This window comes from Carcharodon carcharias, chromosome 9 (assembly GCF_017639515.1).
Source record: "Carcharodon carcharias isolate sCarCar2 chromosome 9, sCarCar2.pri, whole genome shotgun sequence".
Taxonomy (NCBI): domain Eukaryota; kingdom Metazoa; phylum Chordata; class Chondrichthyes; order Lamniformes; family Lamnidae; genus Carcharodon; species Carcharodon carcharias.
In genome coordinates, this window is record NC_054475.1 from 119,416,866 (window position 1) to 119,470,278 (window position 53,413).

Below are 53,413 nucleotides of genomic sequence, written 5' to 3' on the forward strand. Positions count from 1 at the left end.
AAATAGAAATGATAGTAGAAAAAATTTGAGCAAATGAAAGGCAGAGGAAGAACAAAAGAGATTACATGTGATAGGATAGAGGGCAGGAAAGATTAAATAACAAAAGATTTCATGATACATAAGGCAAGGGGAGTGGTAATGGTTGGTAGCAGCAGCTGTCCCTCAATTTGAGGATGCCATCTACTCAGTGTCGTGAGTTTCTTCCCTGGGTCTTCATGTGACTGAACAGGGTGATTCACGATCCACAGATCTTTGAGTGCATGGGACAAGATGTCCCATGAGGTGGTGGCAAGATTTGCTTCCTTTTCTTTCCATCTCTGTGCCACTCTGCTTCATCTTTAAGATGTTGTGACTCAAAGCTTGATGCAGCTTGGTGGACAAATTGCCGAAATTTTGAATGATTGGTAGCAAGCTCCTCCCGATCATTAATGTCACTGCTGCCCTGCTTCACGGAGAGCTTCAAAGTGTCATTGGAGCATTTTCTTTGTCCTCCCCCGGTCACTTGAGAGTTGAGAAAACAAGACCTGGTGAGGAGGATATATTCTGGCCATCCGGACAAGTGTCTGGACATCGAAATTGATTTTGCAGGAGTTTTGCCTGAATGCTGTGCAGCTGGCTTCAAGAAGGACATGAGTGTTTGTTCAACGGTCCTCCTATTGAATCCAGAGGATTTGGTGAAGGGATTCCTGATGGAATTTCTCTAGCGCTCTTAAGTGTCACTGATACATAATCCAGGTCTCATTGCAGTGCTGCAGTGTGGTGACAACTGCTCTGTACACTAGGATTTTTGTTGATGTGCGGATATCTTTGATGTCAAACACTCACTCCCGTAATTTGTAGAAGACTGAGCTGGCCCAGCCGATTCTAGTTGTATCTCCACATCAACAGTGGCCTTTTGAGAGAGGTGGCTGCCAAGGTTATGGGAAGTGCTCAAGGTATTCCAGAATTTCTCTTTCAACATATATGGGAGGTGGAATCTTTTGCTGACCAGGTTTGGGTTGATATAGGAGTTTAGTTTTGGCAATATTCAAAGACAGGCTGAGTTTCCTGTCTGCAGAATGGAAGAATCACAGAAAATCACAGTGCAGAAGAGGCCATTTGGCCCATCGACTCTGCACCGACCTGTGAGAGACACCTGACCTAATCCCATTTACCAACACTTGGCCCATAGCCTTGAATGTTATGACGTGCCAAGTGCTCATCCAGGTACTTTTTAGAGGACATGAGGCAATCCGCCTCCATCACCCTTTAGGACAGCGCGTTCCAGGCTGTCACCACCCTCTGGGTAAAAAAGTTTTTCCTCACATCTCCCCTAAACCTCCTGCCCCTCACCTTGAACTTGTGTCCCCTCGTGACTGATCCTTCAACTAAGGGGAACACTGCTCCCTATCCACCCTGTCCATGCCCCTCAATCTTGTACACCTCGACCAGGTCGCCCCTCAGTCTTCTCTGCTCCAACGAAAACAACCCCCCCCACATAGTCATCTATGTCGTTTATATAAATGACGAATAATAAGGGACCCAGCACAGATCCCTGTTATACGCCACTGGACAATGGCTTCCAGTCATTAAAGCAGCCTTCTGTCATCACCCTCTGTGTCCTACAACTAAGCCAATTTTGAATCCACCTTATCAAATTACCATGTATTCAATGTGCATTTATGTCCTTTATAAGTCTCCCATGTGGGACCTTGTCAAAGGCTTTGCTGAAATCCATATAAACTACATCAACTGCACTACCTTCATCTACACAACTCCTCAAAAAATTCAATCAAATTTGTTAGGCATGACCTCCCTCTGACAAAGCAATGCTGACTATCCCTGATCAAGCCTTGCCTCTCCAACTGGAGATAGATTCTCTCCTTCAGAATTTTCTCCAATAGTTTCCCTACCACTGATGGGAGACTCGCTGGTCTGTAGTTCCCTGGCTTATCTCTACAACCCTTCTTAAATAGCAGAACCACATCAGCTGTTCTCCAGTCCTCTGGCACCTGCCCCATGGCCAGAGAGGAATTAAAAATTTGGGTCAGAGCCCCTATGATCTCCTCCCTTGCCTCCCTCAGCAGACTGGGACACAAATCATCCGGAACTGGAGATTTGTCCACTTTTAAGCCTGCCAACACCTCCAATTCCTTGTCACTCCCTATATCAACTTGCTCAAGAACCTCGCAGTCTCTTTCCCCGAGTTCCATACCTTCATCCTCATTCTCTTGGGTGAAGATGGATGTGAAGTATTCGTTCAACACTCTACTGATGTCCTCTGGCTCCACCCATAGATTGCCCCCTTGGTCCCTAATAGGACCTACTCTTTCCCTGGTTATCCTCTTCCCATTGATATACTTATAGGATATCTTGGGATTTTCCCTACTTTTACCAGCCAGAGCTTTCTCATATCCCCTCTTTGCTCTCCTAATTGCTTTCTTAAGCTCCACCCTGCAATTACTGTACTCTACTAATGCCTCCGCTGATTTGCTCCCCTTGTACCTGCCAAATGCCTCTTCTCCTTCTCATTGTATCCTGAATATCTCTGGTCATCCATGGTTCTCTGGGCTTGTTACTCCTTCCTATCACCCTAGAGGGAACATGTTGAGCCTGTACCCTCCCAATTTCCTTTTTGAACGCCCCCCACTGCTCTTCTGTAGATAAAAAGATCGAGAGTGGCTTGAAAATCTGATGCAGAGTGGGCAACGACACGGCAGTCATCCACAAACTGTTGATCATGTATGTTTATGATTGTCAGTTCAGTTTTGGCACAGATGCGACGGAGATTAAAGAGATTTCCATCTATTTAATGCTCATCGCAGAGTGCAGATGGCATTATGATCCAGAACTAAAGATCCATAAACAGGAATTCAAATACCACCGTGGATCTTGCCGAATTTAAATTCCATAATTAAATAGAGGATAAATTTCCTTTTGTTGGATGGGAAGAATCTGTATCATGCTATGTAATGGCATATTCTGTACAGTGTTTGGTAATGTAATTGATTACTCCCTAATAATGGATCAAATCTGGCTCATCTCAAGATTTACTATCCACTTGGGGCTGATTAAAACCACTGAGGTAAACTTGGGAAAAAATTGAACTTCCCTCGACACTCATATCATATACCCAAGCAAATGGGGAAACTGTCCATGCACAAATGTGCACATGTGCAAAGACGCCTTCAAGTAAAAAAATAGTATCAGAAATGGTGTCCATAAAACTACAGAATTATCACAAAAACCCACTGGATTCAATAATGTGTACAGAAGGAAATCTGCCATCCTTACCTAGCCTGGGGTGATGTGTAACTCCAGATCTACATAATGTAGTTGACTCTTGACTGCCCTCTGAAATGACCAAGCAAATCACTGAATCGTTTTCAAGAAGGTGGCTTAACACCACCTTCTCAAGGGTATTTAGGGATGGACAGTAAATAAATATTGATCTTGCCAGAGATGTTCACAAGGTCCCAGTGCCTTGACTTACCTTAGGCCACTCCCCATGACACAGCAGAGCGGACGGGAAATGGGGAGTGAGCAAGGGATGGATGGACTGGGAGGGAAGTAGGGAGGGTAAAGGAGGGGGAGGAGCAGCCGGACTCCGCCCCCGGAGAGGCCCCGCCCCGGTTGCACGTTGGGTTCGCGCACCGCCCTCTGACCGTTTGTTGTATTTCTTTGGAGTTCAGTGTTCGTTCGCGAGCCATGTACCGGTCGGTGCTCGAGCGCAGTCTGACATTGCTGCTGCGCGCTGCTTCGCGCCTCCTGCTTGCCCTTCTCTCGCTCGTGCAGTCCTTTAGCCCCCGGAATGTGCGGCCGGTGCCACCGGCTTTTCGGCCCCTCGTGCTGCTATCCGGGGTGGAATTAGCTCGCAGGATCCGGCAAAGACAGGTACGGAAGTGAGGGGAGGGAGACCGAACTTATAGTCGTCGCCCGCGATGACGGGGAGGAGATGCCGCAAAAGAGGAATTGGGCATCGATCGCCAACAATTTGCTGGAAAAAAATAGCCGCATATGAACAATGTCCATCATTATTAATGTACAAATTATCCACAGGTGCTTTGCAAATTGCGAATCGTCACAGGTTGCTTGGAGGGTTTGTGGTATTTGGATCATAGATCGGTTACAATCGAGATGGCGGCCATTCGGCCCATTGTGTCTGTGCTAACTCTGGAGGAGCAATTCATAGGATTTAAGAGGAGTAGGCTATTCAGCATTTCAAAACTGCCCTGCCATTCGATAAAATGGCTGATCTGGTTGTGTCTGAAGTCCACTTTGCCGTCTGCACGCCCCATAACCCTTGACTCCCTTGTCTGTCTAAAATCTGTGTGCGCGCGCAGTGTGCCTGCCTCTGGCCCTTTAATGTGTTGACCGTGTGGCTTTGTCGACCATGGTGTTTTCCAGCAACCTCATGCCATCAATGCCAGTGGACATAGGCCACCTGCTCGCATCCCCAGTACTAGAGAATGAGCAGTGCCCACAGATCAAACATTCCTGGTCCCGGGGATTTGCCCAGCAGGTCTGTTATACCTGTAAATAGACATCTCTACTTAATGAAACGGACTGGTCTCTCACTCCATGGTTTGCTTCGCCCGCACCCCTGGATGCGGCTCCACATTGCCTCAAAAACATTTCCCAACCTCTGTCTGCTGTGGGCGCTGGCCACGCCCATCCACCTCACTGATTGGTCGATCCCTTATGATTTTTGGGGAGGAGGCGGGGCCTCAGTCAAACCAGACTTCTGTTTGGCCCCGAGGCACATCAATCACAACCCAACCCCCATCCGATTGTTTGAAGCTGACATCAACGGGGTGGCGAGATGGATGAGTTTTGTGCAGTCAGGCGGGTCAGTTCAATTTGAAGGGACGGGATTGGAGAGGATCAGCTGGTCCAGGTGTGGAGCGAATGAGCCTGGCGGACAGGGCAGACCGGCCCGGCTCTTATACTGACAAAAGCCAATGACCAGGCAACAACCCATCTAAAAAACAAAGCAAGGTTGGGGAGAAGCCAGCATTCGTTAGATGGTTGAAATCTCGGGTTTAGAAGCACTTTTGCACAGAGGAGCCCGTGGCATAAAATTGGGGGAGACTTGGCAAGCTGGCAATCAGAAATGCAAATAGAGAACACTGGAAATACACATCATCTATAAAGGGAAGATGTTAATATTTGGGCAGATCAGAAAACTGGGAGATAAAGCAGTTTGGAAGGGTTCAATAAATTATACGAATATAACCCCTTCCCCCACAACCTTCAAGATACTTGCTTATTCTGCAGTATTCAGTTTTGATGAAGGTTTATATCTGAAATTAGAATCTATCTCTTTAACTTGCTCACAGACCTGCAGAGTATTTCTAGTATCTTTTAGCTTCTGAATCTCAATAGTAGTAAACATGCCATAAGTGTTGTAAACAATGCCAACTTGTTGGTTCTTCACCAGAAAGATTTTTTTTCTGGCTTCTTGCTACAATCTTCAGAACAGATTGAATGCAGGACTGGAGCCTGTTGGAGCCAATCTATTTCTATCCTGTATATCTATATCAATGACTTAGATAAAAGGACTAGGTGTAGCATCTCATCGTTCCCCCGAGTTAATAAAATTCAGCATTTGTCCATTAATAGTCCATTAAACTTGCCAGGGAAACTTCCATCTAATAGTTAATAGCAGGGGTACAGTTTTAATGATGGGATTGCAAATGATGCCAATCAACCCCTCTGGCCCCCAAAAAACACTAACTATAAATTGGAGTCTCATTCCTTGAATAGTGAATTGATGAAGATTTTAAAAATGTGTTTTTTTTTTATTTTTACCATCTGTTCCTTTTCTCTCTCAATCAAATCTATCTTTCCCAGTTCTGCTAAAAGGTAATTGACCTGAAACATTAACTCTGTTTCTGCCTCCACAAATACTGTCTGACCTGTTTTTTTCTTTCCCCCTCTATTTCTCCTTCTATAGCTGATTTGACATTGAATGCACCCATTATAATTCAGTCTCCTTCTCTGTCCTTCCTCTTTATTTCTCAGCCCTTCAGTCTCATTTGTAAACGAGATCAGTGTTGGCTCCAAGGTTTCAGACCTCTTGTTGCCGTTGCCCTTGCCATGTTATTACCAGCTTGCACATCCAGCAATTTACAGGTTAAACTATTTGAGCTGAAGTTTGAACTGGGTGAGATGGCCTGCTCCAGCAAATTCTGGCTTGAAAGCACAAAATCTAGGCTGACACTTCAATGGAGTACTGAGACAATGCTGACATCTTTTGGATGAGATGTTAAACAAAGGCTAGGTCTTCCCCCTAGCTGGACATTGCGCTATTTGAAGAGGAAAGTTCTGCCTGGTGTCCTGGCCAATATTTATCTTTCAATCAACATCACTAATACAGATTATCTTTTTTTTATTTCATTGCTGTTCGTTGCTGTGTGCGTATTAGCTGCTGCTCTCCTAAGATTTAAGTACATAATCTCACATGATGCAACAATGGCTACACTTCAAAAGTATTTCTGAGCAATCCCCATCCACCACTACTCTCCTCCGTCTGGCTGAACTTGTTCTCACACTGAACAATTTCTCCTTAAACTCCTCTCACTTCCTCCAAATAAAAGGTGTGGCTATGGGTACCCACATGGGCCCCAGTTATGCATGTCTCTTTATGGGGTATGTGGAACGTTCCTTGTCCCAGTCCTACTCCAGCCCTCTCCTACAACTCTTTCTCCGGTACATCGATGATTGCATCGGTGCTGCTTCATGCTCTCGTCTGGACCTGGAAAAATTTAATAATTTTGCTTCCAATTTCCACCCCAATTTTCACATGGTCCATCTCTGACAGTTCCCTTCCTTTCCTTGACCTCTCTTTCTCAATTTCTGGTGATAGACTGTCCACCAATATTCATTACAAGCCTACCGACTCCCACAGCTACCTCGACTACAGCTCCTCACATCCCGCTTCCTGTAAGGACTCCATCCCATTCTCTCAGTTCCTTCGCCTCCATTGCATCTGTTCTGATGATGCTACTTTCAAAAACAGTTCCTCTGACATGTCTTCCTTCTTCCTTAACTAAGGTTTTCCACCCATGGTGGTTGAAAAGGGCCCTCAACTGTGTCCAGCCCATCTCCCACGCATCCGCCCTCACACCTTCCTCTCCCTCCCAGAACCATGATAGGGTCCCCCTTGCCCTCACTTATCACCCCACCAGCCTCCGCATTTAAAGGATCATCCTCGGCCATTTCCACCAACTCCAGCATGATGCCACCATCAAACACATCTCCCCCCGCCCCCCCCCCCCCCCGCCGCCGCCGCCGGGGGTGGCATTCGCAGGGATTGTTCCCTCCGTGACACGCTGGTCCACTCCTCCATCACCCCCTTACACCTCAACCCCCTCCCATGGCACCTTCCCATGCAAGCGCAGAAGGTGCAACACCTGCCCCCTTTACTTTCCCCTCTCTTCACCGTCCTAGGGCCCAAATACTCCTTTCAAGTGAAGCAGCATATTACTTGCACTTCACTCAATTTAGTCTACTGCATTTGTCACTCCCAATGTGGTTTCCTCTACATTGGAGAGACCAAATGCAGACTGGGTGACCACTTTGCAGAACACCTTCGGTCTGTCCACGAGCATGACCCAGACCTCCCTGTCGCTTGCCATTTCAACACACCACCCTGCTCTCATGCCCACCGTGTCCGTCCTTAGCCTGCTGCATTGTTCCAGTGAAGCTCAATGCAAACTGGAGGAACAGCACCTCATCTTCCGAATAGGCACTTTACAGCCTTCTGGACTGAATATTGAGTTCAACAATTTTAGATCATGAACTCTCTCCTCCATCCCCACCCCCTTTCCGATTCTCCCCCCCTTTTTTTTCCCAGTAATTTATATAGATTTTTCTTTTCCCACCTATTTCCATTATTTTAAAATGTATTTCCATCCATTGTTTTATCTCTGCCTTTTAGCCTATTTTGATCCCTTCCCTTCACCCCACTCCACCCCCACTAGGGCTATATGTACCTTGTTCGTCCTGCTTTCTACCCTTAATTAGCACATTGCTTAGATAATATCACCACCGTCAACACCTCTTTGTCCTTTTGTCTATGACATCTCTTGGCAATCTCCACCTATCACTGGCCCTCTATCCGGCTCTACCTTCCCAACCCCGCGCCCCCCCCCCCCCCCCCAAACCAGCTTATATTTCACCTCTTTTCTATTTTTACTTAGTTCTGTTGAAGAGTCATATGGACTCGAAACGTTAACTGTGCTCCTCTCCACAGATGCTGTCAGACCTGCTGAGTTTTTCCAGGTATTTTTATTTTTGTTTTGGATTTCCAGCATCCGCAGTTTTTTGCTTTTATCAAAAGTATTTTGTTGGCTTTAAAGCACTTCGGGCAATCATGAGGACATGAAAGGCATCATATAAATACAAATTTGTTCTTTATGGGAGCCTGACTAAATATATCTTTTGAAATTGACCAAAATTTAGTTTTATTGTTTTGTTTTCTATTTTAAAATCATAGAAACTTTTGGTGAAATTTAGGATCTAAAGGAATGAAGCTGATCAAAGCCAGACTTTTAAAACTGATTTTTTTTTAATATAAGTTGCAAATCTTTAAACTAAAAGTGGAAAATGTAATAATTTATAGTAACTTTTTTGTGAATATAAACATGTTATGAGTTCTCAAACAGAAAAAGTTGCTAGAAGCACAGCAACTTAGTCTGCATCTATGGAGTGAACAAGTGAAGTTAACGTATCAAGTTTGGACCTCTCCCCTGGGCTAACTCATCTCTCACCAGATGCCTTTCAGAGCATTTCCAGAGTTTTCTCTTTTCCCAGATGTCCAGCATCTGCAATTACTGTTTTTTGCTTAGAGCTGTCTCCTTTCATATTCCTTAAACTTAGCATTGTAATATTGGGATGCAGTCTACTGTTTTTTTTGTACCAGCGTGGTTGTGGGGCTGGTCCTATTATGTAGCTCACCTTGGTGTCGGGTGTTTTATTAACAGCTTACTCTGAGGCATTTGAAAGAGTTGGGATCATTTGGATGGAGTCCTTGTTGATGGGAGTTTGATAGCCAGAGGCTTTGGACAATAGCATTACATTGTGTACAGCGTTTCAGTCAGTTTGTCATTTTTAGGTACAAACAAAGGGCTTGGTGATTTTTTTAAAAAATTGTTTCAATGCCAATTTAATGACAATTTAGACTACTTTAAAGTTGAAATAAGCTTCTGTGTTTAAAGTTTTCATTTAGAGAAGCAAATTGCGTTGCTTTATGTTGTGGGCAGTAGAGAAATATAAGCTTCATTGCTAAATTGTTCCTTTTATCTTATTTAAATAAAACCATTAGAAGCATAGACTTTGGACTAACAGTTTAGTCAGTGCATATGCAGTCTGGCTTTTTAGGAGCAGAGATCATGTGGAAAGATCCCAGAGTGTCTCTATCTTTCCTAGATTTTAGAGAGGAAAGAGTGCACTCTATATTGTAGAAGACAAGAGGTCCATTTCAGGAAGCGACCTGTGATCCCAAGAAAGTAGCTAGCTTATCTAGAAATATGTTTAGTTCATCCATTAGGATGCTTGATCCTTGCTGTTTTTAGATTGTTAATACTGCTTTATGTTGGCTTTTAATTCATTTGATTGCTTACTATGAATGCCGACATGGCAGTCTGGAAGGTGTATGGTCAACCTTCGTTCTCATCTATAAAATCACAGGAATTCATTCACGATCATGTACATTGTCTAATTTTTTTACAGTTTTAGTGGCAAATGATTTTTCTATGAATGCAGTGTTTGTTGTGCTGTGCTTGCTATGGTTTTCCCGTTCATCACTTTCAGCATGAAATAAAATGTTGATTATTGCTTTAATATGTTTCCTATACTCATCCAATGATGTGATGAGATAGTGAATTATAGTAATTATTCTCTATGCATCTCCTCCCTTTCAAAGCAGTTGTGATATATAAGTTGACATTGTGTTTTCTTGTTTGCAGGCACAATGTTACAGCATTAAAGCAAAAAGGAGAGAATGCTGGCAGAACTGTTCACATTTCTATTATCTTTTGCATTTTTAGCTGCCTTGTTTTTTCCTGTGGCACATACAATGGAATGGAGAATTAGTATACTTCTATGTAATTATATGCCAAATATTCTTGAAGCAGGATCCACCAATTATTTTTATATTCTAATATTTCACTTTTCATGGCTACCCTTTTCTATTTAGAGTGTGTGTTGGTTTGTGGAGGAAACCACCCCCCCCCCCAAATAGACTTAATGGGGAAAATGGCATATTCTATAACTGTAACATTCTGTCCTTCTCCAAGATGTATAGATCTGTTAGAATTTTTCAGAAATTATGCTGTGATTTAATGTTATGAACTATGTTCTGTTTGACTTTGTTTAACAAGTTGTCTCTTGCGATTAATTTTAGGTTAAGTGTGTGGATGTAATACAAGAGTATATCAGCAGAATCCGAGATGTCAATCCTATAGTCAATGCTCTTGTGGCAGAGAGGTAAGAAGTTCATTTTGTGTACTATTTGCTCTAGATTACACAATATTATTATGCCTGTGATCAGCACAGCATGGTAGAGGTGCTGCATTTAATCTCAGCCTCCCCATGCTAGGCAGAACAGCAAGCACTGCATCTGTACCCTCTGCCAAAATGTATGTGTGTGTCTCTCTGTCTGTGATGTCTCCACTAAGTTGCTTTCTGATTCCATTGTGCCCTTTGGTATTTTCAAATCTGTTCCTTCCTCTGAATGCTCTCAAATGCCTCGGACTATAGCCCCAGTATTCCAACTACCACCCTTTCCACTGTTTCCAGGCTCCCTTACAAATTGGGACCACTATGTAAAATGTTTAATGTGTATCTGGACTTTTGTATAGCTCATCTTTTAAAAAAAAAGGGCCGTTATTGTATTGGATTCAATGGTAAAGTTACATTTTGGTTTGAGCTGTTTTGTACGTTAATTTCTGTCAACTATGTAAGGATTATAATTTGCTTCAGAGATGATTTTTCTCAAAGTTCTGTAAAGATATGATTTTGACTTTTCATGTCACAAAGCTTTAGCATTGTATTTTTGTGTCCTTGTACCCCAAACCACATTGCAATGCTCATTGCTACTCTAGGTTTGCAGCTGCCTTGAAAGAGGCACAGCAGGTGGATAACAGGCTTGCTGAAGGTGGTGAAGATGAAAAGTCACTGGAGGAGAGCGTTCCTTACCTCGGTGTTCCTTTCACAGTCAAAGAGGCAATTGCATTAGAAGGTATTGTAGTGCACTTAAATGGTCACCCTGGTTTCCTGTCAGTCACGATGTATATTTTGTTTTGGGTGAAAAAATTACGATCCCTTTATTTTATCTTGCATCTCATAATCTGATCTGAAATGTTACTGCTGTTCCGTATACTCACAATACTGCCCTTTTATATGGAATGAATCAAGTCACACACTCAGGTTCAAAAGTACAGTCCATCATTCATCAGTAAGCAAGTCTGAATACTGCCAGTGGAACGTGCACCCCATTGTTACCATCTCTATGATAAGCCTACCAGCCGGGTAAAAGGCCAATTCTCCATTCCATGGCTTTTTGCTTAAAACAAGAGTATGTAAACATGCTATTTTGAGAAATCTGCATACTTTGACCAGGTAACATTATTTGAACTGTGCAGTGTTGGGTAATGCTGGCTTTGGTTGAAAAGTCTTGGCTGAAATCCTAAGCACTCTTTCCTCATCTTCCTTCCCTTGCCTTCTGCCATCCCCTTCCTTTTCTAGGATTTTCTCCTTTTCACCCTGAATATTGTTGCAACAATATCTAGTTGTGTAGAGAAGGAATGAGAGAGATAGAACAATTGCCTACCTGAGAAAACTCTCTATGATCTTCAAGAATTGCTGCCAGGGTATTTGGTAGCATTCTACTTTTTTTTTTAGTGTTTTAAAAACAAAGTGATGTGCTCCTATCTGGCGCAAGAGCATGCAACCAGCTGACTTTCTGTCGAGAGTTTCATAAAAAAACATTCCTTTCCCAAAAAAATTGGAAGGGAAGTTATCTCTGTGGTTTCCATTGGATCAGTGAATGGAGGATGTCATTTAATGATACTCTGGAAACGTTAATGTGAAATATGGAAAAACACTCTATTGTCTGAGCATTATTTTACTCATCAAAGTGGTGATTCACCTCGACTTAAGTTTACAGGTATATTGTTTTTATGTAATATTGTCTTTGTGATACTTATTTTATACTTCTCCCAGGTTCACCCAATACATCTGGCCTTGTAAGCCGTAAGAATGTGATTTCCCTAACAGATGCTCCTGTTGTGACTAATCTCCGAAAAGCTGGTGCCATCCCATTAGGTGTTACAAACTGCAGTGAATTGTGTATGTGGTATGAATCAAGCAACAATTTATATGGGACAACTAGAAATCCATACAATGTGGATCGCATTGTAGGTGGAAGCTCAGGTGAGCATTAAGCTACAAAAAAAAAATACGATTTTATTGTCATTCTTCATAACAATACATGGGGCAGAATTTTCCCCCCATTGTGGGGGAGGTTGATGGGCGGGCGTACTTCCAATCGGTGCCCCTGATCGGAAGCGTGGCTCCATTTTACGTGGGTGGGTCAATTAAGGCCTGCCCAGCATGACATCTGCAGGGAAGCGCTATGTGCTCCCTGTGCGGACGAGGGGGAATCCCTAAAATCAAGAGTGCGCTCTTTCACGCATGCACACAAAAGAGCGCACTCATCTCCCTTAGGCTAAGTGCTGCCTCAGGGAGATCGCTTCAACTTTCAACAATATTAAAAATAGAAAAAAAAGTTCGCTTACATGTGCCCTCATGTAACAATGTCACATGAGTTGGGACATGTTCATAATTTCCATAACAACTTTATTAAAAATTTTTAAAACCCTACATGAAACCTCATTCCGCCGGTGGATGAGGTTTCATGTTTTTTCTAGTTGCCGCCGGGGCTCCTGGCCTGCCCGCCAACCTTAAGGTTTGATGGGCAGGTCCTTTAATTGCTTAATTGATCCTGTCAATGGCCTCAATTGGCCATTGACAGGTCGGTGGGCGCGCAGCTGATTTTGCTGCGCTCCCGCCTTCCTGAAAATTTGAATGGGGCGTGATGACATCGTGAGTTCCCCACCCCAGCTCACTGACGGTAAAATCCTGCCCATGGACTTGATGCACTGAATTTTGTGGAAGACGTCCTAACTTCCAAATGCTGTTCAAAGTAAAATAGAGCTGTTGCAAAAAAAAAGTTTCTTTTGGTTCAAAGAAACAGGAGAAGCTTGAGTATTAAGTCAAGACATACAGAAATTTCATGATATAAATCTGATGACTTTAGTATGAAAACCTACAAGATAGACACTGGTACTTCACCTCTGCAACCTGAATTCAAATCCACTTCAGACTGATCATAAAATTCCCTCCTGTCTGCTTGTTTTAAAGATCCAACATGGCCATTCTCTATCCAAGTCCTGTTGACAAGAGTTCACAGTAGAAAAAACATCTAGAAATGACAGTTTCACTCAAGTGATCACAGGATGACCAGTGTCCAAAATAGAAATATCACGCAAATGCAGTGAATGTTAACCTTCACGAATATTATTCACAAGAGCAATTCAACAGAGTAGAGCAGGGGGTTTGAAACACTCTAATGTGTGAACCCAACACGAGAATTCACACGGTCCTGTGGACCATTTGTCCTAAAACTGAGAAGCATATTAAGTGGCCAAAAGATAATTGCTCCAAATGTAGAAAGCTTATTTTTTAAACTAATACTGGCAACATAATTAACATGCTAGGAGTACTAGAATTACAGATGCTCTTTTCTCTCTCAGCTTTTCCCACATTAAATGCTGGTCGCCACAATACTGACTTATCAACCATCATTTTATTTTAGATTTGGTGTGTGGATTTAGAGCTCGGTGCCCTTCTTGCAGCTAACCCTCCCTGTTTATCCAGGCTGGGGACCGGCATTGATGCATGCTGGCTTGCTTGCACCAGTGGCTGGGTTATGAGAGTTACAAATACGTGATCAGAATATTCAGATTTCTGGTAATGATTCCTCCTTGAAGAGCCTCAAGTGTCCCTGATTTCCATTTGATAATGACTAAAATAGAGGGACCCTTGCTCTGTACCAAGTAACATTATGCCTAACTTTGGGACTCCTTGATGCCGACACTAAATGCTTGAAATGGAAAGTTTACCCAATGCTAAAACTTTGTTTTATTATGAATGTGCATTCAAAGTTATGATACTTAATATGACCTATCTAGAAGATAGGTTTTTAATTAGCATTTATGGATTAGATCGGGGAAGTGGGTTTTTACAAAAAGTGCCAACTGGAAGAGCCATAAAAAAATTCTCACCACCTAATTTAACCCCCTGTTTAAATTAGTAAATGTGGGGAAGGACTCTGTTAGAAAAGGTAGTATGGTTATTTCCAAAAGAAATTAAAGGGAAGAGTCTAAAGTAACAGTCAGAAGTTGTGCTGTAGGCACTAGAGGTAAAAAGAAAACTAAAGATGTAAAGGAATCAAACCATGAGAGAGCAAAAAAGTGAGTAAAACATAAAAGCAGAAGGACAGGTGAGGGTGTTTGGCCCAAATAAGCGTTCTTTGTACAAATGCATGTAGTATAAGAAACAAATTGAATAAATTGCAGGCATGAGTGAGGGTAAGGCATAGTAGGCATCACTGAAATATGGCTTCAAAACAATCAGGACTGGAAGCTGAATGTACCAGGGTGTAAGGTCTATAGGGAAAATGGTAGAGGGAGCTAAGTAGCTGTTGTGCTTAAGGATGAAATTACTTCTTGCTAAATCCTCTTGATCAATGAAGTAAAGAGGCAATGGAGACTTAAGGGATAGCAAGGGATTTAAAAGTTACGTATAGTCCATCTGGTGGCTGCTGTGAAGTGGCACAGATGCAGAGATTGGACAAGAATGTAGCAAAAGCAGAATGGTTTTATCTTTGATATAGATCAGGACAAGCAGACCAGCACATGTCAGAAAGATAGTGAATTCCTTGAGTGTGATCAGGATTGTTGCAGAAAACTATCTACCCCAGTGCCAACAAGAGGACAATACCATGTTAGCAACGAGCCAGATTTAGTTAACAGCCTCATGGTGCATGAACATTTATCTAATAGCGGTTCTATTATGATTGTGTTCAGCATAATGTTTGAAAGGGCGAAATGGCATAATGCTACTAAGATACTAGATTTGGGTAAGGCTGGCTTTTCAATGTGATGAGACAGAGTGTGACCATAGTAAAATCTGTTAATGGGTAAAATGGCAAAGGTTAGAGGGAGATTTTCAAAAAAGAACTTGTGATACAAAAAAATTTGTACTCTAGAGGGCAAGAGCTCTACTTGCCTAAAAAAAAACCATGAATGACTAAAGAGATTAGGTACAACATAAAGCTAAAAGAAAAAACATATAAAAATGCAAAAAATAGCATAGATCATGGCAAATGTGAAAGATGTAAAGGGTGGCTAAACAGATAATAAGAGCTACAAAATGGAAGTTTGAAAAGAAATTTGAGGGATATCAAAATACACAATTTTTTTACAATTACATTTGGAAAAAGATGGTGAGGAGTAATGTGGATGCCTTGAAAACTGACTGGTGTCAGTGAAGATAAGGAAATGGAAGGCACAGTCAACGTCACTATTTACAGTTGAGGAAGAGGTCAGCGTCGTGGACATCTCAAGGAAACACATTTATGAATCGGGTCAGGAACACAATAAAATTAATGGAAGCAAAATAACAGTAATGAAGAAAATAAAGCATTGTAGAGTGACACGTATCTCCACAACAAGATGGTTTCCATTGCAAGGTTTTAAAGAAGTAGCTGGAGAAGTGCAGATACCCTAAAAATAATGTTTCAAAGTTCTCGTGATTTGGGAAAATTTGGAAGTTTGGAAAATTGCACATGTTATTCTGTTATTTAAGAAAGGTGAGAGGGAAACTAGGGAACTTGCATCATAAAGTCTTAGAATGACTTCAGCACAGAAAGAAACCATTTGACCCGTTATGTACATACCACCTCTCTGTAAGAGCTATTCAGCTAATCTTAGTTAGTCTAACATCTGTTGTTGGAAGAGTATTTAATTAAGGATAAAGTAAATGAATGCCTGGAAAGTTTTCAGCTGCTAGAGCCAGCATAGATTTGTCAAGGATAGGCCGTGTCTGATGAACTGGATTGAATTTTGTGAAGAGGTGACCATAGTAGTAGACAGGTGAAGGTATATAGATGTTCTTTATAAGGACATCCAGAAAGCATTTAATAAAGACCCTCATAAACTAAAGTTGTAGCTAATGGAATTGAAAACAAGTTATTGATCTGGTTGAAAATTACTTGAGAGTCAGGAAAACAAGTTATTGATCTGGTTGAAAATTACCTGAGAGTCAGGAAAAAAAGTAGGAATAATGCATATATTCTCTAATTGGCAAGATGTGGCTAGTGATGTCCCATAAGGATTTGTGTTGGGGTCTTCGCTATTTACCAGATTAATATATGATTTAGATGGTGTAAAGAAGGCTATATATTCAAATTTGCCAGTGACAATAAGAGGTAGTGGTAGGTAGTGTAGAGGAAGCATAAAATTACAAAAAGATATTGATGGATTAAGCGCAGGGACAAAACTGTTTCAAATGGCTTTCAATGTAGGCAAATGATGGTCATCCACTTTGGACCTAAAATTGATTTAACTAGGGGGGAATTTAGAGACAGTGGAAGTCCGAAGAGACTTGCAGGTTCAGATACATCAGTCATTGAACTGTCATGCAATGTTATAGAAAGTAACTAAAAAGACAAATTAAATACTAGCCTTTATATCTAGATCACTAGAATACAAGGGGGTAGAAGTCATGCTTTAGCTATGCAGGTGTGATGTCCAAAATCCAGCTGTCCAAAAACCAGACATTTTTGAAAATGGAAATGGATGCTGTTCTCCGCAGGTAAGGTTGTATTATAATGTTGTTAAGTGATTTCTTCTTAACAATGTGATAATGGGTGCCTTTGGTCAGATACTACTTGCTCCAGTGTCACACAACCGATTCAGGTCTCCTTTGCAAGGGCAGAGCCTCCCACGCATTACATTGGTGCATCTACCCCTAATAAGCAGAGGAAATTTGCAAGATCTCACCCTGAGCATCCTTTAGTCATCCAGCCGTAACTCTGGGATGGGGCAAAGATGGCTATATGAAGTTAGGTCACAGATCTGTCATGGTTTCATTGAATGGCAGCATATGTTCAAGGGGCTAAATGGCCTTCTCCTGTTTATATGTTCCTAAAATGACAATATGTGAAGTTTTCTGTTTGTTCTTCTGCCCTAACTTGAAGGACATAATTTTTGCTGTTTCCTTTCTTTGTTCTATCTTTTATAACAGAATTTTTACCAAGTTCAGCAAAGTGATGGAAAAGGTAATCAACAGAACTATGAAGCAGTACTTAGAAAGCAATAACCTGCTCACTAATGCTCAGTTTAGGTTCTGCCAGGGCCACTCAGTTCCTGACCTCATTACAGTCTTGGTCTAAATATGGACAAAAGAGCTGAACTCGAGAGGGGAAGTGAGTAATTGCCCTTCACACTAAGGCAGCATTTGACTGGGTGGCAATAGGAACCCTAACAAAATTGAACTCAATGAAAATCAGGGGGCAAACTCTGCTGGTTGGCATTATACCTAGCACAAAGGAAGATGGTTATGGTTGTTGGAGGTCAATTATCTTAGCCCCAGGACATTGCTGCAGGAATTCCTCATGGTCGTATCCTCAGCCCAACCATCTTCATCTGATTCATCAATGACCTTCCTTCCATTTTAAGGTCAGAAGTCGGATATTTGCTGATGATTGCACAATGTTCATCACCATTTGCAACTCCCCGGGTGCTGAAATAATCTGTGTCCATATTCAGCAAGACCTGTACAACATTCAGGCTTGGGCTGATAAGTGGCAAGTAACATTTTGCCACCTAACTGCCAAGCAATGGCCAATTCCAACAAGAGAGAATTCAACCATCTCCCCTTGACATTCAATGGCATTACCTTTGCTGAATTTTCCACTAACAGCCTGGGCGGTACCATTGACCAGAAACTGAACTGGACCAGTGATATAAATACTGTAGTTACAAGAGCAAGTCAGAGACTGGGAATTCTGGAGTAAGTAACTCGCCTCCTGACTCCCCGCTTGATTGGCACCCTACCTACCACCTTAAACATTCAGTTACTCCACCACTGACGCACAATGGCATCTACAAGATGCACTGCATTAACTCACCAAAGCTCTTTCGCTAGCACCTTACAAACCCATGACTTCTATCACCTAGAAGAACAAGGGCAGCAGATTCATGGGAACACCACCACTTGTAAGTACCCCTTCAAGCGGCACACCATACTGACTTGAAACTATAATCACCATTCCTTCACTGTTGCTGGGTCAACATCCTGGAACTCCCTCCCTAACAGCCCTGTAGGTATACCTATACCATGTGGACTGTAGCGGTTTAAGAAAATGGCTCATCATCACCACCTCAAGGGCAATTAGGGATGGGCAATAAATGCTGGCCTAGACAGCGATGTCTGCATCCCATGAATGAATTAAAAAAAAAATTAGGATAGGACGATGTTCTGAAACTCTGGAATATTTAAATATTGTAGAAAAGGTTAATTTTTTTAGTTTGTACTTTTTTGCAGGTGGGGAGGGATGCATTATTGCTGCGGCTGGATCAGTAATGGGTGTGGGTTCTGACATTGGCGGGAGTATTCGAATACCTGCCTTCTTCAATGGAATTTATGGACACAAGCCTACAACAGGTCAGAATTGTTTCCCATTTTGCGCTAGTTTTGTAAAGTACATTACATTGCAAGATTCTGTCATCTAAATATGTTTTGTGGCTTATATGGTTTAATGTTTGTTACGCCTTAATTATTTTGGTGAAGATTTAGATTGAAGGCACAACTGATTTATTAATGTTCCACTCTGGTACTTACATTTCCTTTTTTGAGTCAAAACTTAACTTCTTTGTCCCATTAAATTGCCCTGTTGGCTCCCAGTTTTAGTAAATAGTACAAACGCATAATGCAGTAACTATCACATTTCTTGTTTAGCAGTGTTCAGCTTATTTTATTTGCAGTACAAGAAAGACATTCAAACCCAGTTTCTGTACACAGTATTTTTCCTAGCATTTCTATCATAAAATTTCTAATTTTATAACTTTTTCCAATATTATGTGTAATAGTGGATTGAATGGATGGATAGCTTCAAACTGGACTTTGGCTTTGGAAATATCCAACCTCCTAAGTGGATTCAATGTTGAATTTTTAGTAGGGAACCTAGGCCAGGATTTTCCTGGCGGTGATTTGGGGGCCGGGCCCGCTCGCCAACAGGAAAATGATGCGGGATGATGTTGGGAGGAACCCCCGAAGTCATCCTGGTCTCTTTAAATTTTTAGGAAGGCGAGCGGACAGCGAAATCAGCTGTCTGCCTGCCGACTTGTCAATGGCCATTGACAGGCTAATTAAAGTAATTAAAGGCCCTGCCCGTCCAACCTTAAGGCTGGTGGGTGGGCCAGGAGCCCCAGAGGGCTTCTGATAATACATGAAACCTCATCCACTGGCAGAATGAGGTTTCATGTTCATTTGTAAAATCTTTAATAGATGTAATGTGATACATCGTCTCATGAGGGGGACATGTTAATAATATTTTTATTTCTCTATTTCTTACGTTTTTGACAGTGTCACTAATCTCCCTGAGACAGCATTTAGTCTCAGGGAGCAGTACGCTCTTTCGCGCACATGCGCGAAAGACCGTTCTTTGACAGCTGGGGATTCCCTCCCCCCACCTCCCCGCTGCACAGGAAGTGCTAGCTTCCTAAACGAAAATAAAAATACCTGGAAAAACTCAGCAGGTCTGACAGCATCTGCAGAGAAGAACACAGTTAACGTTTCGAGTCTGTATGACTCTTCAACAGAACTAAGGAAAAAATAGAAAAGAGGCAAAAATATAAACTGGTTTAAGGGGTGGTGGGACAGGTAGAGCTGGATAGAGGGCCAGTGATAGGTGGGGATAGCCAGAAGATGTCATAGACAAAAGGACAAAGAGGTGTTGAAGGTGGTGATATTATCTAAGGAATGTGCTAATGGGTAACATTAAGGGTAGAAAGCAGGACGAGCAAGGTACAGACAGCTCTGGTGGGGGTGGGGTGAGGGAAGGGATCGAAATATTCTAAAAGGTAGAGATAAAACAATGGATAGAAATACATTTAAAAATAATGGAAATAAGTGGGAAAAGAAAAACCTATATAAATTATTGGAAAAAAGGGGGATGGGGATGGAGGAGAGAGTTATGATCTAAAATTGTTGAACTCAATATTCAGTCCCACCCCCCCTTAAACCAGCTTATATTTCACCTCTTTTCTATTTTTCCTTAGTTCTGTTGAAGAGTCATACGGACTCGAAATGTTAACCGTGTTCCTCTCCGCAGATGCTGTCAGACCTGCTGAGTTTTTCCAGGTATTTTTATTTTTGTTTTGGATTTCCAGCATCCGCAGTTTTTTGCTTTTAGCACTAGCTTCCTGTCGGGCAGGCCGCTGGACAGGCCTTAAATGGCCCGCCCAGTCAAAATGGCGGCAGGCCCCGTTGTGGTGGCGGGGGTCGGCTGTCCGCCCGCTGCCGAGCCAGTGGGGCCCGTACGCTCACGAAGGGCAAAATTCTGCCCCTAGTATTGATCAAACAGGGAAGAGATCTGTTTCTGAGAGTCCAGACAGCATTGTAAGAATAACATTTTTTTTAAAACCTGCTTCAGACTGCATGAAGTTGCTGACTGTTGCTGCAGAGCATCCTTCAGAATTTGAGCATCCTTTGCTTTAGCCAGTAGGCTTTTCAATAAAGGTGAGAAGATATTTTCCCTCACTCCAGATCAATGTAGCATTAATTAAGTAAATTCATTCAATCTTCATTGATCTTGTTCAGGAAATAGAGCTATTATAATAATTTGAGCAAGAGTCAATTTGGAGCAGTAAGAAGGCCCAAGAAGTCATAGCTTGTCATAAGTAATGGCATAAGTCACCTATGCCATAATTTTGTGAAATTTCTGTGCAAGTTTACAGCAAATTCTGGCCTGAAATCAGAATTGCAAAAGCCTATAATAATCTGTAATCTGTGATTTCTTCCAGAATACGTAGTTAACCTTTGTAATTGAAAACAGTTGTAACTTATGATCAAAAGTCTGTATTGTCAGTTAGGGGTTACAGATGTTGAGAATAGATTTTTTCCTCTACTCTTTGTGGTCATTGTCAGCACCACACTCCAGTTCAAATATAGTATAAATTGGAGGATAAAGAATCCCTTGCACTGCCTGACATTGTGGCTTCACTTTGGTCTTGGAAAATCAGCCTATCTAACACTTTTATTTCGCAGACAATTATACTGTAGTTCTCTCAGGCTGTTAATTTACTGTCTTTTGAAGCTGGATTCAAATTCTTTTCACTCATTTCACTTTAGATACTTATGGCCTTCTTTGAGAGGAGGCAATTTTATCCCATTATGTTAGATAGATTTCAGCCCAGATTTCTAAAACAAAAGTGCAATTTTTAATGTACTGTACCTCCAGCCCCCAATATTATTTTGTAAAAAATACACTACAAAGCTTCTTTGATTCCCAAACAAGTAATAGTGCAAATCGAAATGCACAAAACTGCAAGAAGTTGATTGCCTCCCTTACATCAAGATTTCATTTTGTTTTGCCTATGCATTTTAAACTACAGAACTTACGCTGGATAAATGTATGTATGTAAAGGTTTCAATAAAAATGTATTCAGCATGAAACATTGGAGTAAAGCAGGAATAAATGCCATGCATTAAGATTTTATATTGTAGATCATGCACAATTTAAATACATTGTAAAATGGTTAGAAAATGACGTGCGTGTAACAGCATTGTGATTGAATCAATATGTACCCATCTGAAGTTAATTGCATGACTTATTCAGTATCCTTTGTATGTACCCTGTGTAATTCTAGAAATATTTTAATGATGTGCTTTCAGGTTTGGTACCTAATGGTGGTCAGTTTCCAAATGCAACAGGTCTAAAATCCGAATTTCTCTGTACTGGTCCCATGTGTCGTTATGCTGAGGACCTCATTCCAATGTTCAAAGTCATGGCTGGTCCAAATATCTCCAAGTAAGAAGAAAATTCTCAAGCAGTAATCACTATTTCCATTGACCTACAGATCTTGATACTTAACAGATAGAAACGAGCAAATAAAAATCTTATAGGAGATTGGTCAGGAGATGGGTTTCTAGAAGGTTTTTTGAAGATAGATAGAATAGGTTTTTCTGGGAGGAATTCCAGGATGCAAGGCAGAATTAACTGGAGGTTTTGCCATCAATGGTAGAATGGGTTGTGGATGAAGTGGAAGTGGGATGATGGACAGAGAGCCTGAGTCACAGGAATTCACATAAAATGTACTGTACAGTAGAAGGTCATTTGGCCCATTGTTTCTATTGCAAGGAATAGGGATGGAGGGAGAATCAAGAGAGCACAAGGAAGATCTTATGGAAGAGACTTTTTTGCCTATCCTTAATTGATCTGAGTCATATGCTTGAGCCATTGAAGTCCTTGAAGTGATGGTGCTCCTACAATTATGTTAGTTAGGGAGTTCTGGGATGTTGACCCAGTATTAATGAAGCAGTGTATGCCAATGTCAATTTGTTGTGTGACTTTGAGGTGATGTTCCCACAGTATTGCTGCACTTGTCCTTTTCATTGGTTCAAATGACAGAGGAGGGGTGCTGTCATAGTAGGCACAGTTTAGTTTGACAGCTTTTGGTTGGATATTGAGTCCAGTGACTCAAGCAGCTTTGATCAAGAAAACTTCCTTAATGTTTTTGGATTTCTTGGGTTTGGCTACACCTGTCCAGGTGAGTGGTAAGTATTCCATCACTCTCCTGATGAGCCTTTTAGATGGTGGAGATGGTGGTGGTCTGAGAAAAGTAGATTATTTAAGGGTTCAGAGATTATTGAACCAGGCAAGAAGGGTATTTGATAAGTAGATATTTCTTGATGAAATCCGCTCTTGAATTTTGATGAAAGTAAAGTGTGTCATGAACAATGAGAATCACCCCCTGTCTCAATAATACTGTTAGGTGCATTCAGGGAAAAGACTTTAAATCCCTCAGATACAGGTCAAATAGCCCTTCTCTATAAGAACTTTTAACAGGAGTTTGATGAATGGATGAGGATATGAACTCATGATGGAGATCACTGATTATTTTAATGCACTGGAATAGTTTTTAAACATTTTAATTTATGTTAGATATGTTAGAGCTCTGCAATAGGATAATTTTCTTTATTTTTGTTATTTTTATTGTTATTCATTTATATGTAATTTTTGAATGAACGAGCAATGTACCCGAAATGAATTTCCATATGGACAATAAAGTGAAATTGAATTGAATGGAATGGAGAGGTTTGCAGGGTCTGGAAGTAAGCCACTTATATATCTCTACCCTGCTTTTTTTCCCCCTTTATTCTTTCGTGGGATGTGGGTATCACTGGCAAGGCCAACAGTTGTTGCCCGTCCCTAATTGCCCTTGAACTGAGTGGCTTGACAAACCATTTGAGAGGGCAGTTAGGAGTCAGCCACATGGTGTGGGTCTGCAGTCACATGTAGGCCAAAATGGGTAAGGATGGCAGATTTCCTTCCCTAAAGGACATTACTGAACCAGTTGGGTTTTTGCAGGGTAACCATCAACATCAATAAATCCAGATTTATTCATTGAATAAAATTGAATTGAAATTCCACCATCTGTGGTGCAATTTGAACCCACGTGACATAACCACTGCGACCAGTCAATTCAACTTCCGGTCAGTGGGGACCCTCAAAATGTTGATGGTGGGGGACTTGACAATATTGGTGCCACTTAAGGTCAAGAGGAAGTTGGCTGGACTTTCTCTCATTTGAAATGGTCCACTCAGCACAGAGCACCGAGAGAGGAGCCCAGTTGATAAAGAAACGGCAATGAAAGAGAATCCCCAGTTGACATGACACTGAGGGAGGAGCAAACTTCGGAGGATTTTCGAAATTCTGATGATGGTAATATTGATTTCTCAATGAGTATATAAGAGAAACTCAGAGGTTGAGTAAGTGAGGTGAGTAACCAATAAATAATTTCTTTCTTTAACAATAGCAGTCCTCCCTCAGAGAGCCCAGAGGTAATAGAACGCAAGACAGTTGGTAAGAGCAGGAGCTGAAAACCAGAGCAGAGGTTTGAAAAGAGCAGTATTTTTGTCACTAAACTAGAAAACTAAATTGTAATTGTTTTACTAAATGAGTAACTTAAACAAGCTAAATTAGTTATTGGAACTAAAATAAAAAAACAAATAAATTAATCAATCAAATAAACTGATTAATAAGGTTAGATAGATATAGCAGATGGTGTACTGTAACTGCACCATGAGGGAGGTTGTGGAGAGCAATGTGATCCCGGGCAACCCAAACATTTTTTATATATTTATTCATTCTTGGGATGTGGACATCTCTGGCTAGGCCAGCATTTATTGCTCATCCCTAATCACCCTTGTTCAGGGGACAGTTAAGAGTCAACCATATTGCTGTGGGTCTGGAGTCACATGTAGGCCAGACCAGGTAAGGGCAGCAGATTTCCTTCCCTGAAGGACATTAGTGAACCAGATGAGTTTTTTCAACAATTGACAATGGTTTCATGGTCATCAGATTTTTAATTCCAGATTTTTTTTATTATTCACCATCCGCCGTGGTGGAATTCAAACCTGGGTCCCCAGAGCATTACCCTGGGCCTCTGGAATACCAGTCCAGTGACAATACCACTAGCTAACGCCTCCCCACACTGTGGTGTTTGCAGCTCGAGGAACTTTGGCTCAGAGTTGTTGAGCTGGAGTCTGAGGTGCCGACATTGCAGGGCATCAGGGAAAGTTAGCTGGATATTTTGCCTAGAAGGCAGTCACACCCTTTAGGTAAAGTAAAATCTTCAGAGTTGGTCAGTTGGATAGGAGGATACGGCTGTGGGAGGTATGGGGGATCCAGACTTAGTGATGAAAGAGCCTCAACCCTTAGCTCTGACAAACAGGTTTGAGTTACTTGCTAACTGTGTGGATGAGAACAAGATCTCCAGGGTGAATGTGTAAAGTGATTTTAACACCATGGGGCAGGAGACCATTCAACTGGGGGGAGAAATAAGGAATGTGATGGGAAACGATATAGTTAGAGGAATAGGTACTGTTCTCTCTAGCCGTGACCGAGAATTGGAAGGTTATGTTGCTTGTCTGGTGGCAGGGTACTTTGAGGGGGAGCTTCCAGTTGTCATGGTCCATGTAGGAACCAATGACATGGAAAGAACTAGAGTTGATGTTCTGCTGCAAGAGTTGAGGACTGGAAGGTCCAAATTGAAATGGTGAACCTCAAAAGTAATATTCTCTGGATTTTTATTAATAGGGCAATAGTGACTCAGGTAACAACAGGAAAAATTTGAAAAAAGTTAAAGCTAAAGCTACTATACCTGAATACATGAAACATTCACAACAAATTACACAAATTAGTAATACACATAGAAATTAATACATGTGATCTAATAGCCATTACAAAGGCATGACTTGGATAATTTTGGAAGAGATCAGCAAAAGGATAAAGGAGTAGGAGTAGCCCTGATAAAGGATAGGATAAAGGATCTTGGGTAAGAAAATCAAGAAGTAAAATCGGTTTGGTTGGAGCAAAGCCATGGACGGAATGTATGTGCTCCCTTTACTGTTTGTGATCAGTGTGTTTTGTATGTAAGAGGTGTGTCATTTCTTATCCTCAGAGTTTGGATTCCAATTAAATAATTGCAGCAACAAACCTTTAAGTTTAAAACAAAGTTATTTATTCTTGCATAGTTACCTGAATTTAAAATGTGATATCTCACACACTCGTTCTCACATGTTTTTGTGGCGGGGGGCATATTTACTCTCCATTCCACATTCTCAGTATTAATTTGTTCTTTTGAGCCTTAAGTTATACTTAACAAACTAGGCAGCAACTTTACTGACTCAACGCGATTCTTCCCAATTCAGCCTATGCAACAAGGCGACACAGGTCTTCTTTCTCTCTGGAGTCGACTGATCTTCTGCTTTCATCTGACAAGCAGCGTTCAGTTTCAAATTCAGCGTGTGCCTTGGTCACTCAAAGCTCTGCTTATCAACCCTTTCCAAGCCACAACCCATGTCATGATCAATGATGTCATTGCATTCTAATTGGTCTACATGAGGCGAGGCTATTTTCTTATTGGCTTAAGGGGTGCATGATCAATCTGTGATTGGTTCTCAAGTGTGATGGATATCGATTGATGTCATCTCCTAATATTCCCTGTCTGGTTCCTTCGAACTTACTTGTAGGATCTTCCTCCTCATTATGATTTGTTTCTGTTACTGCTATGACTTCTTGCTAAGATAAAATATGTTTTATTATATCTTCTTTGCCCATTTGTTTAGGATAGGGGAAGTATGCTGTCATGCCCTCATGAATGATACTTTGATCTCATTGTCTCAGATTTTGCTTAATTGGTGCAAGTTCATCGTTAAATTAAACCTCTGTCAATGACTGTTTTTAGGCATTACTTGCTACGTGATATTTTCTGTGGTTGTTGATACTTAGAATGAGTTAATTTTCCTGTAAAACAAAGGTTAAATTGGTAAAGTTGCCCATAACCTTACAACTATGTAGACCTAATACAGAAGATTACAAAGTACTAATACAAACAATCACAAAGTAGGTAGTACTTAAAAGTTTTACAGAGTGTGTATAAAATATAAGTGCATAGCAATAATCGGTGTTTAAAAAGTAAGGTAGTAAAGTCTGCTTATGCATTCAATTAAAACATAGTCTTGAGCGACAATAGTTTAAAAGAATTATACAGTCACCAAAATAATCAAATAGTTACAAAAGTTAACTCGAATACAAAGAATGCATTGAGCCAAATGTAATTGCTTTTCCTCTAAAGCACTATGAATTCAAACTAACATGTAGAACACAGCTGTTGTTATTCTTTCCTCTCTATACAGTAAATCCCTTCTAACTTTCCTGTGCTGATAACGCCAGGTTTTGAACAGGACCCAATGATGTGAAAGAACGTAAGCTCGCCCAATCAACCTTGAAGGCAGCAGGTTCTCTCTGTGGTTCAGTGAAATGGAAACAAATACAACAGGGGCCTCTCCATCAGTTGTTCCGTAATTAACACATTAACATGTTACCTTTTATTTTGTCTAAAGTCCTGTGGTGCACTTCTCTGTCAAGTGAAGCTAAGCAGAGTCACATGATACTAAGATACTAAAGTCCTCCATTGGTTACAGTTTAAACAGATTAATATAATATAAGATTAATTGATTAATATACTTTGTATGTAATTAAACTAAAACTAATCATTAAACATCAATTTCCCTAGACATGCACACTCGTGCGCACAAAGATTAGGTATAGCTGAAAGTAATCTGTTACTGTTTACAATCATCTCAGTCTCTGGTTTACAATCTCTGGCTCTCACATGGCAGGCCTGTAGTTTCTTGGATGGTTTTGATGCTTTAAAGTTGAAGTGAGGGGCTTGAAAAGCAAAGGATTTTCAGCAGGCTGAGAGGTTTCTTGCAGTCTAATTTCTGAGACTTGGTCTCAGGTGAACTTGAAGTTGGAACTGGCTGGGAAGTCATCCTCTCTGATGGGATCTCTCACATACAAAGTATCACTGTTAATTACCTTGGCTGCGTGAATTATGTGTAGCTAGTATGATGGCCTTTGATTGGACTGCCTGTAAACAGCTTGTGTTAATTTTGAAAAGCAGACAGAAAACTGTCTCATCATGTGGCTTTCTATGAGTCCAAGTCTTTTATTCCATATAAGGGTGTTGTTCATGTTGATTCCAGCATCCTGTGTTGTGGTTTAACACCTTGAGAGTTTGAGATAGCCAGTGTCTTAGTTTTTGAATGACTCATTCAATTTGATAATACCCTTTTTGGATTGGTTTCAGGAAAGGCCATTGATTCACATCAGTTTGGAATGTTCCTTTGTTTCTGTCTTAAGACAGGGGAGTGATTTCAATCCATAAAAGAAGTCAGGTCAGCCGGCCATCTTTTCAGCCTTTTGTGTCCAGCTTTAAAATATAAAAGTTAGTTTGAAGTTCAGAATAGGATGTGCTGGTGCTGGACATGACAGAAGAAACAGTGAGGGACAGAAAACATTGGGGGGAGTTGTTTATTGGCCCCCTAGCAATAGTAGTAATGTAGGACAGACTATAAATCAGGAAATTTAATGTTCATGTAACGACTGTAATACAGTAATCATGCAGACTTTAGTCTTTCAGATTGAGCAAACCAAAGTTACAGTAATTGTTTGGAGCAACATACCCTCAATTTTCTTCTTGCATGTGCAGGCCCTTGAAATTTTATTCTGCAACTGCACAAGTGTGGCAATGTAAAGGGACGGACTTGTGCATGGCCTGCGTGGTAACTTTTGGGTAACAAGCTATTATGGGTCTAGATTTATGCAGTGAGAAAAGGTTAATTAATAATCTGGTATAAAAGGAGTCTCAAGTGAAGAGTAATCATGGTATCGTAGAATTTTATATTGAGTTTGAAAGTGATTCAGTCGAGTTTGAAACTAGGACCTTAAATATAAACAAAGCAAATTACGTAGGTAAGAGGGGCCAATTGGCTAAATAGATTGGGAAACTGTATTAAACAACTGACAGTAAACAGGTAATAGCTAGCATTTAAAGAATTAAAACATATTTTCCAACATATATACATTCCTTTAAGGCACATAAAAACCTGGCCCAAATGTGTCTAACAAGGGGAATTAAAGGTAGCATTAGATCAAAGGAAAACATTTATAATGTTGCCAAAAAGAGTAATAGGCTTGCTGGTTGGAAACATTTTAGAATTTGGCAAAGGTGGGCAAAGAAATTGATAAAGAGAAAAATGGATATGACAACAGACTAGAGATGTAAATTGCAAAAGATTAGTGAAAGTAAGTGTGGGTTCATTAAAGATAGAGACAGGTGAATTGGAATCGGGAATAAGAAAATGGCAGAGACATTAAACAAATACTTTGTATCCATCTTCACAATAAAAATCTCAAAAATTATTCCGGCAATAATAGGCAACCAAGGATCTAACAAGAATGAGAAATTTAAAGCAATAAGGACTAGTAAAGACATAGTACAGGAGAAATTCATGGGACCAAGTGGTGACAAATCCCCTTGACCTCATGATCTGTATCCTAGAGTTTTAAGAATTTGCTACAAACATGGTGGATGTGTTGTAATTTTGATCATCGAGAATTCCTTAGATTGGAAAGTGACAAACGTAACCCAGCTATTTATGAAAGGAAAAAGAGAGAAAATGGGGATCTGTAGCCAGTTAGCCTAAGTAGTAGTAAGGAAAATGTTAGAACCTGCTATTAGGGATGTGGGAACAGGCCACTTAGAAAACTCAGAAAAAGTTATAAGAATTAAAACCACTTCTAGCTTCTGGGTATCTATAGCACTGACCCCGTGCCCCCCCCCCCACCCCCGGACAACCTCCCTGATGCCCCCCCCCAAATATTCCACTCCAGGCCCAACTCCCTACCCCCCCATCTACCCTCTACAGGTCCAACTCCTAACATCCCCCCCACCTCCCCCAACAGGCCCAACTCCCAACACCCAGCACTACTCAGGCTTGAGTCAGCTAGTGCCATAAAAAAGGGGTTATGGCTTACTTACCTTTGACTGACCTGCCCATGACGGTCGGCCTCGGAAGCACTACACAGATCTCGCCGAGCTTGAGTTGGAAGGTTGAGTAAGTAAGATAGGATGGCCTGGGCTTCCAGATATGTAATCTGACTCAATTGTTACTCCTTTGGAAGTTACAGCCCAGTTTCCTATAACACAGTAAGAACCATCTAAATTTGCGATTTCAATCCTGTTTCAGATGGTTCCTAGTGCAGAGTAATTGCCCATTGGAAGTCTGAACTGCTGGGTGGGGGGCTGAATATGCTGAAAACTGCGTATTTCTAGGGAACTGGTCGTTCACATATGCCACCTGCTGCATGATTTGGCACCATGCAGTCATAGAGGGCATCCACTGCCAGTGGCTGTGAAAGTGACTGCTCAATTTTTCCATCAGTGGCTCCTTCCAGGGCTTCACAGGTGACCTGTGCAGGATCTCGCAAGCCTCCACGCACAAGTGTATCCAGGAGGTCGTGGACGCCATCTTTGCAAAGGCACAGAACTTTGTTGCATTCCAGTCAGGATCAGGAAAGGCAAGAAGCAACAGCGGTGGGATTTATGCAGATTTCAGGTATACCACAGGTGCAGGGTGCCATTGACTGCACTCATGTGGTGCTTAGATCTCCATGCAACAAGCGGTCAGATGCAAGGGCTTCCATCACTGAATGCTCAGCTGGTCTGCAACCACCACAAATGCACCCTATAGGTCTCTGTACGATTCCCAGGAAGCATCCACGACTCCAACATCCTTGGAAGGTCTCAGAACCCTGAAATTTTCCAGGGTCCAGAGAGGCTGCAGATTTGGCTCCTCGGGGGACAAGGGCTACCCATAGAGGACGTGGCTGATAATGACAGTGCGGCGGCCTCAAAATGCAGCAGAGCGACGGTACAACAACCTGGACTTTGGTAGAGCAAACAATACGCATTCAACAGGTCCTGTGGAGCATTGTAATACAATCCCCAGAGCATGTCGTGCATCATGCTCTCTTGCTGTGTGCTCCACAATCTGGTGCTGCAAAGTTCAGGGGGGACCTGGCTGAAGAGGAGATGGAGAAGCTGCACGTATCCTCCGATGAGGACATCGAAGAGGATGACTATGATGAAGTCCTTGAAGGCGAGGATGCCAGCGATGAGGCCATCACACTGGCCAGACGAGGCAGGCACACTTGGGAAGAGATCTCCTAGCCGCAAGATTCTTGGAGGATTATGACGAGATGCAGTGAGGACAGTGTTGACATCCTCACTTTGCACCTGTGAACGTTTGACTCACAAAGGCACACATACCCTCAGTGCTTCCTTCATGGAGACACAGCAGAGGCCTTAATAGTTGCTAGGTTCCAGGAGGATGATGACAACGTGCAGTGAGGACACTCCGTAGATCTTCACTTTGCCTGTGTGAACGTCTGACTCTTGTCTGGCTGAGGGCAGATTGCTTGTGCTCTGTGATCATGGTCATATCATCGAGATGCAGTGTGAAACTTTAAATGTACCTGATCCTTTGTCAGCCTTCAGCACCTGACCCCTTCAGCAGCACAGCGTCACCGGTCAGATGCTGAAGAGATGGGGGGCCAGCCTCACCCCAAAGGTGCTGAGAGCGCACACACAATGACAGAATTCTGTGAAGCCTACCCACAATATTCTGGCTGCAATGATGACCACCATTGTGGTACAGGCATTACTAATGTGTTCAGTGTGTGTTAAGCCGGTCCATCACTGATCTGAAGGTTGCACACTGTGCAAGGAAGAGGCCCTGAACTGGGATACTTGCCTTTATTGCGCAAGTACCAAGGTTTCACATCTGAGTGACATGGACACGGCTCATCATACCAAGGAGACGTTCCTGGGCATTTATTTACTATAGTGAACATTAAGTACAAGTGATTAACGCCCATGCCCAGGCTGTGCAACAAGAAAATGTAGAGCAGAGGGGCCTCAGTGGTTCCTTGCAGGCGTTGCCTGCCTTTTACCAGGACCTGATCAAAGTCTGGAACATGGTCGCCTCGCGACGCAGCTCTCCCCTGTCAGGAGTAGCGGCTATCGTCAGAGAGCCGCTGCTCAGGAATCCGCCCCTCCGTCCTTTTCAATGATTGGCGGAGTGGAGGGCTGTGGCTGCAGGGGTGACCAGGATCGGGGACGTGCTGAGTGGCGGAGGATTGGGCTGGATGCTCCCGCAGGAGTTGGCGCGTTGCGCATCTCTGAGTGTCCAGATCGCAGCCGATGCCATCCAAGACCTAAGGACAGTCGTGCTTGGACCCAAGGTAATTTTAGGTCTCGAGGTGGCCCAGGTGCGCGGTGGTCTTCCTGCTGAACGTTCCCCTGTTCGGACGGAATTCCACATTGGCCCCAAGCCCCGAACCCTCCCTTGGGTGCTGGTACCCCACAATATGAGCCGCCTCGAGGACATGCCCTCCGTGCCATTTGGCACGGTGTGGAGGAGCTTTCTGTACGGACTGCAGCTGCACACTTTCCATTTTCTCGCCCTTGTCCGCCGCCCGGACACGCCCTGGCATGCCTTGTTGCCGTCGGGCGGTGGAGGCCCCCGATGGGAGGCCCTCTACGGATGTGTCTTCCCTCTTTCTATCAGGGACCTGGGTTGGAGGGTGTTGCATGCAACAGTCCCTTACAATCGTAGAATGCACAGGTTCACAGACTCCCAGGACACCTGCCCTTTTTGTGGTCTTGTGGAGTCCGTGGACCACGCTTATGTAGGGTGTGGTAGGCTGCACTCTTTTTTTAGTTATTTAAAAAATCTTTTATTAATGTTTTGTTTGCACTTCAGCCCCACGCTCCTGATCTATGGACACCCGGTGCGGAAGAGGGTCAGGAAGGAGGAGGACCTCCTCGTGAACCTGCTCCTGGGCCTGGCCAAGTTGGCCATTAACAGGTCCAGGCAGCGGGCGATCGACGGGGGAGTCCCGCCCGATTGTTTGTCCCTCTTCCGCGGCTACATTCGCAGTCGGGTGTCCCTAGAGAGGGAGCACGTGGTGTCTGCCAGCTCACTCAAGGCCTTCCGCGCTCGGTGGGCACCGTGGGGACTGGGGTGCTTTATTGACCCCCTTAATCACATTTTGATTTAAAGTTTGTAAGTTTCCTTTAAACTTTGTCCTTAATTCTTAGCTGACCTGAATTAGGGGCTGTGCTTGATTTGTCCTTCATTTTGTTAATTTAGTTTAATTGTTTTAACTCAAAAAGAGTTACATCTTATTAACCTTCCTAGCCCTGCCACTACATCTTGGTGCTCCCCTACGTCTACAGCGGAGCTGGAGGCAGCCTGCTGACTGCTACACCTTGTCTATGATGACTTGGGCGGGTGGGCGTCCTCCGGAGGGCTGAGACCCGGCATGGTTTGGGTGTCCTGCGATATGGCAGGACTCCTGGCTGCATGGCCCAGGTTGTACACCTGCTGATCCTCCTCCCTACAGGTGCCTAAGGGCCCCGGCTGACTTCTTGAGAAGGGGAAGCTGGAGTGAGATTGAGCTGCCCCGCATCTCTCTCGTGTTGACACTGTTGAGGCAACTATGGCATCAGTGATGGAGTTCAGCCCACACAGTAAGCAGAACCGATGTCCTGGACCAAGGTCTCCTTAGCGGCTGCCATCCTACCAGTGTTGACTTCAGTGTATTGGCATGCCAACGCTATCACCTCAAGATGGAAGATGGACGGACTCCATTGTGCCTTGCAATCTGAGGAATGCAGTGGACCCTCCCTTCCTGATGTTCCCAAACTTGTCTTTTCAGCTTCAGCAACTGAGGTATGACCAAGTCCAGAGGCTCCTCACCTGACTTGGACTCGGCAGATTTCTGGTCTCCAGCAGTCCTCCGAGTGCTGTAAACCAGGGTAGTCCCTGCTGTGGATCAGATAGTGCCATGTGCTCACCAGATTGTGACCCCCAAGGCTACTCTAGAACCAGGTCCCACCAAGGTGTGTCTCTCTAAGCTAGTGGAGGGTGTGGGCCTTCAATTAGGGTGTCAGATTCTTCTTCTGAGGTGTCTTCAGGACTTAAGTCAAGGATGTGGCTCATGGACCCAGATGTTCCTGCGGAAAGCAAGGAAAGATAATTAGTGCGTGATGGGGGACTGCGGATCAGGGGCACTGACTCTCAGCATGGTTGCCTGATGGATGTTGCACTGCTGCATCCTCATTTGGTAGAGCACAGCTGACCTCCACTGTCAGCACAGGAACGGTCCAGATTGGTGGCAGCCAGCTGGATGACTCTATTTTCAAAGTCTGTGAGGACCTTGATGTCAGGCTTTCCTCCACCAGTCTGCAGCCTCTCCCTTTTGTTGTGTGCAGCTTGTCCTGCGTGAAGACAGATGGAGAGTGTGTAAGCAGGACTCCTGCCAGGCCAGATGACAAGGATGCCTGATATATGTGGATGGCACCATGACAGGATGAGGATATGATCCGCAGGGCAGATGAAGGTGTGTAAGTTAGAGTGAATGGTAATGAGAGAGATCCCTGTGGATGTGTGATGGGTTTGTGAGTGAGAGAGTTGAGATTGATGAGAAGAGTGACTTACCCTGGCTGAACAGAGGAGATAATTCATGCTGTTTCGGCACTGGGTGATTGTTCCTTTCTGCAGGGCATTGGCACTGACCACTGCTGCACCTCCTCCCATGCTGGATTGGTGACCTTGCTTGCTGGTCTTCACCCAGAGCAGGGGTAGGACTTCGCAGTCAGCCTCCACTGCATCCAATAGGCGCCTGAGGGAAGCATTGCTAAATTTGCGGGCAGCATGTTTCCTCCCTTTGGCAGCCATGACTTTGCAGCAGCTTCCAATCTCTTAGAGAGAGCTAGCTCTGTGCAGCGGCACTCTTTAAATCTGCGCCCGAAATGGTGCGAAAACCTGCCAGTGTGGCCAGCGGGTAAAGCATCTTTTTTCACGCCTGCTGCCGCACTTTGTGCAAATCTGGGATAATTCTGCCCAATGAGTTGGAATAAATGGGACATTTTTGGGTTGGCAGGCTGTAACTGGTATAGTATTACAAGGATTAGTACTTGGACCTCAGCTTTTGTACAATCTGCATTAATGACTTAGATAATGGTATTGGGTGTAATGTATCGAAGTTCACTGGTGCTACAAAGTAAGAAAGTAAACAGAAGAGGTTCAAAGGAGCTGCAGAGGGATATAAATAGGTTGGGTGAGTAGGCAAGAGCATGGCAAATGGAATACAATGTGATGAAGTATCAAGTTATCCACGTTGGCAGGAAAAATGAAAAAACAATATTTTTTGAGAGACTGGGAAATGTGTACATTCAGAGGGACCTTGGTGTCCTTGTACATGAATTACAGAAAGTTAACATGCAGGTACAGCAAGCACTTTGGAAGGCAAATGGTTTTGTGCTAAGGGATTAGAATATAAGAGTAAGAAGTCTGACTACAAATGTACAGATCATTTGTGACTTGTACATAAAAGGTAGCCTAACTCAGGCAAGGCTAACTGAGGTTTCAAATAATTTGTTTATTAATAGCGTTGCTATTAGCACTTAAGTTAGAAGGAACAGTAGCTTGTCAGGTCTCTGCTTTCGGAATAATATATTCCATCTTTATATTTAAAAAGGGTGAAGCTTGATGAAGAAGTTTTCATTAAAAAAGTGAAATTCTATTCCATGGAACATGACGGAGGATCTCCATTCCTGTCCAAAGTAGACAACGAATTAATTCATGCTCAGAGAAGGGTAGGTTAGAATATTTAATTCCAAAAGTTTTCTAACTACTGCTTGTACTTTCAACAGCTGTTATCTATGTATTCTTGACCTTCGGTATAAAGAAAATTGCATTTATGTAGCAGCTTGTATCATGGAAACATCCCAAATAGTTTCACATTCATTTAATTGATTTGAAATACAGGGAAGAATTTTTCATTCCAGAGACTAAGTGCAGTGGTGGGCGGGATTAGCAGTGAGTTTCCTGTTGATTGGCAGGTTGGGTTCTCATGCCTGATCTTCCACTTGAAGCTTCATTAATTATGCATAGACGAGCTGCTCACTGAATCACGTTGTTGGGTAGGCACTGATTCGTTTGCCTGCCGTCACCTCATGGGGTTGAAGGCTCAGGCACCGTACTTAAGCACCACCACACACATTACTCTCTTCAGCCCAGCTGTATGGTCAGAAGTTCCGGAAATGGGCCCAAGGAACAAGAAGAGTGCATTAAAGTTTAGCCACAGCTTCCTAGAGGCTTTAATTAGAGGTGTCCGCCAGCACCTGGAGGGGTTCTTTCTCCCAGGGATGGATCCAGGAGGTCCACCAATCTCACCTCACTGGCCTGGGATTCTCCAGCCTCCTCCAGTAACCTTGGATCCCATTGTCATTGTAGACATTCCTGCCCTACCCACTGAACCCATCAGTGTTGATGTTGCCATGCCCATTTGGACCTCACCCCTCCTTATCTTGAGGCGGTGATATACAGAGGTCACCCCCAACCCCCCCCTCAAGAGAGTTTCAAGTAACCTCCCCCCACAGCTGCACTTGTTACATTTTTCTTGTTTTACAGGCTGCAGATGCTTCCCCTGACCGTGACCAGTAGTAGTTTACTTTGTCATTATAAGAACCCTTTTCCACAGGTATTTGTATGTTTTTCATTGTTTTCCATCCAACTTGTTCGTCAATTGTGAGCAATTGTAACCTGACCAGGAGTACTTTTTGAACATTTGCTCTGTTTGGCTAAGGTAAGTATTGAATCTGTATTGCTCATATCAGCCACCTAGATGTCACTGGAGCACTGGTGTTCTATATCAGGTACGTCTGCAGAAAAGGAATCTCAAACACTATTTCAACTAAAGAGTTGCCCATTAACTTGCATTGTCATTCAGTCTATTCCTGATAGAAGCCCAGCTAGCTGCAAAATCAACCAAAACTTCAATTTGGATACATTGTGGCCACAAGCATTAGATTCCAATTTCCTTTTCTGCAGACAAAATAAGAAAACTGCCATTAATCAAAGTCTTCTTTCAAAAAAAAAGTGCCCCTGTCTTATTTTAACAAAGGAAACATCAATTTTGAATAATACCAAACGGTGCCAACATGAAGTTTCATATTCCGTTTGTTGAAATAAAATGAGGAGCACCTTTCTTTTGAAAGAAGCCTTTGACTGATGGAAATTTTCTTATTTTATAGCACTGAAACAGTCGATTAAATTCTCAGTAATCCTTAAGGATAGAGCCTTATTTCCAATTCCAATATGAACTGGTTGATTGTTGTTGCTGTCACAGTTGTGATAATTCCTGATCGGAATAGTGAGAGTTGATGTAGCTATGTAATTTAAAGCTGAAAATAAGTCATTCGTATTTGAACAATTCATGCAACAAAGGCTGGAATGTCAGCCCCGAGTAGAAAAGGACAAAGATATTGGATAGAAATTCAACTTGGTGCTGCACCTTTTAACTGAAAGGAAATAATGCAGCTCATTTTGTGTAAAAAGGCATCACTCCTAGGAATGTAGTGCTAGCAAATGACCAGTTATGCCCACCTACGGTTCAGCAATTTAGACAGACTTAGATTATTTACTGTAGATTATTTTCTTGTTTAAGTGCAGGAACTTCACCCAAGTCATGTGGAATGTAATGTCCATTATTATTTGTTTACCCTAAAGGGATCAAGAGCTTGGCAGTAAATATCAATAAATTTAAATGAAAGGTTTAGTGGTAGGCTACTTGGAAGCAGGAATAACTTTATCTTTCCTAAAAGGACAACAGCTTAAATGTGATTTACAGGTAGGAAAGGCTAAGGAACAAATTTCACAGCCGTAATTGGCATTTGCACATTTTTCATTTCCACAGCTCTTCTGCTGAAGTTACAGTGTATGATTGGGAGCACCTCTCTTCTACTATGTCAGTTCACTCAGTGTCCACCATGGGCGGACCATGCTGAGATGAGATAAAGTTCTGTGTCCTTTGCAGACTTTACTGTATAAAAAAACACTCATTCATAAAAACCCATTTCCTACATTTGCATTCCTTCAACTACAAAAAGCCTTATAAAAACAAACATTTCATTCAGGGGCACAATCCTTTATAAAAGCAACCATTTCAATTCATAGTCCTACTTCAAAGAGTCCATAACCACTTGTAGCTGTCAGTTGAACTGCGACATGGCAGGCGCCCTACTGTGATAATAGATGTTTGTAAAATCAGTCATGCAGCACTAATGCAGTAATGGAAGCCTTCAGGCTTATGTCAACAGAGTGAAATGGCAAGCATTGACTTTTTAACATTCCAGACATTTTTTAATCAGAGATTTAAAGGGCAGGACTTGTAAATGTTTTGACAGGTCCCCTTTGACAGTTTTGACAGTTGATTTGACAGGTCTGTTGACAGTTCCAATAACAGTATCACAGTATCTTTACAGTGCAGAAGGAAGCCATTTGGCCCATCAAGTCTGCGCTGGCTCTCTGGAAGAGCATTCCACCTAGTCCCACTCCCCTGCTTTATCCCTGTAACCTTGCACATTCTCTCTTTTCAGGGAGCAATCCAATTCCCTTTTGAATACCTTGATCAAACCTGCCTCTGCTACCCTTTCGGGAAGTTTGTTCCAAACTCCAACCACCCTCTGGGTGAAAACATTTTTCCTCAAATTACATTTACTTCTTTTGCCAATTATTTTGAATCTGTGCCCTCTAGTTCTTAGTGTTCTCTTGGGTGGGAACAATTTATCACTATATTTACTCTGTCCATACCCCTCAGGATCTTGAATACCTCTATCAAGTCTCCTGTCAGCCTTCTTTTCTCCAGGGAATAGAGTCCCAACATCTCCAATCTATCATCATAGCTATAGTTCTTCATCCTGGGAATCATTCTTGCGAATCTCCTCTGTACTTTCTCCAGAACTGAGGTCCCTCTGTTCCTGCACCTCCTTTAGAGGCTCTCCCTTTATTTTATACTGTCTCACCATAAATTTCCTGCCACAATAAATCACCTCTCACTTCTCTGCATTGAACTTCATCTGCCACTTGTCTGCCCAATCCACCAACATGTCTATGTCCTTTTGAAGCTCAAGGCTATCTCCATCACAGATGAAAACATTTCTAATCTTCGTATCATCTTCAAATTTTGAAATCATGCCCTTCACGCCACAGCCTAATCATTAATATATATCAGGAAGAGCAAGAGTCCCAACACTGACCCCTGGGGAACTCCACTACAAACCTTCCTCCAATCTTATCACTACTCTGTTTCTGATCACTCAGCCAATTTCTTATCCAAGTGCCTACTTTCCCTTTTATTCTATGACCTAGAATTTTGCTCACAAGTCTGTTGTGTGGCACTGTGTCAAATGCCTTTTGATAATCCATATACATCACATCAACAGCATTTTCTTTATCAACCTTCTTTGTTACCTCCCTCAAAAAAACTCCAGCAAGTTAGTTAAACATGATTTTCCCTTGGTGAATCCATGCTGGCTTTCCTTAATTATCCTGCAGTTGTTTAAATGATTCTTGATTTTATCCTATACTATCGTTTCCAGAAATTTCCCTACCACGGAGGTCAAAATGATTGGCCTATAGTTGCCAGCTTTATCTTTGCACCCCTTTTTGAACAAGGGTGTGACAGTTGCAGGTCTTTAGCCCTCTGGCACCTCCCCTGTGTCTAAGGAAGACCGGAAGATTATCACTGGTGCCTCAGTAATTTCCATTGTCACTTCCCTCAGTACCCTTGGGTGCATCTCATCTGGTCCTGGTACCTTATCTATTTTAAGTAAAGATAGCCTTTCCAACACCGCTTCCTCTCGATTGTAAGTTCTTCTGGTGTACCAGTCTCTTCCCCTCACACCTTGGCCTGGGTAGCAAGTTCTTCCTTTGTAAGGATAGATGCAAAGTACACTTTCAACACCTCTGCTATTTCTCCAGCCCCTACATGCAAGTCCACTTTTTTGTGCATAACTGGTCTACTGTTTCTTTTACCAGCCTTTTATTATTTACATGTTTATGGAAACATTAAAAATAGGAGCAGGAGTAGGCTATTCAGCCCTTTGAGCCTGCTCCGCCATTCATTATGATCATGGCTGATCATCCAACTCAATAGCCTGCTCCTGCTTCCTCCCCATATCCTTTAATCCCTTTTGCCCCAAGAGCTATATCTAAGAAGACCTTGGGATTCCCTTTTATGTTCACTGCCAGCCTCATTCCATGCTCTCTCCTTGCTTTTCTTATGAGATTCTTCACTTCCACTCTGGTCCTTCTATATTCAGCCTGATTCTATTTTCTACCTGAAATCTATCAGACGTGCACTTCTTCCTTTTCATCTTTGCCTCTATCTCGCTCATCATCCAGGGCACTCGGGATTTATTTGTCCTACCTTTCCCCTTCTAGGGAATATATCTTGGCATTGCCTTCAATACTACTTATTTGAAGGTGGCCCATTGTTCAGCCACTGTCTTTTCTGTCAACATTTGACTCCAACTCACTCGACTCGGTTGCATTCTCATCCTGTTGAAGTTGGCTTTCCCCCAATTAATTATCTCTGCTCTGGGTTGTTCTCTGTCCTTTTCCATGATTAGCCTATGATATAATGGTCACTGTCCCCTAGAGGCTCTCCCATTTGATCCAACTTATTCCTCAGAACCAGGTCCAAAGATGCACGTCCTTTCGTTAGACTGGAAACAAACTGCTGTAGAAAATTATCTTGAACACATTCCAGGAACTCTCGCCGCTCTTGTCCTTTTGTACTATTCCTATCCCAGTCTATATTTGGATAACTGAAGTCCCATTCCTTACGTCTAGCTGGAGAAATTCTGTCCTTGACCCTTCTGGAACATCCTCTTTCTCCAGTACTGTAATGTCATCTTTAACCAATATTGCCATTCCCACACCCCAACTCCTTTCCTGTCTCTTCTAAACACCTTGTACCCAGGAATATTTAACACCCAGTCCTGCCCTTCTTTGAGCCAAGGCTCTGTTGTAGCAATAATATCATAATTCAGTTTGTCAGTGTGTGCCTGCCATTTACCAATCTCGTGAATGCACAAAGTGTGATTAATATATATGCACATTAGCCCTGATGTAGGCTTTTTTAATTTCCCCCTTATTCTAACCCCATCTAACGACTCTCTGCTATAGCGTCGTTATCAGTTGATACTTGACTACTTCCCAATGCCAGTTTTTCTCCTCTGCACTCTGAATTCCCCCCCCCCCCACCCCCCCAAGGTTTCCACCCCCTGCCAATCTAGTTTTAACCCTCCCCTTGCAATCCTTCCTGCAAGGTCGGTAGTCCCAGTCCTGTTGAAGTATAACCCGCCCTTCTTGTACAGGTCCCACTTGCCCCAGAACTAATCCCAATGCCTCAAAAATCTAAAGCCCTCCCTCCTACTCCATTTCTCCAACCATGTTGAACTGCTTAATCTTCCTATTCTTATGTTCGTTAGCACGTGGCACTGGGAGTAATCCTGAGATTACTGTTCTTGAGGTCCGGCTTTTTAATTCCCTTCCTAAAATCTGCTTTCAGGACCTCATCCCTTTTCCTATCCATGTCATTGGTCTCATCGTGAACCACAACCTCTGGCTGTTCATCCTCCCCCAAAAGGATGTATTGCAACCACTCTGTGACATCCTTGACCCTGGCACCACGGGAGCAACATACCATCCTGGAGTCAAATCTACAGCTGCAGAAATGCCAGTCTGCTCCTCGAACTATGGAATCCCCTACTACTATAGCACTTCCACTCTTCCTCCTCCCCTCATGCAGCTGAACCACCTGTGACGCCACAGACTTGGCTCTTGCTACAGTCCTCTGAGTAAGCATCTCATTCACCATTATTCAAAATGGAAAAGTGTTGAGAGAGTGAGATAGCCTCAGGAAATTCCTGCACTACCTGCCTGTTTCTCTTAGATACTCTGGCAGTTACCCATTCCCTCGCTGCCAGTGTAGTTCTTGGCTGCAGTGTGACCACCTCTCTCCACGTGTTATCCACGTAATGAACTTAACAGTTAATGGATGTCCTGGGACCATATCCAAAGGGGGTACCTTACCTCTCCAAAGGCTATCCAAAGAAATGCACAAAGTGCAGACCTGCTTGTTCCAGGTCAACGCTGCACATTTCAGGTTTCACATACAAAGATCCAACTTCAGTTGAGGCAGCTTATGATTTAAATGGCCAACTGCCTCTGAACTGCGCATGTGCGAAATGCGAATTGCCCCTGCAAAAATGGGAAGGTTCGTATTTGCAGACGGGACTTATGCTCTCCATTGTGGCAAAAACCCGTGCCTCATTCTGGGATTAGAAATAAACTGCTGGGAAAGGAAAATGAAACGGGCCATTGGGAGAGGAAAGAAGCATTGAATTGGTTCTGGGAAAATTAAGTTTCCATTTAAATGACAGTGTAAAGTAGAACTGTGGTAAGGGATTTTTGATAGTGTTAAAAATCACATGGGGGTTCAATTCTGTTGTTTAAGATATGTTGCCAATTAAACAGTAGTTAGTCAATGTCCCTTTTAGCTTGTTACAGTAAAAGTTTTAAAACTTGAAATCTTGTGTGATCCTTTATGTGACGCACTGGAAATGCAATTTTTTAAAAAAAGTTAATGGTTTCTATAAGGATTAACAGATAGAATGGAGGTGAAAATATTCATGCCATTACTAAGGCAGCTTGAGGTCGGAAACTTGCTCCAGATCAAATGTAGTACTGAGGTTGTGAACCAACAGTAGAAGAGTTGAGAGCGGAGGTTGTGAGGTAGAGCTTGGTAACATTGGCATACATGTGAAAACTGATGCTTTGCCTTCAGATGATGTCACTGAGGGGAAACGTGTATATGAGAGATTGGACAGGCCAAGGATAGATCCTTGGGAGACACCTGAGATAACAGTAGGGGAGCAGGTAGAGAAGCCATTGCAACTGATCCTCTGCGGAATTTTTTGCTCCCTCTCCCCCTCGTGCTCTCGCCCTCCTGTTTTGTGGCTGGCAAGGACACAAAATTTAGAGTGATTGCAAAAATGTTTCTTGCCATTGGAAAATCAGTTTCAAATTTTGTTCTCCCGACTTTGGCATGCTAAAGTCGGTTTGATTTTCCTGTTGATCTATGTCAGGAACCACATTTGCATTCATTTGCATCTCATGAATGTTTATTAAAAGGCCAGCACACCAGAATCACGTTTTCCCCCTCCAAATTAAATGTCCCACCAGCGGCTAATTAGAATGGTCCGTTTCATGAATGTACATGACTGGCATGCAACTGGCGAGCTACACTTGGTCAACAACTTCAAGGTACATAGACGCTGCTCTTGCCTACCTTTTCAAGAGGGTCACAATTCGGGTGCATGCAGGGGAAGGGGGTTCTCCTGGAAAAGGTGGAGTGGTCGATGGAGTCAGCAGTGGATCTTGGGGGGAAAACTGAGGGTACTGGTGGGAGGAAGGAACAGACACTGTCAGGAGGGAAGTGGGATGTTGTCTCTTCCACTCGTCCCCTCTTCCCCTTGGCCCCTCTTAGCCTTTCACCATCACGCCCTCATCACTTCTAGTCCCCTCATGCCTTCTTACCCCTCGCCCTCGCGCACCCCTGGGACCCGAACATACTGCAGCTGGTGTTCACTGCTTCTCCGATCGCGCCTTGTTTCTTTGCCCCTTTTGCTGCTGATAGGCTCACTAGTGCAGCAAACGCAGGAGTGAAACGGTCTGTGATTGGAGGAGCAGCTCTGTGAAGAATCTGCCATTCCAGCATACGTGTTTACCGCTATTTTGAAAACCAGCTCCATGGGCTGCAGAGAGAAGCTTCTCGGGCCAGATGCAGCCCAAGGGCCATACACTGGACAGGCCTGATTTGGGCATTTATTTTCCAAGGAGTATGTGCCCTCATTATTTTTCTATCAAAAAGTACTACCTCACACTTATCTGTTTTGAAGTTGATTGTTTTTTCATTCATTCCTGGGTTGTGGGGGTTGCAGGCAAGGCCTGCATTGGTTTGCCATTCATAATTGCCCTTGAGAAGATTGTGGTGACCCACCTTCTTGAACCGCTGCAGCCCATCTGATTTGACTGTTCTGTAGCAGTTTGGTACAACTGAGTGCCTTACTAGGTCTTATAATTTAACAGTTAATGTAAGCATTTAAGAGTAAACCATATTGCTGTGGATCTGGAATTAGGTGTAGGCCACACCAGATGGGTTTTTCCGACAATCAATGATAGTTTCATGGCCATCGTTATGGAGACTAGCTTTCAATTCTCGCTTTTTAAAATTAATGAATTGAATTTAAATTTCACCAGCTGCCATGGTGGCATTTGAACTCATGTCTCCAGAATATTAGCCCAGGACCCTCTGTATTACTAGCCCAGTGTTATTACCACTATGTAATTTGCCAATTGCATGCCTATTCTGAAAGTTTAATATTGTGTTACTATATTGTATTGTAGTCTTCCTCTATATTAACTACGCCCCTCAATTTGGTGTTTTCTACAGATTTTGAAATTGCACTTCTGATTCCTGAGTCCACATTGTGTTTGTATATGGTGAAAAGCGGTGGCCCTAGCAATAATACTTGTACCCCTTCATCGCCAATCTGAGTAACTATCTCTAACCACTACACTGTCTTCTGTTTTGTAGCCAGCTTCCTGTCCGTTGTTACTCACCTCCTGGCTCTGCATGTTTTGACTTTAGTCATGAATCTACTACGCAGTAGATTATCAAAAGCTTTTTTGAAATCCAAATATGTCTCCTGTATTAACCTTTCTGTTGCTTACTCAAAGAATTTACTAAGCTTAGTCAAACATGACTTTGCTTTTTGGAATCTGTTTTCTCTCATTCAAGGGTTGGCTAGGCCAGCTTTTGTTGCCCATCCCTAATTGCCTTTGAGAAGGTGGTGGAGTCCCTGTGGTGTAGGTACACCCACAGTGCTGTTAGGGAGGGAGTTCCAGGATTTTGACCCAATAACAGTGAAGGAACAGTGATATACTTCCAATTCCGGATGGTGAGTGGCTTGGAGGGGAACTTCCAGGTGGTGGTGTTCCCATGTATCTGCTGCCCTTGTCCTTCTAGATGGTAGTGTTTGTGGTTTTGGAAGGTGCTGCCTCAGGAGCCTTGGTGAGTTCCTGCAGTTCATCTTGTAGGTGGTACACACTGCTGCCACTGTCCGTCGGTGGTGGAGCGAGTGAATATTTGTGCATGGGGTGCCAATCATGCTGGCTGTTGTGTCCTGGATGGTGTCAAGCTTTTTGAGTGTTGTTGGAGCTGCTCTCATTCCAGGCAAAGGAAGCATGTTCCATCACACTCCTGACTTGTGCCTTGTAGATGGTGAACAGGATTTGGGGAGTCGGGAGGTGAGTTACTTGTCTCACAATCCCTAGCCTCTTACCTGCTCTTGTAGCCCCAGTATTTATTTGGCAAGTCCAGTTCAGTTTCTGGTCAATGGTAACCCCATAATGTCGATAGTGGGAGACTTAGCAATGGTAATGCCATTGAGTGTCAAGGGATAATGGTTACATTCTTTCTTGTTGGAGATGTTCATTATCTGGCACTTGCATGGCCCAAATGTTATTTGCCACTTGTCAGCCCAAGCCTGGACATTGCCCAGGTTTTGCTGTATTTGGATATGGACTGCTTCAGTATCTGAGGAGTCACGAATAGTGCTGAACATTGTGCAATTATCAGTGAACATTCCCACTTCTGAGCTTATGATGGAGGGAAGGTCATTGTTGAAGCAGCTGAAGATGATTGGGCCTAGGACACTACACAGAGGAACTCCTGCAGTGATATCCTGGAACTGAGGTCATAAGGTCAGAAGTGGGAATGTTCGCTGAGGATGGGGATATTTGTAGAGCCGCCTCCTCCAGTGAGTTGTTTACTTGTCCACCATCATTCAAGGCTGAATGTGGCAGAACTTAGATCTGATCCGTTGGTTGTGGAATCGCTTAGCTCTGTCTATCACTTGCTGCTTATGCTGTTTGGCACGCAAGTAGTCTTGTGTTGTAGCTTCACCAGGTTGACACCTCATTGTTAGGTTTACCTGGTGCTGCTGCTGGCATGCCTTCCTGCACTCTTCTTTGAACCAGGGTTGATCCCCTGGCTTGGTGGTGATGGAAGAGTAGGGGATATGCCAGGCCATGAGGTTACAACCTCATGGTTGAGTAGATTGCTGCTGCTGTTGGTAGTCCACAGCACCTCATGGTTGCTCAGTCTTGAGTTGCTGGATCTGTTAGACACCTGTCCCATTTAGCATGGTGGTCGTGCCACTCAACACGTTGGAGGGTATCCTCAATGTGAAGGCAGGACCACGTCTCCACAAAGACTGCAGTGGTCACTCCTACTGATACTGTCATGGACAGATGCATCTGCGGCAGGCAGGTTGATGAGGATGAGTTCAAGTATGTTTTTCCCTCTTGTAGGTTCCCTCATCACCTGCCACAGACCCAGTCTAGCAGCTATGTCATTTAGGACTTGACCAGCTCAGTCTGTGGTGGTGTTACTGAGCCACTCTTGGTGATGGACATTGAAGTCCCCCACCCAGAGTACATTCTGCGCCCTTGCCACCCTCAGTGCTTCCTCCAAGTGGTGTTCAACATGGAGGAATACTGATTTATCAGTTGAGAGAGGGAGGGATGCAGGACGGAGGTATGTGGTAATCAGGAAGTTTCCTTGCGTTCGGCCAGATGCCATGAGACATCATGGGGTCCGGAGTTGATGTTGAAGACTCCCAGGGCAACTCCCTCCCGACTGTGTAGCATTGTGCCACCACCTCTGCTAGTCTGTCCTGCCAATGGGACAGGACATACCCAGGGATGTTGATGGTGGTGTCTGGGATATTGCTTGTAAGTATGACTATGTCAGGCTGTTGCTTGACTAGTCTGTGACAGCTATCCCATCCCCCAGGTGTTAGTAAGGAGAACCTTGCAGGGCCGCCAGGGCTGAGTTTGCCATTGTCATTTCCATTGCCTAAGTCAATGCCAGATGGTATGTCCGGTTTCATTCCTTTGAGACTTTGTAGCAGTTTGGTACAACTGAGTGGTTTGCTGAGCCATTTCAGACGCCATTTAAGAGTCAACCACATTGCTGTGGGTCTGGAGTCACATGTAGGCCAGACCAGGTAAGGATGGCAGATTTCCTTCCCTAAAGGATATTAGTGAACTAGATGGGTTTCCATAACAGTGGTTCCATGGTCATCATTAGACTTTTAATTCCAGATTTTTAATTGTATTTACATTTTACCCATGTGGTGGAACTCGAACCTGGGTCCCTAGAGTATTACCCTGGGTCTCTGGATTGCTAGTCCAGCGACAATATCACTACGCCACCGCCTCCCACGGAACTATTCCTTTTATATTTTCAGTTTCTAGATAATTTTCTGTTCCATCTTTGAGTAGGGATTGCATTATCTTTCTACCACTGATATTAAGCTAATTGGTCCATTGTTCCCATTTTATATAAAGGAATTATGTTAGCTGTCTGCCGGTCCTCTGGCATGATTCCCTTTTCTAATGTTTTTTATAATGTACATGTACACATGTAATAATGTGTCTGCTATCTGTTCCATAACTTGTTTCAATATGTATGGATGCAAAATATCTAAACCAGGGGTTTTATCCTCTTGAAGTTTGATTAGTTTATCAATTATCTCCCTCCCCTTTCTATCTTATCACTCAGACTTAGAGGTTTGTTATTAATCATAAGGGCGTTGGTGGGTTTGAACTGGTTAACAATCCCATAAGTTAAATTGAGTTTTGCAGTACCTTAAATGCCAAGCTATTAGCTAAAAATATTTTTACCGGCTGTTTGTTAGCTGCTGTCTTAAATATTATCTGCTCATAATTTAAATCTTGAAACTGCATATTTAATATTTTGGTGCTATATTTTGGTGTTTTTCAGTTAACTGATTACCTTGAAGTGCAGTTTGGTGTTCAAGTACAGCAAGTTCAGATCCACAAGATGAAATATGCTTTCCAGATATGGTCAGCAATGATGTCCTCCCCAGAGACTGATGGCGAGGTACAGCTGCATTTGTTATTTCTGACATTTAAGGAATTAATAGTATTTTCTTTGTTTCTTCCCTGAAAGAAACCCTGAAGTTAAACTTTTAAAATGAATGCTGAAATTAAGTGTGTAATTGTTCAATAATCTTGGGGTCAGAAATAAAAACTTAGTTAATTCCTCGATTTTTTTTTTTCCTCCTATTTCCTTGGGTTGAGGTTTACAACTCAGCATCCTATTTGATCTGGGAGTGAGCTTTCGACACCATATCCTATCCATCACAAAGACCACCTACTTCCACCACCATAACATTGCCCATCTGCACCTTTGTCTCAACACTGTTTTAATTCAACCCATTATTAAGTGAAAACTGCAAACTAAAAAAAAGTTACATTGTTAGATAACAGTCTATATTATTTTAACAGGAATCAAAGTCTTTCAAAGATTTGATGGCAGATCATGGGAAGGAGATAAAACCACTGTGGGAATTGGTGAAAAAGATTCTGGGACTATCGCCCCACACACTTCCTGCTATAGGTAAAGTTTACCTTGGAAGAATGCACTTCATCTGTGTTGTAATTATAATGTTATGTTTACGACATTGCTAACATGGTTTAGACTTCCCATTGAAGCAAAGAGGAACATTATCTTAAGTAGTCTTGTAAAACTGACTTTTTACTGAAGTAGCAGGCTTGCAGGGTCCAAGATTTTTGAAGTACACGGGCAATAGAGTGACCTTCCTAAGGCTTCAATTTTTCATTCTTTTAATGTTAAGGAAAACCAGATAACTCAGGTACTTATAGCTTGAGAAATTAGCTGTGGGCAGTGAAACCCTACACCGTTTGCTGCTGATTTTAGAATGAGGTACAATAAGCAATGTAACATATTTGACTAATCAGTTCACTGTATAGGTACTGGTCTGAAATCAATATTTCTGATAAACTGCACCCTTGTGTTAACTGAATATTGGTGAATCCAAAAAATCTGAAGGGTAGAAAGTATTCAAATGAACAAAGTTTACCCAAACTCCTCTAATGAGGCCCTTTGCTGAACCTGCTCCATTGTTGTTTTTCACGCACACTCTTGGGTATCAGGGTTTGGAAGAATTTGACTGTAGCAGAATTCTTCCAGTAACAACGTGCCCTGCAAACATATTCTTGAAACTCTACGCCCACTTGCCTTTCACTATCTCCCTCTCCCTCGCACGTACACTTGATGGCTCCAAACAGCATTTACTTCTTACCTTCCAAGATCAGGGTGTCGACTAGGGCACAAGATTGACTCAGGTTGTGGGCAAATAAACTGCACATAGCAATCCACTAATATGATCGTTCCAGCTTGTAGTTCAATCAACCTGGCTCTTCCCTGAACCCATCCCTGGTACACCATGTATAAATACATTTTTATTCAAGGTCCAGGGTTATTAGAAACTGGCTCAGGAGGCATGAGGTCATTATTTTATACAGCTAATAGTGAATGTGTTATGGATTTTTCAGTCAAGCCGTGAGAGCTGTAATAAAGCAGCAAAAAAAGAGAAAATGTGTTTAAACTTTTGTTTTATAGGCAAAGAAAAAGTAATGCAAAGGTATTGGCATGGGAGAAAGTGTAATCAAAATCATAAAATGAGAATGATTGCTAGATAGAACAGACATGGGAATGCTTCAGCTTTTTGCAGTGGATCTTTTATTCCACTCTTTATAGTTGCATTATGCTACAGTAGAAGCTGCACTTAACAGTTTTGAGTAGCGATGGCAATATTAGTGTTTGTTTCAGTATTTCAATGCATGAACTGAAAAGGCTGGCTGGTTTAGGGGGCCTGGAGAAAATTCTCTGGAAGTGGTAGTTATTTATAGATTAAAAATACATTCTTATGTGTTTATTTTTCCCCTTTAATTTGATGGACCTATACTAAAGAATGTGGAAGATAAATTAACTTGAAAAATATTTTGGAACCAAATATAACAAAATCCAAATCTTAATTAAATAATACAACCACAGCCGACTTTTGTATAAGTGAAAAGTCACACCCCTTCTGATAAAATTACACTGCAATACTTATTTATTGACTGCATTTGTAACTTGTTTGTAACATTTTGGTCCACAAACTGGGGCTGGTCTGGTACCTTCAGTTTGCAAAGTTAGGAAGTTGAGCAGAAGAATTTGTTTCCGCCTGAATTCATGAATGTAAGGCAGAATTTGGCCTTGTAAGACCATCAGAAGTGATTGGGCACGGTCTTAAGGTACATTTTGCATCAATGACATCCCTTATAAATTTTCAAATAGCTCTGTCAGTTAATTGAATAATATTGCCTGGACCTACCTGATGTAAATTTATGTTTCTTACTATAGGTCTTGGTATTGTGGAAGATTTTGCCAAAGTAAATCACCGAAGTAATGCTAAACTGATGAACATGTGTCAGAACCTTCAGGCTGAGTTTTCCAGTCTCTTAGGAGATGATGGTGTATTTTTGTACCCATCCCATCCAAAAATTGCACCTAGACACCACCATCCTAAACTTATGCCGTTCAACTTTGCATACACAGGTAAGTAGCAGACCTGAAGTTGAATAATTTGAAACTACAAAATTTTAAATAAAATTGTGTATTTAAAATGTAATTTCTTATAAAAAGACAAAAAATATATTTTGCAGCTTTTCTTGCCAAAGAACAAAGTGAAACATAAAATTGAGAAGCTTTGGTAGTTAACATGATTTATAACATCCCGTTCTGAATCTATTGTACATGGTCTGAATTAAAGTCTGCAGTGCTTAATTTACAATTTTATTCCAAAGCTGTGCATGTTATTAAAATATACTGTGGCAATAAATAGGGTAAATTGCAAACTTTGGACTTGTATAGTTCATCTGCAACGATGAAATAATTATTTTTATACATTTGCCATTTTTTATTGTTAGCATCATGTTTGGGTTCAAGAACTGCTGAACATGCCAAATATATTTCACAATTAGCCATTCTTGGGTTTTGTCATGCCCCTAGTTAAAGCACAGTATGACTTTCTGCTTTATCCTTTCTGTCAACTTCTTAGAGTGTCAGGAGAAAGCCTTCCATTTGGAAAGACTACCACCAAATTGGTAATTTAGGAAGCCTCTAATTATGTTTGTCTGTACTATTGAATGGTGATGCAGTAATATATCTCTGATGTTGGCTATTAGTCTTTGACTCTGAAAATTTTTCATGAGGATTTAACAGGAACATGCTGGCACATGGCACAAACGTAAGTATAGATGAGGGAGTTTACTCAACACATCTAGGCTGTTTTCCTATAGAAACTATTGCTGCCCCTACCTCTGGTCAGTTGCATTATCTAACTGACTTCTGAATTATTTCAGAGCTTTTGCATCCAGTACCCCACCTGGAAGGTTATTCCAGGTGTAAAGCACTCTCTGCCTGAAGTGTTTCCTGATCCTGAACTTGTCTTTTACCAGTTTGCAAGTTTGTTTCCTTGTTCTTAGTTACAGTTTAATTTGAATAGTTTCTTTAAATTAATCTTTAGTAAGAGAGGATGTTAATTTTAATTATGGTGCAACTTTTTATTCACAGCATTAGTTAATTTATAACGCACTTTCAGATATTGCCATCTGGTAGCGTAGGTATTAATAGCAGTAATTTTTAAATCCATAAATTTAAGGACTTAACATAAACATCAGAATGACAACATCAAACCTCTGCATTAATTCTACATTATAGCTGCTAATTATATTTTGAATATCTTCAATGTTTTTGACTTGGCCAATTGCAGATCTTCATTGCTTGGAGTAAAGAGCAACTTTTCACTAATCTCCATTTTATGTTTTCTGAATCTATTTTTTGGATGTATTTTCAAATATTCTGAGTAAGGTACATTTAAATCTGTTTAACATGTTTGCTATTTCATTTTCTAGCAATTTTTAATGTGCTTGGACTGCCAGTGACCCAGTGCCCCCTTGGGCTAAGCAAAGATGGGCTACCTCTTGGAATTCAGCTTGTAGCTAATCACCATAATGACCACCTATGTTTACGTGTGGCTCAACATTTAGAGTGTGCCTTCGGTGGATGGCGAAATCCAGGAGCACCCTGAATAAATTAAACTAATCTTATTCCTGCTTTAAAAGACATAGGACTTTTCTTTCTGTATCCACTGCTTTAATGATAGAGAGCCACGATTCAATTATGGATATTTTCTATAATCAAGTTACCAGATTTATGCCTTTGAAGAGGTATTATCACTTAGTATGTCAAACAATCCTGTAGCAGTGCAAATGTGAAATTTTAAAAGGAAGCACTGTTGCTGGTAGTTATATTTTTCTCATTAACTTTTTATTGACACTTGATAACACTAAGGACGGGATTTTCTGCACCCGCCTGCTGCCGGGATCGTCCAGTCCCGCCACAAGTCAATGGACTTCTGGTTGGTGCACTGCCTCGCCCACAGCAAGCCCCGTCCACAACGGCACCTGAAAATCCTGGACTAAGCCTGTACACTATAGAATAATTCCTGACAGTTCATGGTGTAGAATTGTGTTTAGTCATAACTTTTAGAATAACTTGCAAATACAACTTCGTTCACGCTAGATTAATTTCAACAAAAGTTTCCATCTGAGAGAAAATGTAACTCTAGAATTCTTATATAAACTGCAGCTTTGGACACTTTTTTAATAGTTTTGGCTGTATGAAATTATTTTGTGTTGATCTAGCATTTTAAAAAAGCATATTTTCCTTTAACCACCAACTTTTCCAACCATTTTCAAATGGATCTTTTATTTGCAACTTGTGCATTAGGTGGAACTAACTATTTTTCATGCTGCTTTTTTTCATTGTGGCTCAATAATAGTTGTAAAATTGGTGAGTGATGCTGTCTCTTAAATAAATCTAGGACAAGTGTACCAGTATAAATAAACTGAACAAGCCTCTTTATTGAAGATGTGGAAATCTAAGAACACACAGTTATGGATTCGCTATGGCATTGCACTGTTAACTTTGCTTACTGTGTAACAAAGTTTTGGAATGTAAATTTTTGTCTATATTCTGATGGCAAGTTTATATAATTTATAAGCAATAAAGATACTTTAAATGAGCCGTTTTGGAGGTGTTCCTGCACTTTTTCTTCGTGAAACCTCAGTTAGTAACCTAGGGCAGAATTTTCCACTCCCCACCACAGTGGATTTAATGGTGGGAGGGGGGGGAAACAGTGCAGCAGGAGCTGAAAAATCGGCTTCCCCCACCCATCATGGTGGGTCGCCATTCCTGCCAGAGGCTGGCGTGAAACCGTTTTGCATCTCATCAATGGAATGCAGATGAAGGTCCGACGGGAATCATCTTCTGTCCAATTGTCTGTGCCATCAGCGGGATATCACATCTGGACCAACATAGCATGGAGATGTCAGGACTTCCCTGATGAAGGTCTGGGGCAGCCTCTGGAGATCATCATGGAGGCCTCCAGTGACCTTGGATCCTAGAACATGCAGCAGTGGGTGGGTGGAGCATCCACCAGGTGGATCTTTGAGCTTCAGAGTCTTTCAGGAGGTCCAGTTTCTCACTTCAATGGTGAGTCAGTTGATGGCTGGGCTTGTTTTAAATATTGCAGCAGGATATGATGGTGGGCCATGAGCCATCCAGCCCACCCCACCATGCAAAACGTTGGGAAAGTCCTGCCTGCATAACTAATGAGGCCAGCGACTTGCGCAATGGCGCAAATTTCCACTGGGCTTCACAGTGGGAAATGCTCCCTGTTCCCACCAAATCCAAGGGACCTTATCCTGGAATGGAAAATTGCACCCCTAATCTTATTTGAGG

At 42.3% G+C, this 53,413-nt stretch overlaps 1 protein-coding gene across 1 annotated transcript; it reads left to right on the forward strand.

Annotated features, from left to right (window-relative positions):
* The first annotated feature begins 3,633 nt into the window (after positions 1-3,633).
* On the forward strand, positions 3,634-52,700 carry faah2a (fatty acid amide hydrolase 2a). Its single transcript, XM_041196024.1, has 11 exons — positions 3,634-3,873; positions 10,388-10,470; positions 11,088-11,224; positions 12,208-12,417; positions 18,658-18,777; positions 22,009-22,144; positions 35,294-35,411; positions 47,519-47,638; positions 48,046-48,157; positions 49,970-50,164; positions 51,523-52,700. Exons 1-11 carry the CDS (start codon positions 3,688-3,690, stop codon positions 51,696-51,698), a joined length of 1,593 nt encoding a protein of 530 aa, XP_041051958.1. The 5' UTR covers positions 3,634-3,687; the 3' UTR covers positions 51,699-52,700.
* Positions 52,701-53,413: the final 713 nt, after the last annotated feature.

Excerpts from the sequence above, each read along its gene's own strand:
- faah2a (XM_041196024.1), top strand. The coding sequence starts at position 3,688 with ATGTACCGGTCGGTGCTCGAGCGCAGTCTGACATTGCTGCTGCGCGCT. Across the intron at positions 11,225-12,207 it reads AGAGGCAATTGCATTAGAAG|GTTCACCCAATACATCTGGC; the intron begins GTATTGTAGTGC and ends TACTTCTCCCAG. Across the intron at positions 48,158-49,969 it reads CCACACACTTCCTGCTATAG|GTCTTGGTATTGTGGAAGAT; the intron begins GTAAAGTTTACC and ends TTCTTACTATAG.